Here is a 72,089-nt window from a genome sequence, read left to right on the forward strand (position 1 = left end):
CTAATAGGCATAGTTAGCAAATGAAAGATTTTGATACAGAACAAACAATGTCTTTACCTCAATAGTGTTCAAAAGTCATAATGTATATAGCAGTTCAAGACATCCAGTCTTACAAATTTCAAAACTGCGCCATCTCTCTCCCCACATCCACCACTGCTGGCGGCTCACCTCCAACTGTGCAACGCTATGCGCTGTTCACATCCAGCTGCCCAACACTACAATGGCCAACAACAGTGCAAACCAGCCACAGACTCCACGCAAGCGCTACGTGGCGTTACCATTAAGAAAACCTAAACAGCCTACTTACACATGATATTTCGTGAAAAACCTACAGAGAACAGTGTCAAATCTCACTATAGACCTCTGTCCAAAATCACCTGTACACTTCAGAGAATATAAGGAATTCAATATCACAGTCTACTCAACTGGGAATCTTAGAAACCGCTGACAAGAAGCAAGAGCTACATCCAGAGCAATAATCGTTAAAATGACCAGCACAATAACACATATTTTCGAAAATGGAACGATCAATAAGGAAATAGCAAAAATTAAAACAGTTTGGAGAAGGCATACATATGAAAGTTAGGTTATCATTTACAGACCAAATCTACGTCACCGTAACGTAGTAAGCAGCGTTAACGTACTAGTTACAGGACTCTACCATTGTTGTAGCGGTACAATTTGTAACGGTACAATTTGGAAAAGAGCGTATTACCTCTTTTATGTTCACAAATACTGTTGAGAAATCCGGATAAGGAACTACTGTTCTAGAGTAATCTGTAGAATTAAATCACAGTCGTCCAGAACTATACGCTTTTTTATTTAGAGGCTGGAACAACACATATCTAGGACCCAAATTTTTACTACGATTTATTGTCATAAACATTTCCAATAAATGCAAGCCGAATTTATTCTCAAAGCCATTTCCCCCTACATCAGTTCTAGTGTAAACGAGCTTTAATGTCAAAAAACTGAATGGTGTGGAGGTAGACAAAGGAAACTAGAAAAACTTCACGCAAGCAGACATAAGTACCATAAGTACACCACATTAAAGGGCTCATATGAGACTTCTGATTATTACGGAATACAGAGGGTTTGTGGAAAGAAGTAAAATTTTAAACGCTAGTTACCTTGTGAAATGTTCAAATGTCTCAAATTGCTCTGAGCATTATGGGATTTAACATTTGAGGTCATCAGTCCCCAAGAACTTAGAACTACTTAAACCTAACTAACCTAAGGACATCACACACATTCATGCCCGAGGCAGGACTCGAACCTGCGACTGTAGCAGCCACGTGGTTCCGGACTGAAGTGCCTATAACCTCTCGGCCACACCGGCCGCCTTGTGAAGTGTCTAGATAAAAGTAGTAACATATTCCAAACACGAGAAGAATGTGATGCGATAAAGCTCAGAGAGCACAACTTGGCTGAATAATGACGACGTAACTTGTCTGAAAGACGTGGAGCTGCATTCCTGAGAATCTCGGCGTAATTTTTTATATCCGTACTGTTTTGATTAACTTTGGAGTAGGAATCTGAGGGATGTTCGGTCTGCACCGAAATTAAAACACGGGGAACTCTGAATTTACTTCAGCTTAATATGCTGTTGACATTAATTTAGATAATACCTTCACCTTTGGTACGTCATTTACCACCTTTATGAGATGGGACTTTTAGTTTCTTCAGACCAATGAAGAATATGAAATTGTCTCTCCTATAAACTTATATTTATAATACTATCGTCTTCCATCTTTCACCCTTTGTAAGGTATCTTGATGCTTAAACATGCGTTGTTATACGCCACCGCTGCTCCAAGAGGCCTTCATCAGCTTGGTGCATGGCCACGTATTGCGGAAGTGCGTACCCCAAACTTCGGAACTTGCCCAATTTGTTTGTTACATACTGCCTAAAGAACACCCAGGTTGGCGGAGTTGACAAATCATATTGCTGTTGATTTGGCGCCTAGATTAAATACGGAGCCTACTTCACTCTTAAAAGTTTATTGAAACAATAACAGAATGTCACGTTATATTGCAGCGGCTGTGCTTCACGCCTTTTGGAGCAGCTGTTACCGTCGTTCATTGGAATGATGCATGTCGACAGTTCAAACCCCATCAACAGGAAATGTTTGTTATTTAATATCTATTATGTGTGGGAGATTCTCAAAATTTCGTATATTTATAACTTTTGTACGCGTATAATTTGGAATATTCAAAGTCCGGAAAAATAGCAGCACTCTCCGTCAAGGGTATTAGTTCCACCCCATGTGTATATTGGTCAGTTATAAACGTGTTTACAGTGTCAACTGTTGTACTTCGTAGATTACCCTTATTTCCCATCTTAACTTGATTGTGGTTACGACGTGGAGTATGATTTGAAAGATACATACCCACCAGTGTGCCAGTATTACATTTCCACGGCAGCGCGATGTCCCATGAAACATATTGTTCACAATATGTTGCACTTTATAGAAGCAGGTGAAGAGTTAGATTAGCGAAAGAGGTTAAACAATGCACCACATCTGCCATTGATAACAAAGTTACAGTCAGATATCTTTTCAGACGCAAAAATTGGGGAGCCGGCCGGGGTGTCCAAGCGATTCTAGGCGCTAAAGTCTGGAACCGCGCGACGGCTACGGTCGCAGGTTCGAATCCTGCCTCTGGCATGGATGTGTATGAGGTCCTTAGGTTAGTTAGGTTTAAGTAGTTCTAAGTTCTAGGGGACTGATGACCTCAGAAGTTAAGTCCCATAGTGCTGAGAGCCATTTTAGCCAATAATAGGGAAACGGTACTGCTCCAAAACTTTTAAACATTTTCGAAATTGACGTCGCGTGTGCAATGCAATAGGAAGAATAACTGACTCAGCACATAGAAAAAAGTTTACCAGGTAGGATCACTGATAGATATTTATGTACACAGCATTATCGTCGCTGGATGCTGTGAAGAAATGCTGAAAAACACTACTTAAACGTCAAGTACGGATACACAGCTCACTTAAAAAGCCAGTAAATAAAAAAGTATGGAAGCCAATACTATCAGAAGACGATATTAATAATGTCACACAATTTAATTAACTGATGCCCGTACACCATAGCGATGTGAAATTGGTCTATCCCTCAAAGCAAGTATTAAAGCTACATACAACATGCAAGTGTGACATGCTCTAGGGAACTATTAAAGTGTTTGAGAAATGAAGAAACACTCTGCTAGGCTGTAGATACATCCACGCAGAGTGAACGTAAAAGAACCGAAACGTTTGGAGCTCTTACATGGTAGGCTATGGATGGGTGGTGACGCTGGATGTCCATTTAGAAAACCGTTAATCGGGGAAAATTTTTGGTAAACAGTATCGCTTATTTCGCACAGCTCTCGTGAGACTGAAGTAGGAGAAGAGAGTGCGCATCGACACGTAGAGATAGCGTATCTTCCCGTTCCGTTAGGGGATGGAAATTTAAGGAAGGCGTCAATATTGCCTCCTCAGGAGATATCGCATTAATGTGTCACTGTTTGGGCGAGGTGGCATGAATACTTTGAAGCTGCAGGGCTGAGCTGAGCAGAGGTGTCACCCAGTCTACACTGGACGAAAGGGAGGAGCCAGAAGACGTGTTGATCTCTTTCTCCTGTCTGAAGTTTGATTTTACCTTGTCCTATTTCCTATCATCTCTGGTTAAAAATAAGGGATGTGAGGGACTCTTAGGCATAGGGAAGCCAGTCACCCTAGCGCAGAAAATCGATATAACAAAATCGGGTCGGGTTGGAAGATAATAAAATGGCAGTTCCACTGTCCAACCACACTTTTGCAGCTCTAGGAAAGGTGGCCATGTGAATTTTCTCAATTACTGCTAGTACCCAACACAGCCTCGGATGAAGGAGGTCAGGTGTACCAATGAAATGGTGACGAGAAAGTTGAAGAATAAATGGATTGCTGATGTAATTATAACAGCAAATCAGAAAATTATTAAAGAAAGCAGAATAGTTGGCAGCAACTTTAGAGATCCACAAGGTTGATGTAACTTCCACTACAGAAACAAAGAAAAAGTCACATGGTAGCAAATAAGTAGGAGAATATTTGACGTCACATATCAGAACACGAAAATAGGAGAGAGCAAGCAAAGGGGCTGCTATTTACATTCATAAGAGACGACACATAGAAATACAGTTCACGTAAGTGAAAGTATTTTAGTTTCAACTGTCAAAGAGAGGAGACAAATTTGACTGTCAGTGCGATTTACGTACGTGAGGAGAGAAAAGAGAGGATTCTGTAGAAATCTACGAAAAATTGCAAGCAGTTTTGTAGAAGTACAACAATAAGCATTTGATAATATTGACAATAAGCGTATAATAATATAATTTAAACTGGAGGGTAGGGAAGAATGTTGTCTCAAAGATTGTCAGAACAATGGAAGCAGAGATTAAAAAATAACAATGGAAAATTGATATGCACACCAAATGGATATAGAGAATAAATATGACAGTGGAAAAGATGAAGAAAGATATATAAGACTATATTTACTAAATGAAGGAGAAGAAAGACGCAGTATCTCAGTGAACAAAAAGAGGATAATCATCAAATTTATGAAAAAAGAGAGAAATGCAACTTATCGAGCACTAGAACGAGTTCGTTAAGTATCTTGGGGCAAGTGTGTAAGTGTAACAGAAAAAGATATTCCAGTTTATAAAATTATGAAAATGCTCAATCGAATAGAAGTAAATAACATCTAAAAGCAAAATGGGTAGATAGATGAATTGAGAGATGTTCTTAACAAAAGAATAAAGCTACTGCAATGGATTGTATTAACGCAGAACTGATAAAATATGGAAGCAACCTACTAAAAAAAGGACTAGTATTTTATTCAGTGTGTGCTGCAGAAATGAAGTTATTCTAGAAGCATAGTCACAAGCAAAGATAATATCATCTTAAAAAAGCAGATCGCAATAATTGCAAGAACTATAGAAGAACCATTTCACTAGACATCGCACAGAAAATTTATGCAGTCATAGTAAACAGCAGTTTAAATACTATTTTTGGAATTTATTAGGCGACGAAAAAATGAGATTTCGGAGAGGCAAGTGAGCAACATGCGTTGTGTCTATAATTAAGCGAATACTCGAAAACCTGGGAGTGAAAAATGTGGAAACCCATTTGGCACTCACAGGTTTTATCAAGGCTTTCGATAATAATCACAGAAACACCTCGAGAATTATGAAGAAAAGGAGGACATCCACAACACCTAGTGAACATTTTAAAATATATGTATAAACAAACAACAGTAATTTTGAATTTCAATGGTACTCTTACACTGCCTATGACCACAAACAAATGAGTCATGCAAGGATTTCACCCAGACATTTAAATATTTATTAAATGACGAAATCCATAAATGGAGCATTTTTTTTAATGAGAGAACTAAGATTAATTGAAATTCTCGTCTGAGTTGCCTTTTACATGCAGACGACGCCAAATTGACATGGGACAATGAAGACGAACTAAACAGGCGAATAAGTTTATTTGGTAAGGTTTCTGGAGAATAACATTTGACGATTGCAGAAAATAAGACAAATCCAATGGTGTTGAAAGGAAAACATCATGCATGGATACAAAATTGTGATTAACAGTCGAACAACAGAACATGCTAATATTCCGACTGTTTAGATTGCGACGTGACATACAAGTATGACGTAAACGTAGAGATAAAATTCAGAAAGTTTGAAAATATATGTGGAAGAATAAACAAATGGCTAAACGATTGAAAGGAAGAAAAAGAAAATGTAAGTTTTATATGTCAGTGGCAGTTCACAAGATTGTGGGTTTTATAAGCAAACGTCAAGAAAGCAGCATACAAGGAATAGAGACGGGTATGGAGATACACAAGACCCAACTGCTCTTGAAATTCTGAAACCAGAGAATATCTGAACATATTTCATATTCTCTATAAAATAATAGAAAAACAGGAGAAATTGGAAAGTAAATCTCGAAAAAAGTTTAATGAAGAAAGATAAGATGTAAGCCACTTGAGGGAATAAGTGAGAAGGAATACCGAAGATGCGTCAGGTACCACAACAAAATGACCTAATTCTTGAAGTGAAGATGATGAATTACTGTTACAGTATATTAATAATTTTTACTTATGGACCATCTGACAGCAGCTGAATAAAACACAATTTTAGTGCCATACGCGTTTCGCCTTTATTTTCTGCACGGCATCATCAGTGGCCTGGAATATGTATATATGTTAGCTATTTTATTTACATTTTTGTCATTGTGCCTATAGGTCATAAACAGTTCTGGAGGTTGGTATTTCCTATTAAGTAGTAATGTTTTGAACTGTATTTACAGGTTGCGTGGACAATTTCCTACATATTATGCTCCTGTTGTATTTTTGGTGTTGTTCTTCTTCTTCTTATGAACGCCAATTTGCGGTTTTTTTCCCCATTCCACAACACTATGCACTGAACGCTTGTTTTAAAGCAATGTTTTGGTTTCTGTTGCCGACTGTCAAATGTTTTTGCCAAAGATCGAATGTTATTGCCAAACTTATGAGTGTAGCTATTGAAGTATCTTGGTCTGTTCATGTATGCATTTGTGTGTGTGTGTGTGTGTGTGTGTGTGTGTGTGTGTGTGTGTGTGTGTGTGTATGGTTTTTTTGTGTGATATTGTAACAGTTGTGATACTAAATGTAACTGGGTTTTCTCTTTTGGTGCTGTCAATTGTCAGGATGAGCATTCTAAAACATTCTGTCAGGGTGAAAATATTAAATAAATTAACTTTTCTCTCTTAACAACATGTTGGCTGGGTGGGTTCTTCCTTGGCTCAGGTATGAGGTAGAATTAAACAGCATTTTTTCATAAGATAACTTTTATTGAAAGTTTCGTGCAACTGTATCTTACTGGATGTTCTGGTTCGGAGAACGGCAGCTGTGTCGTCTGCGCAGCCTTCTGCTGCGGCAGCGGAGGCGGCGGCGGCGTCTGATTACGCGTAGTGGTGTGTATCTCGTGTCGCCGTCTCGTCCAGCTGACTGGAGACGCGCAGCGCGAGGTGGCCGGTTTAATTATTGCGAGCGAAGTCGTGCATCGGATGATACCTTGGGTGTGGCGTCCCAGTGTTTCTCTTCTCTAAGCGGCCGCGTGTGTTGTGCGTCGGCCAGCGCAGCGGCGCGGTGGGGGATGGCCAGTGTCGCGGACTCGAACCACGGACTCCCGCTTGCCAGTCTTCGGCTGTCAGGTCTTCATCCCAGCTCACAGGTGACTGCTAATGTGAGGCCGTCTGCTTCCCGTCCTCACGAGTCACCCGGGTATGTCAAAACCAGACTTCAAATACCTTTTAACTTCTGTCTTCCGGCGCTGAGGTTGCTGCTTGCTATTCCATTACAGCGGCGGACTTGGTGTGTCTGTGCATGATGTAGTCTCTTCTTGCATGACGGTCTTCAGCACCGAAACTGACTTAAAACAACTGCTACGCTTCTTCACTTCTTCGTCTTCTTCGTCTCCGTCTTCGTCTCCGTCTTCGTCTCCGTCCTCGTCTCCGTCCTCGTCTTCGTCTCCGTCTCCGTCTGTCGGGCCCACTGCGCCTCGCGTATTTATTCACTTCTGTTTACTGGAGGTGAACGACTTCACGGTCATTGCCTCTTCTGTCACGTTGAGAAGCTTCCCGAAGAATCTTCTTAACGTCGGTCGTTGGCTCTTGGAATGTAGGCGAGGGCCTTTGATCACATGTGATGACTGAGAAACACGTGAGCCGGTCATTGCCTCTTCTGTCACGTTGAAAAGCTTCTCGAAGGATCTTCTTAACGTCGGTCATTGGCTCTTGGGATGTAGCCGAGGGCCTTTGCTCACATGCGACAACTGAGAAACACGTGAGCCGGTCGGGCGATGCCCTGACGGCTGAATCGACAGCGCCCTCTTATGTGGAACTTGCTGACTTCATGGTCATTGTCTCTTCTGTTCTGCTGTTTTGCCCGCTGTTTGCCAGTATGTAACTCTCTAAACTAAACCAAGTTTTTCATTTATATTCTAATTTCTAGTTCACTTTGATTTCACTAATTTATTTACTTAAGTACCACTCAACAACATATATTATTTTGTGTTGTGTGTGTGTGTGTGTGTGTGTGTGTATGTGTGTGTGTGTGTCTCCAGATGATGTGGGGAAGAGTTTTCTTTTTTTTATTATTTTTTTGTTTTATGTTATCATTCCCTTTACTAAGTGTAATAGGTAGCCTGTGCCGATGTGTGTTTGTTCATTTATCACATGTTTGTTTTCTGCTATGGCTTTCTGGATGTACAAGTTTTCTTGCATTTGTATAAGATGTTTGTCATGGTTGCTTATTCTCATTATTTTCATTTCTTGTTCCATGTTTGTAGGATGATGGTTGTAGTGTTTTAAATGCTCTGCAAATGTGGAATGGTTTGTTTCATACTTCCAACATCTGATATGTTCTTTGTATCTTGTTTGAAAATTCCTGCATGTCATGCCTATGTATACTGCATCACAAGTTTGACATTCAAGTTTATATATTCCTGATTGTTGGAATTTGTCTCTCTTGGTAGCTGGCTGGCTTAGGTGTGATTGAAGGGTTTGCCCAGGCTTATATGCTATTTTGAAGCCCTGTCTCTTTAGGATGTTTGCAAATCTGTGTGTTAGTTTATGTGTGTAGGTCATGGTGTACCATCTGCTTCTTTTCTGTGTGGTGTTGTCATTGTGTGTGTTTGTTGAGTGTGTTTGTAAGTTGTCAGCTTGTGAGTTCTTTGTATTGTGGAACTGTTGTGTTTGTTTTTTATTTGTGTTTTTCTTTTTTGATTGAGCTTGTGTACCACATGTGTGTCATACCCGTTGTTCCTAGCTATTTGTATGATTGTAGTCATTTCTTTTTCATAGTTTCTCTTGCTGAGTGGGATTCTGTTTAATCCATACGGTCCATAAGTAAAAATTATTAATATACCGTAATATTACACGCATCTGAAGAAGACAGGAATATAAAAGTTGAAGATGGTGAAGTACGTTTTGGTGTGTAATATGCATGCAGATACGGATGTAATTCGTTGTTAAGCGATATTAAAAGCACGAATAGGACAATTAATGTAGGTCTCCTGATTGTGCGATACGAATGCAGCTGGAGGAACGGCAACAGTTGAGCAACGGAAACCACACGATGAGAGCCGTTCGTTCCAGTGTCTCGCGAATGTCAGTCGGCTGGTGAACACCACGGCAGTGCTGCCTATAAAGGAAAAAACTGGGCGGTTGCTGGTACCCTTTGAAACATGTTGAAGTTGACGTAAACAAAGCGAGCGATGAAATAACAGTGCAGTTCAGTGCTGTGAGAGGGAGAGTTCGTGTCTTCTCGTTGGGACGTTTCGGTACTAGTCGGCCGCAGTCGCAATATTCGGTTTCCTAAAAGAAGTTAGCTATCTGTTCACAGATAACTTGAACGACTATTTTTATCGAAACTATGTGGAACCAGACCATTTCAAGATATAACATTATTGAACACATATATTTGTCACTACTCACGTAACTACACCTGAAACTGGCAATCAGTTTTGTAACTAAAATTCGTTTATACTATAGAAAGAGTTTCACATAAAAATGATTTTAGGTTATATTTACAGCTATCTTCACTACATGTCAGAAAGTTTGTGTCATTCTGCAGATGAAAAAGATATTTTGTTGTTGCGTATCGAACTCTTTCTGAGCCTTGAGAGCTTTAATAATGGTTAAGCGAAGATTTTAGCGAGGACGTCACCATTATTTCCACGTTTTAATTTTTTCCCTTAATTGTCATTGGAGCTCTTACAATTAACCAAAATGCTTAGAAAGCTGTTGAATACCTTATAATATGAAACTGTGCGGAAGCTAATCTAAGCAATATGACTGATGTTTTCGTGTGTACTGTGTTGTTCGTGTCGAACTATTTTGTCATAAATATACAGACAGTTCTCGAAGCCTGTAAAAACTAAATTCTAAGCCAATCGAATCAACTGGCTGTGTTGTTTGACTATTCTTCTTTGTTTCAATTTTAGGTTTATCATCATGCCCGATTTTGTAACAATTGCTTTCTTACTTTCTGAAAATGCTTCCAAATGTTTTCTTCTATAGGCTATTTATTGTGTGGGCCTGCTCTATCAGTATAGTAAGCGAAAAAATACTTACCACGTCTACGATAAGCCGTTTTACCTTGTTTTCCTTTTAACTGACTACATTTTTTGAGATTATCTTCCGTACATATATTTTTTCATTCTATGCATTACTTCATTCAAAAATTTTAATTTCTCTTTTATTGAGTCATCAGTCTTCTGAGTCGTTTTATGCGGCCCTGCGCGATTTCCTACCTTGTGCAGCCTTTTCTTCTCAGACTGGCATTGCAACCTATGTCCTAAATCATTTGCAAAATGTATTCCAATCTCAGTTTTCCTCTACTGTTTTACCCTCTGCAGCTAACACTAGTTCCATGTTTTAACAGATGTCCCTTCAATGCCTTCCTTCTCCGAGTTATTGTTTACCATGTATCATTCGTTTCTTCCTGTGAAGAAACTCCTCATTCCTTACCTAATGAGTTGACCTAATCTTCATCCTTGTTACTTAGAACCACACCTCAAATTCTTCGGTTATCTTTTGTTCTATTTGTCCTGTGATCCATATTTCGCAACCATACAATGCTGAGGTACAAACACACTTTCTCAGAAATTTCTTTTTAAATTAAGGACTGTGTCTAAAACTAGCAGACTTCTCTTGTCTAGGAATGCCCTTTTTGCCAGTGCTAGTCTGCTTATAATCTCTTCCTTGCTCCATCCATTATAGGTTGGTTTGTTTCCTATACAGCACAAGTCCTTAACTTCGTCTCCTTCGTTATTCCCAATTCTGGTGTCAATTCTCTTGCTGTTCTCATCTATGCTACTTCCCATTAGTTTTCTTCTGCGCTTTACTCTCGGTCCATATTCAATACTCATTAGACTGTTCTTTCCATTTAACCTACCCTGCTATTCATCTTCATTTTCACTGAGGATAGCACTTTCATATGCGTGTCATCACCTTGAATTTTAATGACACTATTGAACCTCTCCTTTATCTCTATCATTCCTTCTTCGATGTATAGACTGTACAGCAGGGTGCAAGACTAGACACCCCACACCGTTTTATATTCGAGCACTTCGCTCTTGGTCTTCCAGTCTTGTAGCTCCGTCTTAGTTCTTGTACATTCTGTATATTACGTATCTTTCACTATAGTTTACTTCTATTTTTTCAGAAGTTTAAGCGTCTTGCAGCATTTTACATTGTCCAACGGTTATTCCACGTCGACAAATTCCATGAATGTGTCTTGATATTTATTCAGTCTTGATTCCATTATCAATCGCTACGTCAGAACTGTCCCTGTGGTGCATCATCTAACAAACCCTGAATTCTGTTTTCCATTCTTCTGTACATAATTCGTGTCAGCAACTTGGATGCATGAGCTGTTAATGTGGTGGTGTGATAACTGTCGCATGTGTTGGCTCTTTTTGTATTCGAAATTATGTTGATGATGTTTTTTCGGAAGCCTGAAACATTATACACACCAACGTGGATAATCGTTTTGTTGAAATTTCCACAATCTTTTAAGAAATTTCAATTGAACATTATCTACCCTTCCTGCCTTATTTGAGCTCAAGTCGTCCAAAATTCTCTTAAATTCTGATTATAACACTTGACCCCCTGTCTTTTCCCTACCGATACCTATTTCTTCTTCTGTCACGACATCAGACAAGTCCTCCACCTCATAGAGGCCTTCCCAACTGCCAGCTCTCTCCTCCTCATTTGACAGTGGCATTCCCATTGCACTCATAACGTTACCACCCTTGCTTTTAATTTCACCGAAGGTTATTCTAACTTTCTATATGCTGTGTCAGTCCCTCCAACAACCACCTCTTCTTCGATTTCTTCACATTTTTCATGCAGACGTTTCGCCTTAGCTTCCCTCCACCTACTATTTATTTCATTCATAAATGACATATATTTCTGTATTCCTAAACTTTTCTGAACATTTTTGCACTTCTTTCTTCAGTCGATCACCTGCAATTTCAGCTGTTATCCGTGGTTTCTTAGCAGTTATCTCCCTTGTATTTGTGTTGTTCTTCAAACTTCTGTGATTGCCGTTTTTGCTGTTGTCATTTGCCGGCCACTGTGGCCGTGCGGTTCTAGGCGCTTCAGACTGGAACCGCGTGACCGCTGCGGTCGCAGGTTCGAATCCTGCCTCGGGCATGGATGTGTGTGATGTCCTTAGGTTAGTTAGTTTTAGGTGGTTCTAAGTTCTAGGGGGACTGATGACCATAGATGTTAAGTCCCATAGTGCTCAGAGCCATTTGAACCATTTTTGTTGTCATTCCGCTTCAACTGAATGCCTACTGAGCTATTCATCATCACAGTACCTTCAGCCTAAGAGACCTTCAGGCATATCTCTTTATTCCGGAGTATTTCCGTATGCTATTTCTTCGAACGTTGATTCTGTCTAATTAACCTCTTAAACTTGGGCCTACTCTTCCTCATTGCTACATTGTGATTAAGTAAATGTCTGTCCTTGTTTACACCTTATAACCCAATATCTGATGTAATTTCTGCCTTATCATAACGTAATCTAACTGAAATCTTCCCGGCGTTTTCCAAGTGTAACTGTTCATCTTGTGATTTCCCAACAGCGTATTAGCTATTACCATCTAAACTTTATTTTAGAACTCAATTAGTCTTTCCCCTCCCCAATTCCTACAACCAAGCCCATACCCTCCCGTAACCCTTTCTTGTACTCCTTTCTCTGCAACTGCATTCCAATCCCTCCTGACTATTAGGTAGTCATCTCCTTTCATATACTGAATTACCAATTCAATATCTTTACATTCCTTCTCCATCTCTTCATATTCTGCTTGCGATGTCAGTATATATACCGTCACAATCGCTGTAACTGTTGCGTTGCTGCCGATTCTAATGTGAACAAATGGTTCAAATGGCTCTGAGCACTATGGGACTTAACATCTGAGGTCATCAGTGTACTAGAACTTAGAACTACTTAAACCTAACTAACCCAAGGACATCACACACATCCATGCCCGAGGCAGGATTCGAACCTGTCACCAATTGCAGTCGCTTGGTTTCGGACTCAAGCGCCTAGCACCACTCGGCCACCGCGGCCGGCGTTAATGAGAACAACCATATCACCGAACTGTTTACTGTAAGTCACTTGCCACCCTATCTTCCTATATATAAAGAATTCTACTTCCGCCACACCTCTTTCTGCTGTTGTTGATGTTACCTTGTACTCGACTGCCCCGAAATCCTTGTCTTCTCTCCATTTCATCTGACTGTCTCCTACTATATTCAGACTGAACCTTCGCATTTCCCTTCCCAAATTATCTATCTTCCCTACGAAGTTCAAACGTGTAATCACTACTGCACGTTTGGAATATGAACTGATGAATAGCGGTCAACGGCACCTAGTTATTGTATGGGTGCTATGATACGTTAGTAGGTCACTGGAAGTACTAATTTAGTTTATAGCAGAACTTGAAGTTGACAGAAACGTAGCGATGAAACTTGTCGTGTGATTAAAAAATACTTTTAGTTACGGCTGTGGTGTTTCACTTACATTACCTTTCTAGTTTTGGTCCATACTGCCTCCTCCCCAAAATTTGGTAATCAAGGAGGTTGCAGTGGAAGATATTTGTTGAACAATTTCGAAGATGAAGAAGTGTTCATAGCTCGTAAGATATGCATTTTACAGCCCATATGTTTGACATCTTTCCACGAACAATACGAGACTGGAATAGAAGGGAGAACCGATAGAGGTACTCTGGGTACCCTCCGCCACACACCGTCAGGTGGCTTGCGGAGTATGGATGTAGATGTATGGATGTAAATGTAGATGTAGATGTAGATGCTTCGAATGATCGTTGCTGTAATATCCCTGCTCGGTAAATAGAGATTTGTGGTTAAATAGTTCTGATGGCAGATGTAATTTTTTTACGTTAACCTTATCTAGAGAAAGCTACACATCTTTGTCCAGTGCGTTTGACTTATCACTGAGCCCGATAAACACACTGTGTTGAAATGTGGGTGTGGGATCACTGAAAGAATGGCACGAAATAATTAGATCTTCAGCCGGCCTGTGTGGCCGTGCGGTTAAAGGCGCTTCAGTCTGGAACCGCGTGACCGCTACGGTCGCAGGTTCGAATCCTGCCTCTGGCATGGATGTGTGTGATGTCCTTAGGTTAGTTAGGTTTAATTAGTTCTAAGTTCTAGGTGACTGATGACCTCAGAAGTTAAGTCGCATAGTGCTCAGAGCCAATTAGATCTTCTTCCATATCAGGAAACTTCAAGCTATTTTGTGTACCAAAAGGGGGCTTTACACCATGTCAGGTTTAGGTTCTTATAATTTCTGCCTCACTTTTGTTGTTTTGACGAAGTGAGACAACACACTCCCGTTAAATTTCCCAGGTAGTACGGTACAGCCGACACTTTTATTATACCTTTCAACGTAGAGCAAACTGTAAGAAACAGTGAATAGGGACATTACTGTGCACTACACTGAAAAATTCACAGAATAAATAAAGGAGTTACAGTGGGTTATGGAAATATTAATTGCTCGTTCAGTACCAAGTAAATGTTTGATAACCACTGACAACCTAAGTCATACATTACATAAAGCACTGACTGTAGCTACGGATAGTTCAAACAGATTCAAATTCCAACTGTGCATTATACCGTCCGTTAATAAACGGAGTTCACCGAGGCTTTGATCGGTGGTGAGCAATGGCTTCCCATGACGGTTGCGTGACTGCTCCTTGATGTACTGCCTGTCGATCATCCAGGACTGGAGCTTTAGCTACAACTGCCAGTTTGGTGCCTTCTAGTCGGTTAATTCCTTGGTGTGTGGGTGGATACTTCCTCCCCGCCCTAATGGACATGTGACGAGCATAAGCAAATTAGTTCTACGACTATGGCGCCGCCGCCGTCGATGGGCCAATGGTTCGGGTGCTTCGAGTTTCCATGGAGCTCGCCACCGGCTTGTTTGTATACATGTTATCACGTCGTCAAAATGGCTCTGAGCACTATGGGACTGAACTTCTGAGGTCATCAGTCCCCTAGAACTTAGAACTACTTAAATCTAACCAACGTAAGGACATCACACAAATCCATGCCCGAGGCAGGATTCGAACCTGCGACCGTAGCGGTCGCGCGGTTCCACACTGTAGTGCCCAGAACCGCTCGGCGACCCCGGCAGGCTATCACGTCATCATCTGTGTTAGTCGATCACAATACCCTTACACCCGGGAGTGAGGCTGCTTCGATTGGCTTATCATGATTTTTTGCCGTGATATTTTATGAGGGTTCGCTGAACCACTTGTTAATACAGGCAAAACTGTGTTTTCCTTAGTTGTCAGTGTACTTGTTTAGTGAAATGTATCGCGTGCGGGAGGCCAAGTACAATAGTACTGTGATGGTGTAGTACGCCTACCGATGTATTTATTTACAGGCAGTAATCGACTGTGGTCTGGCAACCTGCGCTGTCGAGTAGTTACATTCTCAGGACACAGCACTTGTAGGTAAGTAATTAGCCATAAAAACATGAGCACGTATTTTCCCTGCAGTGCCGACTTGCCTGCTCTAAAGGAACACCGACGAGATCCGTTAAGTCGGTTTACGTGCGTGTCGTATCCCGCCTCTAATGGATGGTCCGCCGTATCTCGGCGGCACTAAGGATTCTGTCAGGCGCAGGCCGCGGCCGTTTGGCCGGCGGTGCGTCCCTGTCCGCTAATGGGGCACTGCAAGCGGGACAGCCAACGAGGTAAATATTGACGGCGCGCGGACGCAGCGACTTTTATCTGCGGATTAGCCGGCGCGCCCGTTTACCTGCTAGCGCCACTCCGCACCGTAAATCGCGCTATTAAACGCCGCCGCACATTTCACTACAGCCGCCGTAAACGTAATTTGCGTCCGTTTAGGCGTGTCGCTGGGCTGGACCTCGGCATCAATGCAGAAACGTCTGCGCATTCGGCCAACTGGCAGTCCGGTTTGCTGTCGCGTATAAGGCTGTCCGGCTGAATGCATGCACGCGTGCTTGTGTGTGCGAGTGTGTGTGTGTGTGTGTGTGTGTGTGTGTGTGATGCATGCACGCGTGCTTGTGTGTGTGTGTGTGTGTGTGTGTGTGTGTTTGTGTGTGTGTGTGTGTGTTTGTGTGTGTGGTGTAGGGTGCGGTGGCGGGGACGTGTGTCAACCGTAATGCCGGTGTCCTCACACGGATATGAACGCAGATAAACTCGTGCTGGTAGTATAGCTTTACGTCAGTTCGATGACTACCTACACGTTGTTAATGGAGATCGAGTAGTCTCGCACAGTGGCAGTCAGACGTACGAGGTGATGTGCGTGAAAATCGTAGCTAACAGTTTTATCCATGCAGACCGCGCAAGTAAGGCTCTCTGCATTACCCTACGATGTAATTTTCGAATTCTGATCTGTGGTCCGCCAAATCTCTTTCCATATGTCTGCTCTGTGTTGACTCAGATACCGTTTCCTTCTGCTACCTATTTCTTTGATGACCCACTGCGCTATCGTCGATTCTGCATTGTGAGTGTGATGCTAACAATGTTTTCAGTGTCACAGAAGTAAAAATCGGCGATTCCAGATGAAATTGGGTGATTGTATTGATCCAGATTTCTGGGTAATTAAATGCTAAGGTAAGTAAATAATAATGTAGTGAAACGTTTTGAAATGAGCATTGTTAAAACTGGTATTTGACTATGTTGCTTCTGTAGCTCTCTAGTCAAATGAGAAAAGAACTCTTAACAGGGAATGGTATAAAGTGATGCAAAGAAAGAAACAAGAACAAAAATAGATGAGTATAAACTTTAGATTTAAAAACAACGTAGAAGAGTGCCACACACACACACATGCGAAGAATGAACACTGAGAGTCAACACGAAGACAAAGAAACACCAGTGGGAACACAAACGGATAATGCTGGCGACACTGTTGGTGCTGGTGGAACTTAGCACTGCACACAGCGCTGGAGTAACACCGAAACCACAAAGAAAAGAAGAAAAATCACTGCACCAAAGGGGAACTACCACCGTGTGAAGGGAGGAGGGGGAAAAAAGAAGGGGGGGAGACAGTAAGGGGAAACCAGGAGAGAGGTAGAAGGGGGGGGGGCGTGGAGGGGAGAAGGAAAGGAACTGGATACCTGGGGGATGAATAGGAGAAAGAAGGTGTTAAGCAGGGGAAAAGGCGGAAGAAAGGAAGGGGGAGATGGAGGGAGAGAGGGAGCCCTGAGGACGGTGGGGGGGAAGGAGGAGGGATTAGAACTGGTAGGAGGGGTAGTGGAGGGCACGAGGACATCATCTGGGAGGGGGAGTTGGCGGAAGCCACCTTTGGCGAGGGTATGGAGTGTGTGGAGATGGAGACCTGGTGTTACACTGTGGTACAGGCATGGCAGCAGGCTAGGGTGGGAGAGCATTGGGGAAACCAAAGGATGGGGGGATCGAGTTTGTGGGAGATGTATAGGATCTGTATTCGTTCTAGGAACAGGAGGAAATGGGGGAAGGAAATCAGATCATAAAGGATCCACGTGCAGGGTGCAAGATGGATGCAATAAGTGATGCAGAGTGCATGACGCTCAAGGATTTGGCAGGATTTGTAGTAGGTGGGGGGGGGGGGAAGAAGATTTTTCCCAGCAATTATGAAAGAAAATTGAATTAAAACTTACTTAACATAATCTTTCAAGATAAATAATTTTTTACGTATGGAAAAAAGTAAGAACTAATACACCAGTTGGCTATGATTTAACATTTCCTATTTAACACTTTATAACACGGAAACTATGTACTGTACAACAGCCAAACTTGGTAGCATTAGTGTGCGGAGCATGAGTTGCGTGATTTCCATGCGTTACAGGGCCACTGTCCAGTTCCAACTATGGCCACTAGGTGCTGTGATTCACAGTCTCACACACCTGGCCAGTCTCAGTGCACTTCACATGTCAACATGAGCTTGGATACAAGGAGCGGGTCATTATTGGAAAAGCTATATTATCAAAGCAACAGTATTGCAGCAGCTGCACATCGAGAATATCGCCGGCTGAAAGGATTACGGAAGAGTGCTCTTTCTCCACCTGCTGTGTGGAGCGTGATGAAGAAGTTTGAACCAACTGGAGAATGGTGTCTCTCCGGGAAGAGGCTGACGACCGGTTGAACCACAGGTTATTGATGAAATCGCTGTTGCTGTGGCAGACAACGCTGTGCGCAATTCCTGATCATCAGGCAGTGCGCGTGCTGCGTCACGACAGTTGAACATGCCGTGGTCCATTGTACAGAAGGTGCTTCGAACCATTTTCTAATGATATCCGTGCAAGATCCACATCGTACTGCAGCCTGCAACACAGGACTCACAACCACGTGTTGACTTCACTTTGTCGCAGGAATTGAAGTTTACGAGGGCTAGACCTGGACCATCCTATGGACAGACGAGCTCATTTTTCTCTGACGGGCGACGTGATCACACAGAGTTGCTGAGTGTGAGGATCTTCAGCTCCAGTCACTGTTCATGAGGGCCCTCTGCAGGCTGAACAAGTCACCGTACGATGTGGCTTCATCACTACATTCATCATTCGCCCATTTTCTTTGTTTTTTTGAACAGATTGGCGCATTGAACTGAACAGTTCTCGTGCAAGATGGGATCGCTCTTGAAGTTCTCTGCTTCATCGAAACACATGTGGAAACGATCGAATTATCAGCCAATCGGTTCCAAAAGCTTGGCCGGCACGACCACCTGATCTCACGCCCTGTGATTTACGAGCGGGACATTCACAAATGTGCTGATATGAAACATAGCACATCAAGAGAGGTAGACAGCATATCTAAGGAAATGCTTCTTTCTGCTGTGTAGAATGCCATCCTGCGCCCTCACACTCTTCTAGACACTAATCGACGCCATGATGAGCCCCTTTTCTAGCAGTACCTGTATGTAATGCTATGATGTACCGTAGCGTCACATTGAAAGTGTTTCAATGGAATTGATTCGGCATTATTTCTCTTCCCCATGTCCTTCATATTAATGCTGCCAAATTTGTTACTGGTACGGTGATTAGTTTCTGTGTTATAAGGTGTTGAATAGTGAAAGTTCAATTATAACCACACGCAACTTGTATCGTGTCAGTAATGAAAGCGAATTATTAACGAGACTTTCATGACGCCAACAGGAACTTTCTTCCTACAGCTCTCCAAAATAGCATCGACAGTATTCAATACCCCCGCAAAAATTACATTCTCAGCTTTAACAGACTCTTTGTCATTGCGAATACCAGTCAACTAACTGAAACACAGTTCAACAAAGTGTTCAGGGAACTGCATTTCCTACAGATATTTTCAGGTCACGGTTTCCGTTGGGGTCGTGCCAAATAAATATTTATCGTATGGTTGTTCGCAAATCAAGTTTTGTCAGGATGAAACACCGACTCATTGTTCTCCATACGCAGTAAACGCACAAATTTCAAAGATGCAGCTCTCGAGTCGGCAATATCTCTTCTTTCCAAAATAAATTGGTATCCGTCATTACATTTTCTGAACTTGAAATCGATAACTCTTAGAAGGCGAAGAACGGACGATACCAAGACATCTCACACAATTTCGAGTTGCATTATAGCAAGGACTTAACCATCCAAAGAATACTTACCTGTATTATGCTATTCTAGTAGTATCCTGCGGAGTACAACTTTATTACCATTTCAGTCAATCTGTTTTAGTGTTTATTTCCCTTTCTTGGCAAATAGTAGACAGTACTCACCTCTACAGCTTCTGAAGACTTAATGACGCCTCCCACATGTTCCAAACTTCTTTCTGAAATCCCACATCCTTTGCGTCAGTTCTAAAATTAGGACGAAGTGTTCCTTCTAGCATCTTCGTAATAAGCGACTATATTGAAAGCTATTAAGGCATTCGATATTTTCTAATGTTCATTGATATCAGCATACAGTGAGAAGACGCTGGCTAGCAGCTATGCTTCGTACAGAACTTTCTCCTGGGCACCTCTGATAACTACATGTGAAGCAGAACAAGTTTACGGATCAAAGTGCAGCCAACCACGCGGAAGTAGCGACGTGTGACGACAGACCGTTCAGTACCGCAATACCAAGTGAGTTGAGAGAGTTTCAATTTTAAAGAAAAAATTTAAAAAGAAATAGGAAAACAGTAATAAATGAGATTATAGGTCCTGCGTCTAAGTAAAAACATAGGTTGTATTTAGGACCTACCTCGTGTTTCTGTATTACAAAAAAAAAAAAGGAGTCTCTATTTCTGTTGGCGGAGCAGACAGAGAGGGATGAACAGAAACAGCAGTGTTAATCTTATTATTATTATTGGTCTTTGGTATTAACAGGTACGTCCAGGAGAATGTGAAACGAAATTTATTTGCTATAAAAGAGTTTAATTCAGTACAAAAACCCAAAGTATTGCATGAATTGTGGTTTTTTATTCTGTTTCCCAATGGTATATTGTTATATGTATAATTACTTTATTGTAACATTAAATTGATGAACTTGGAATGTTTGTTAATACATTAAATCACTGACACAATGCTTAGAATGACGTCTTTCAATCTACAAGTCGTTATTCCAGAAGTAACGAAAAGCTTTTGAACAACACCTCCTTGAATAAAAAGTTGATTCCTCATCTGATAAAATAAAAGTGGTTAACCTGCTTTTTGTTTGAAAAAACATAAACGTAACCTTTGTCTTCTACATAACCAATTTTACGTGCGTACAAAACTAAATAACTGTTTATCGTTTTCTCATGGTTTAATCATAGCGTGATCTCCTTGATTGGCAACTGTGGTCCTAGGTGTTTCCTTATTCTAGGACTTTCGTGAAGAAGCGCTAACGGTTTCAGTTTCTATTCATTCCACGAATTTCGAAAGCAAAACGGTACAGTTTCAGGGGTAATCAATAAAAAAGCATAGCTGATGAAGCCTTACCCAGGAGTAAAGAAAAAATATTGTGCTGATGATATGAAACAGAGTTCAAAATATGCAATTATTAGCTTCACACAGGAGGTTCTAAGACTACTTATTGTGCAACCCAACGCGCACGTTTCCGCGAACAGAATATCACGAAGTGACCATTACGAGTAACATAAATATAGCATTCATGTAATGTGTACCGTTCATCATGTGAGACTGCAGCGATGACTACGTTAATTCAGGAAACCCTTTATGTGAGACTATAATCATTTACTTACCATCCATATTTTGCATTTATCTTCACTTTTAAATCAAATAATGATGAATTCGCTGGGACATATTGTTTAAGATTGGAAGAATGCTAACGTTAAGAGGGTGTACCGTTTGCCTTAATAGATTAGGGCACTAATCGGCTCTGTGAAAGATGATTTGGGGCTTAGGAAACCTGGCAGGTATAAAATTTTATATTGATGTGGGAAAGCTTATATCTCCCTCTGTGTTTGCACAGTTCTGGACAGGTGCTTGAAGCATGGCCGACATACGAGGCAACAACAAACGGAGAAAATAGGTGGTAGTAAAACATTGCGTAAAAGAGGGACGAGGAATGAAATTTGAGGAGACTGTGATAATTGGCAAAACTTCCGGTTTTTGGTACAATGTTTGTAAAAGCGCAATTGAACTTAATTTGTCTAAGAATTTGATTAATAGATGCCGTGGCTTCCCTATTAGCAGGACGTGGAGCGCTGTACTAACCCGCGTCATAGCAGAATGTTCTTCGGTGCGAGTGTTTGAAAATGGTCTGAGTGCGACACATCGTTGCCGCCTATGTTCTTATAAGACCGGCGCCACCTGCCCAGACATGGAGAGCAGAAAGTATAATGGGCGGTACTTGCGTCATGTACGGTGCAGAGGCTTACATAAAACGGCGATTTGCAGGCTTGCCATCAGTTATTATCGGGAATCAGCAACAGCGTTCCCCTCAAGATGGCGGACATATGCTCGACGAAATATTAGACTTAGTTTAGTTAAGGGTTCGGAAGTATATCCAAGGAAACATTCAAGACTTACTACACCGAGAAAGCCAACGAAGTCACAACGGTGAATACACTCATAAAGCAGTTCTCGTGAATCCTACAGCTCCTCACAACAGATGTTGCGTGAAATAAATTACGCATATTTCACCATGTTTCTTAAACACACTTACTCCATTAATGTATCAGCAAAATATCTCTCTCATGAGAGAGTGAAAGCATTACCACTCTTAGAACGAAGGTTTACTGCGTTCTAATGCTCCAGTGGCCCATTATGTTGTAGTTTCCTATGCGTTCTCAGGCTTGAGTCAAATTTTACTTCAGCTAACAACGAAGCATACTGTCCAAACTCATACTTCCGATTATTAGACTACATCCTCAGCTGAAGTGTTTAACACACCTGAAAATGACTTGTAGATGAGTTAAAACTGTGTAAAACTGGAGCACAATTTTTTTTCCTTCGAGGAAGTAGTAACTGTGACACATCCCCTTAGAAAAATTATACGTGACTGTCCTTAAACTGACACACAATGTTTTTTAGCGCAACGCAATCTGACTTTCAATAATCCCTACAAAAGAATGGCCCTGACTAACATTAACCTATACCTTTCACAAATCACTTACCTCACAAAAATCTTCGTTACTCGAACTACTGCCATACAGCGAGCGCCACTACTGCCAGCTCAATAAAAGATTCAAACTACGGAAGGCACTAACTACTGATAGGCATAGTTTGCAAATGAAAGATTTTAATAGAGAACAAACAATGTATTTACCTTAATAGTGTTGAAAAATCATAATATACATAGCAGTTCATGACATCCAGTCTTACAAATTTCAAAACTCCGCCATCTCTCTCCCCACATCCACCACTGCTGGCGGCTAACCTCCAACTGCGCAACGCTACGCGCTGTTCACATCCAGCTGCCCAACACGACAATGGCCGACAACAATGCAAACTAGCCACAGACTGCACACAGCACAGCCAGTGATTTTCATACAGAGCGCTACGTGGCGTTACCTATAAGAAAACCTAAACAGCCTACTTACATAGTCCCCATGCTCCCCACAAAAAATTTTACAAATTGTTTTGGGCACTGGCCAATACATATTTGTTAAAATTTTTTTCACAATTACAATAACAAAGAAATCATATGCACACACTTATTGATACAATGTTAGTCAAAAGCTAAAATTTTCTCACAGTCCATAAAGACAGTCCTGATCATTCATCACAGTAAAATTGCAGTTTTTTTTTTCTCGAAGTCTGAGCAGTAAAAGAGAATGCACATGGAAGTAGTGGATTTCCATGCAGTCTTGAAGAAGTAGTGTTGTCCTTCCAACAGAAAGACAATGCTGACTCTTGACATGCTGACAGGTAATGGGTCACAACAGAGCAAACCCACAGCAGAGCCAGTCGAAGTTTTGAAGAATATTGGTAGGTGGATCATCACAGAGCAGACCACTGTAGCCCTGTTAGAGATTACTGTATTGGTGGGCCACCAGAGGTGCAGACCCACTGCAGTCCTTGTAGAAATAATGGTACTGGTGAGTCAGCAAAGGTGTAGACCCACTGTAGTCCTTGTAGAGATGGCCAGCAGCCATCTGCTGCGAATGTGCTGGTGCACAATCACCATCAAAGAGTCTTGCGGACAATATAGAAAATCCATAACCATCACTTGTGCACTCACAAAATTTTTTGAACTGTCCTTAGAACCAGCAATGCTGTTATCCAGTCCCTTGCTGAATTATTAACACACGTGCAAACACTAACAGTCCCTACTTCACACATATTGTCCATATACTATGACCAACAGAAATGTGTGCAGTGAAAAGGAACTTACAAGTTAATAATATGATGAACTGGTGTCAATTACAATTTCATAACATAAGAATACAATTACAAAGGTACAAAATACATCATTAAAGAACATAACAATACAGATAACATTTGTAGTACAACAGGCTTTACAAAAGAATAGAAATAAACATGTATATCAGTGTTACAGGAATTATGACATAAGTAAATACATAAAAAATCAGAATAACTTTCGAAACATCAACTTCACACATGAGCATTAAAACAGAACAGAATAAATAATGTCTAAACATCTTTGCAAGGTATATAACATATTATCAGAAAAATTCTACAACATAAATCCTATTAGCTAAACACATACAGACAGGAAAAACACAAATTCTCATAGTGTAATAACACAAAAATACAGGACAGGGTTTGTTTTCAGTGTAACATTTGGTACTGCAGTCCAACGCAAAACTTCATTCCATAGATCTTTTGTCTTATTTCAACATTTGTTTCCACCAAAGAAAATCCTATCCAAGCATGCTTTCTGTATTCTGTTCACATCCTACTTAAAAATTCATTTTTGGTCAAACCATTTTCTTATAGCTTCTCAATGCATTTCTTCCAATTCATCACAACTCGTTTTCACATGTAGCCTACCCCATCTTAAGCTAACTTAAATCTACTGAGCTCAGATGCTAAACTAAGGGACGAGGTAGTGCACCAGCTCTAAACAATTAACACAAACAGTAATGACAAAAAATGGAAATTGGCAAAGCAAGCTACAGTAAATCTAAATTACCAAGCAAATGCAACATTACAACTAATAATAGCCAATGTGCAGCAACAAGAAAAATAAGTCAGTAGTAAAACCAGCTTAACAGAGTAATACAAAGTGAAATTTAGTAGCACTATGCCTGGCAAACAGCAGCAGCAAATGCAATAACTTATATCTAAATATGACAAAGCTCAAGCAGAAAAAATACTACAGTAAAAATGGCCATGTTTAATACGTATGTCACATCTTAACACTAGAGTGATGCATCATGATAACTTACTCTACCAACAAAATTACCAAGTAGTTGAAAAGAAAATTATGTATGCAGTTATTGTTATTAATCCCATCATATTGTTCTTTCCGTTCCAAGTGCTCCTTTTTCGAAGAATATGGATCATAAAATTATTATTTAATAGATCTGTTGGCAGAAAGTGTTCACATTAGCAAATGCACTTAATTTTATTTTATAAAACCAATGCTGCAACACAGTTGGAGACCAGATATTAAATAAAATGAGCAATGACTCAACTAGAAAGACAATAGATGTATAATGTTTCTCATCATTTCATTAGGCATTTTAGTAAATATCATAAATCAAGAGCTCCACAGTGTAATCATATGTTTTCAAGTTTGAGCGTGTCATATTTGCGATGCTTTCGACAAAGAAATGTCAATAGCAAGGATAATGGCCTCTTTTTTTTTTCTCCACCTAATGGCTTTCTTTTGTGAGACGACTATCTCTCAGCTGGGCGCCCAAAACGCATTACGTCAATGTGACCTACCTTCCTTACCGAAATATTTACATCAGTTTCCGCTACAGTGACAGTCTCATATAAAAATTCCACAGGTCGAGAATTTGCTTTACAAATGTGGAGAAACAAAATCCTGTAAATATAACAGTGTCCAAAAATTTTCGTCGGCATTGTGGTACATTCACGCATTTACACACATTTCAAAACTCTTAAAGTCGATTCTTGGTTTCCAACATCCTTTCTCACAAGTCAGAGTCCCTAACCACTACTCATTATTCTTACCTTATTACACACATAAATATTCGACGACATTTCTTCAATATTTCATCATAATAAATACGTAGCATAATCAAATTATATACCATCAGCTTATTGATCATAAACATACCTCAACAGCATAATACACATTGTCATCGTAATAATAACATCATAAAAACTCAGCCAAATCTCAAAAACGTCGTAGCTTTCAGCTATAATGTCAAAACCTAAAAAAATTCTCTGCTCATTGCAATAGTGTCATATACCTCAATCGTGCTTTAAAAATCGTGATCCCATACCAAATACATCATTCAAAGCCCTCATAATATCACAATGGTTCCGAAAAAATATGAACAGTTCACAAAGTACAGAGAAAATACAATTTCGTAAGTGTAAAGTTATCCAACGGTGTAATTCCGTAAACATCTGTCACTGATGTAGTAAAATAAATCTTTGTCTCTCTCAGTTAAATGATCAGATAGCTGTGTAATTTATGTGTTAGAGAAATATGGTACCAATGTGTAAAGTTGTGTAAGCAAATACCATATTAGCTAGGGCTCCTTGTGCTTGCCAAACACATGGTACACAAAGTAAGCGTGTACCCCCTGAGGATAAATAAATAATACCCTCAGGTGTTACAGATTACAACAATGGAATGAAATGTATCATGGAAAACCTTTGTATCACTGTACTTCAAATATCTTTAAAAATAAATGTTTAAGTACAAAATTAATCACTCAAATACATGTACTGTAGTGCTAAACTGTGCGTCTTGTAAGATAATCACTGTGAAAGTGTCGTAGTTATCGTCCTCCGAAAGCTAAGTTCCGCAAAAGTCAATGTACTTACCTCATGATAAACAAAAGTGAAATGTTTGCGTATAGATATCTTAGTTATCACGCTTATTGCCGTGATGAAGAAAGTACTATGCTGTAACGTATTGTTGTGCTACGGAAAAGGCTGCCTCATTGTAGCTATACCACAAAAGTTACTACTAAAACATGTTTTACTTTCCAGAATAATACAGAAAAACTGTGCAGATATAAAACAGAAACACTGCAAAAGCAACATTGTAAATTGTCACTCATTAGTAGCGTCGTGATAAAATCGTGTAGCTGTCACATAGACTAACCACTGTGTCATCTGGTATCTCACTGAAAGTACTTTAAATCCAGAATGTATTTTCAAGTAAACCAAAATGTTGCATTAAAATCTCATTAGCAGTACCAATATATGTTCTAAGTATGCAAGCCTTATAGTCGTTACGTAATCGTGCAACTAACAAAGCAAGAATGTACAAATAACAACACTGTGTCGTCTGTTCACTATAACAATGCATTCGTAATTTCTGTTTAAATAGGTTCTCTTGGTTCTTGATTGGATATTTAACTTCAAACATTGTTGCATGGTAACAGTTTCTAAGTCTGACAATGCATACTAGAAATGTGAAGTGAAAAGTTTTATGGCAAAGACAAAGTTAAAAAGCAGATTATCTTTCAATAAACGGTTTTACATGTGAAATGTGGCGTAAACCTTTACTCTTCCTAGTATGCAGAGTTTCAACTTTAACGCAATTATCATGTGGTGTACGTCGGATTCCGTAAGGTCCATTGTAAACTAGAAAGAATTTGTGACTCAAGTGTTTCTTCTTACGTGACAATGAATGAGCTTTAATGAGAACTTTCTGACCAATATAAATTGTTTTTGCATTTGCTTTACCGTGTAGTTTTCTCCTTTTGTCTGCTGCAGATTTTATATTTTTAAGAGCAAAATCAATTATGTCTTTGTGTCGAAGTTTACGTGTATTCCGGAAAGGTACAAGCTATCTGATTCTGTTCGGTGGTTCTTCATTCTTCACTACAAGAGTAGGTGGTAAAGCAGTGGAATCATGAGGCATTTCATTCAGCACATTTTGAAATAAGTGTAAATATCTGCCCCAATGCTGAAGCTTTCTGTGACAATAAAGTCTGCAAAGCTTATTCATTTCTTTCATAATCCGTTCAGACGGGTTACAATGTGGTGAGTACAATGAAATAAAAACAGGTTTGATTTTATGATTCCGAAGCATGCGTGACCCAACAGCAGATCTGAATTGCGGTCCGTTATCAGAAATGACTTTAGCAACGTGGCCAACTTCACGTAGGAAATTTTTAACAAAGGCGTTGGATACAGACCGTCCAGTGGCTTTACGTAACGGAGTGAAAGAAACACATTGTGAAGTAAGTTCAACAGCGACTAGAACGTCCGAAAATCCATTCGATGTTCTGACAAGGGGTCCCAAGAGATCAACAGCAGCAAATTCTTTTAATTTAGAAGGAATAATAGGAAACAACGGAGCACGATGTGAGATAGTAGATTGTTTGGCCTTTTGACAAAGTTTACAAATAGAAAAGACTCTTCGAATTCTCGTTTCCATATTGTTAAAATAACAAGTCGTTCGAAGAATATGATAAAATTTTGGTGGACCAAAATGTGCGTAGCTGAAATGAATGTACCAAATGAGCTTATTAACAAAATCGTCTGGAATGCAAAGTACCCATAGCTTGTCATCAACAGTGCAGCGTTTGAAGAGTAAGTTGTTTCTGACCAGGTAACAATGCCGAATCTGAGTGTGTGTCTTTTCATGCCATTTACTTTTGATGTCTTTCCAAATCGGATCTTTATCTTGTTCATGAGCAATGTCCCTTAAAGATGTGGTGATGAAGTTTTCAAAGGCGACTTTCTGAATGTAAGGAATACTGAAATTTTTCTCGAGGTTGCGTTCTGTGTTACTTTTCTCAAGCCCAGACGGTGCGCGTGACAGTGCGTCCGCAACAATGTTCTCCTTGCCGGGAATGTAGACTATTGTGAAGTGGAATTCTTGTAGAAACAATGCCCAACGTTTTAACTTGTCATGATTTAATTTTGAAGACATAATAAATTGTGATGCACGATGATCACTGTACACTTTAACGTGCTTACCAGAAAGAAAGAAACGGAATTTGTTAAATGCCCAAACGATAGCTAAAGCTTCTAATTCAGTAACGGTATAATTTTTTTCAGATTTTGTTAGCACTCGGCTAGCAAAAGCAATGGTTTTATGAACAGTAGTGTCATTTTCTGTGGCTTCTTGAAATAAATGGGCACCAAGACCAACATTAGAAGAATCCGTGCTAAGCCAGAAATCTTGTGACAGATCTGGATGTGCTAGTATTGGCGCGTTAAGTAGCGATTCTTTCGAAGAATTGAATTCCAACTGTGCTTCTTCGTCCTTGATCCAAGTAGTATATTTTCCAGTGAGAGAAAAAAGTTTTGGTGTAACTAGAATTTGCATATTCAGAAAACGACGGTAAAAATTTACGAAACCTAGAAAACTGCGCACTTGTTTTTTTGTGGATGGAACTGGAATGGCTCTGATTGCTTCTAACTTTTCCGGATCCGGCTGAATGCCTTCAGAAGAAATAATATGTCCCAAAAACTTCACTTTTGTCCTACCGAATTCAGACTTTTCCAAGTTAACTGTAATTCCAGATTCTGCAAAAATATGTAACACGCTGTTGAGGATGCGATTGTGTTGTTCCCATGACGCTTCTGCTATCAGAATATCGTCCACATATAAGGTGATGTGACGTTTTAAGAACTCAGGTAATGTAGAATTTAGCCCGCGAATGAATGCTTCCGAAGAAATGTTCAAACCAAAAGGAAGTTTCCGAAACTGATAACAAACGCCGAAACAAAGGAAAGCTGTGTGTTTTCTACATTCTGGATGAAGTTCGATCCGATAAAAGCTGGATCTGAGATCAATAGAAGACAACACTTTTACACCATTAAAATTTTGAAGAAGTTCTTCTAACGTTTGCGGCCTGTCTGTTTCAGGAATGATGATAGTATTGATTTTTCTCGAATCTAAGACAAGCCTGATCAATCCATTTTTTTTCTCAACAACATGTAATGGATTGTTGTATGAGCTTACTGCAGGCTCAATAATGCCCTCGTCAAGCATAGATTGTATTTCTGTTCTAACACGGTCCCTATAATGTGCTGGAATTACGTATGGTCTAACACAAAATTTAGTATGCTCACGAACACGAAATTGGTATTTAAATCCCTTGATTGTTCCTGTTTTGTGAGTAAAAACTGTGGAATGTGCTTGTAAAATCTCAAAAAGGTCTTGCCTGCCTATCACTGCCATTACAATTCTCAATTCTTTGAATTTTATTCTGAATTAACTCATTAGTATCAAATGCGCCATCGATATCATCCCTGTCAGTACTTGCAGAGTGATTGTTAGTGTCAAGTTCCGTCGAAAATTCCGAACTGTCGTCTAACAGAAGGTAAAGCCGATTAATTTCCTGGTCATGGCTTGAGAGCCAATCTTCAAATTTCAAAGCTATTGACTTACCTTCTTCCTCTAAACTTATTTCAGCATCGTGAAAGTTTAAGATTGCTTTGTATTCATTCAAAAAGTCTACTCCCAGTATGATTTCTGTCGACAATAATGGAACGATAAGGAAGTTCATAGAGAAACTGTGGCTATGACAACAGAATTCTAAGTTGGTTTGCTGGCGTACATCTACACTTCTTCCAAAGATTTCACCTTGTAATTTAATCTTACGTAACGGAAGTGTGGGACAATCGTTCGATGTGTTGCATTTGCTAAAGGCTGTTTCACTAATTACTGAAATGGGACTGCCAGAGTCAAGTACTGCCGTAAATTTTACGTCATTTACTGTAATTTGAATCACAGGATATGCAATGTTGTTATGTTTTACGTCGCGCTCCTGGGGTAAGATGTCCCTAATGTCGTCCATTTTTAAGTAATTACTAGCTACGGCAGCTGCGTCGTCAGTTTCATATGTACGTTTTGTGGCTGCCAGCGGTATGAGTCATTGCCTATTGTGTCTTTGTTGGCGCGCGTCTTTATTGGAATTTGGAGACCTAACTTCTACAAATTCACCTTGTCGAGAGGGCCCTGCTCTGTTTGAATCCCGCCAGTTCTGACGCAATTCAGTTCTGTCGTTACGATCATATCGTCTGTCCTCGTCATGTCAGTTGATTCCATAGTTTCTTTCTTGTCGGTCACGTGGTGGAGAATTTCTCCCTGAATCGTAACTGCGCGCTGGACCGTTGCGTCTAAAGTTATTCTGTCTCCTTTGATAATAATTATTTTGGTTCCCAAATTGTCTGTTTCTCTGATTGTCTCTGTGATAGTCACTACCGCGGAGAGGTGATCTTTCCCTGTAATTATTACTACTCTGCCAACGGTTGTCATACGGGTCTTGTCTGTTTTGGTCACGATTTGTGTTGTGAGAATAGCCTTGTCGAGTCCAGTTATTATTTCTTTCGTTGCAGAATTGCGACGGATGTGACCTGTAATTGTTGTGTTCCTGTTTTCGCGTTCCGCGATTGTCAGTGTCAATTTCTAATTCTTCTCACAGTCCCTGAAAAGCTTCAACGTCGTCTTTGCAACGTCCTGCCAAAATAATATGTCGTAAATGTTCAGGTAATTTGATTAAGCAAATGCGGATGAGTTCTGAGGGGCTGTATGGGTTTGACAGGTACTGATTCTTGTGCAACATGTCTTCAAAATATTTCACAAGACTGGAAAACTCAGATTGTTCGAAATGTTTCATCATTATGATGCTATGTTTTACACGGTCTTGTGTAGCTTGAGACCAATATGCTGAGACGAAGGCATGGTAAAATTCTCCTTCACTGTGACAATCGTGAATGACCGATCGCATTCTTACAGCTTGTTCATTCTCTAAATAGCCACACATAAATTCTAATCTGTGCTCTAATGACCAGTTGGGAGGAAAACAATGAAAGAATTGATGGAGCCACGCTTGTGGATCAATGTCGTTGCCAGAATTCTTAAATGTTTTAAATTTACGTGTAGTAATGAACAGCTTATAGTCAAAATCATCATGTCGGCGAGTCGCATATCAGTCATTGTTACGTCGTTTCGGCGGTTCCATTTCAAAATTCGGTGCACCTTGCCAATTTCTTTCATAATTTCCGAAATGCGCTGTGTTATTATTTTGTGGCTGTTCCGTATTTCTATGTCCCTCTTCCCGTATTGGGGCGCGAGTGTCCTCTGAAATACGTAATTCTTGTATTACCTGTGTCAGCTGATCTTGTACTTCCCGGATTTCTCTTTGGTGTTGCGTATTAATTTGATTCAGATTTTGTTTGAATTTCCTAATTTGTTCGCACTCTTCTGTGTCATTAAAGACTACCGGTTTTGAATCATTCAGATTATCATCTACCTTCGTAGATAAATTATTTAGCTGATCCGAGAGTTCAACTACTTTCTCTGATAATGAACTAATTTCCTCCATGTGTCTTTCTGAACCAATTTTCAGAGTATCTATTGTGTCCTTTAAGTTTTCCTGAGTTTTTGCAAGTTGCGTAACCGAATCGGTAGATGCAAACTGCGTCAATTTTAGCTTGCAAGGTCTCATGATTTTCATGAAAAATAGTTTGCAGTTCTTTTATGGCTGCTTCGTGATTCTGTAATGCATTTTCATGCCGCGAAAAAATAGGTTGGAAATGCTCACAAATTTGTGTTTTTACGTCATTACAGACTTTTTGACATTTCGCTTCGATTTTATGTAACTCAGTAGTTAAATCTTCACGTGTTTCTTCAAGCGTGGTGTCTAACTTCCGAAGATTTTGTTCCATTGTGTCTAACTTTTGAAGCTTTTGCTGTGTTTGTCTCTGATTTTGTTCCATTGTGTCTAAATTTTGAAGATTTTGTCCCATTTGTTTCTGATTTTGTTCAAGCGTTGTGTCTAACCTTTGTAGCCTTTGTCCCATTTGTTGCATTAACTGTAATAACAGTGCACTGGTGTCTGAAACACGTTCCTCAGTGCTATTCGGCAGTGCATTTGAGCCGGCAATATTCGCATTTTGATAAGCAGAAAATGTGTCTTTATTTATTTGAGAAAACGGTGAGGATGCAAAACCTGAATCTACAGTATTTGCAAGATTGTGTCCTGTCATTTCGGAATCCTGAGGCGAGCTGTTGCCGACCGATCGATCGATACTGCTTCCCTGTTCACTAATTGTTTCACTGCCTACACCATTATTTGCAGGCTGCTCCATTTCCCTATGCACAATTACCAAATTACTACTTTGAACATTGGTTAATTCATTACATGCTGGCCCTAACACACTGCTTTCGTCTTCACTGTCATATCTCAGTTTACTTTGGAGCCTAGTATTACGTTTTTCACACGCCATTATTGTCACAATATTTCACACGACAACACAGAAAAACACAATTTGAAGAGCAAAAATAAGAGAACACATTAACATGGCACTGAAAATAATATCTAGTTAATTGCAAGCGCAGCTGCGAAATACTTGGTGCAAATCCACATGCATGCCACAACTGTTTTACTGTACAACAATGAAAAACTACAACTACAAAGGAAATTCTCTCTATAATTACGCGCTAGCAATAAACAATAGTTACACTAATTACACAAGCTACAAGAAAAAATCAGAAGATTCCAGTGAGTTATCCTCGGCTAAGGGTCGACATATGTAACATCCCCTTAGAACAATTACACAAGACTGTCCCTAAACTGACACACAATATTTTTAGCGCAACGCAATCTGACTTTCAATAATCCCTACAAAAGAATGGCCGTGACTAACATTAACCTATACCCTTCACAAATCACTTACCTCACAAAAATCTTCGTTACTCGAACTACTGCAATACAGCGAGCGCCACTACTGCCAGCTAAATAACAGATTCAAACTACGGAAGGCATTAACTACTGATAGGCATAGTTAGCAAATGAAAGATTTTAATAGAGAACAAACAATGTATTTACCTTAATAGTGTTGAAAAATCATAATATACATAGCAGTTCATGACATCCAGTCTTACAAATTTCAAAACTCCGCCATCTCTCTCCCCACATCCACCACTACTGGCGGCTCACCCCCAACTGCGCAACGCTACGTGCTGTTCACATCCAGCTGCCCAACACTACAATGGCTGACTACAATGGCAGACAACAATGAAAGCTAGCCACAGACTGCACACAGCACAGCCAGTGATTTTCATACAGAACGCTACGTAACGTTGCCAATAAGAAAACATAAACAGCCTGCTTACTACTGGTAAATACAAATGTAATTCTTCTGATCGTCGCTCATGACAAAATATTTCTTTTAACTATGGAGACGACCATGACTACTATATATATATTTTTAATCACTATCAGAACAAAAAAATCTTATTTCTTTTACTGTTTGCAGTTGCTGACTTACTACATATGTATTAGTGCAATGGTCATGTCACATAATACATTTGCCCTTTTGTTTTCCTGCAGAACGTTCGCCAGAGGCGTACTTTTCGATAAACAACAAGTAAAACGATTTGCTGAGAGATGCTGAAAAAGTACGTTACAAATGAGAGAGAATGAAACTTGTAAATTGGAGATCTTTCGAATGAAATGATTCAAAATTGTACGAAATGAGATTTATTGTAGAGTCGTATATCGCGGAAATTAAAACCCATTTCATCGAAGCGCAACCAGAGTGGGGTAATCAGGGCAAGCGATTTCAATAACTGGAAATAATGTCTTATTCATAGAACCATACAACTAACCTTAATTGATAACCAATCATGGCGAACTGCGTTCATTACGACATCCTGTTGAAAATAGAGACTATCAAGTCTTCTCGTGTTTCAGGTGAATGAATTCGGGGAATCCCTTTTAAGCTTCTGCTGCTTGGCCGACGTTGCTAATTTGCGGTATTTCGATGGATCTTTAATGATCTATAATTGTGAGTATTGAATGCTTTTTTCTTATTCTTTTAACCTCAGCAAAGATCTTTCACAATAAGGGTTGTGGTGACGGACAGTCCACTAAGAAGAGGGATTGAATTAGAGTGTTGTATGGAGTGTAGAGTCGCATAACGTGTGCTTTAATGGACCGTCCGGGGACAGATCGTTTTGCATTTCATTCTTCTCTGTACTTAAAAGGGGGCTGACACTGCAGGTAAATAAACTGAATTCTCGTAAGGCTCGATAAAGCGCTTGCCAATGCTGCCTCCAAATCTGTGACGGGGGAACTAAAGAATATTAAATACAACAAAAATTGTAACTGTTTTGGTTTATTATAATTAATGAATATTAACCGTGGCAACCTGTAGCGACACTAACGAGATAAAATCGTAGGTCATTAAACAGTGGTTCAAATGGTTCAAATGGCTCTGAGCACTATGCGATTTAACATCTATGGTCATCAGTCCCCTAGAACTTAGAACTACTTAAACCTAACTAACCTAAGGACATCACACAACACCCAGTCATCACGAGGCAGAGAAAATCCCTGACCCCGCCGGGAATCGAACCCGGGAACCCGGGCGTAGGAAGCGAGAACGCTACCGCACGACCACGAGATGCGGACTAAACAGTGGAATAGCAATCTATGAATAATATCTTTGGCAAACCTGACTTCGTGACAGGGGTGGAAGGCTAATAATCTCTCAAGAAGTTTACTTATAATCACGGAATACCAAGTCATTATCGTAAGGTTAATAGAAGTAACTCATAATACGAAAAGACAGAGTGTCACACACATGGATGAAGCTGAAAGGAAACTTTTCATCAGAGAAAAAATACAAGTCTTTAGTGTGAAGCTTGAAATGATCAGATTATGAAAATTTACTAATTTCCGTACGCATCGTCTTGCAGTTGCGGCACGATCTCAGGTGATGATTCGAGTGGCTGTAGAATTGATCAGTGGTGCAACCAATGATTCTCGCGGCGGCTTAAGTCCAAATTAGCCTGAAATGTTCCTAAGTTCCCAAATAATCAGCTCAAGAGACTGTGCAGCGTCTCTTAAGCGTCGAAATCGGATGGCACAGCCTCCACATGTTGATCCGAGCAGAAGAAGTGTACTTTCAATCAGGTTTACAATCGAATTGAAATAAGAGGAAACCTTGCATTGCCGCATGTTCTGTCTCTCACAGAACTTAATTGTCTCTGGTCTGAATCGCCCGAGCGCTGACCAACCAAATTGCTTGTTACAGAAAGTCGTCTCCTTCCCCTGACTGGTTAACCCGTGGCTTGTGTCCTACTGTACTCCACCGAAAAAAACTCACATCACTCTGTCTCTTTCACCTCCCAATATGATTTTCTGCCTAGTCACCGTGTGGGGTCTTTTTCTGACTTAGAGTATGTCCACATTACCTAATAGTGGCAGGTTTCTCATCAAATGAAATTGTTTTACATTAAAATCTGTGCATTTTGCGGCCTCTCACACTTCCAAAGGCCCAAACCAAACCGTCCCTTATGCATCACCGAGATGTTTATCTTAATTGTTCTGTGCCGTCTGGGGAAACTACCATCCAGCTAAAGAGGTTTAGTGCTCACTCCATTTTCTATCGTAAAACGTTGTCATGTGGCATTTCTACCCGGGAGATGCTGTCTGCGTTTCTTCACAACTTGTTCTGCATGGAAAAAGCCTCTGTTCGGTTTTCAGTGACCTCTCCGACCACCCCCGGTTTCCTTTCCGAGAACTTGTCCCTGGTGGTGCTACTGTCTTACAATGAAGCCGGTGCACTTCCATGCCCACCATTTCATGGAGCTTATAACATTTCCAGGTAGGAGACGAGATACTGGCAGAAGTAAAGCTGTGAGGACGGGGCGTGAGTCGAGCTTGGGTAGCTCAGTTGGTAGAGCACTTGCCCGTGAATGGCAAAGGTCCCGAGTTCGAGTCTCGGTTCGGCACACCGTTTTAATCTGCCAGGAAGTTTCATTTCCGCTGCTACATTGCATGAAACTATGAATTAAATGTACGGGAACAGCAACACTGCACCAGTTATCTATTGACATTGAGTAGTACCGTGGTATATCTGTTTCATCGACGTAAATTAAGTACTTCTATTAAATGGCGATACTGCTTCCGAAAAGCATATCTGGCAGGCAAATTCTTCTTACTACGTATAAATATTTTAGTATTTCAACAAGACAAGGACGATTTGTAGCATATTGTGGATTGGGGACAGGCGTCCACTTCTTTGCCGCTGAGACAACTTATAGTTGTCCTTGTAGGACGGATGTGTTGGTCCTAGGACAGCACACACACAACGAAAATATCACGGAATACTGAGTAGTAAAACATGTTACTCAACCTCGGTAGCGCCGTTCACTGCAGTTGTAGAATGTAGGTTTAACCTATCTTTTCTGCGTTAACTAAGGTTCCATGAACAGAAATTATATAAAGTTTTCTGAGATAATATAGGAACAAAACTAATCTTCTGTCTTTATGTACTATTCGAAGAACAGTTCCAAACTATCAGAACTCACTTAAATCTGTAGGCAAGCTGTCTGACCATACACGTCAATTGTATTCACTGTTTCGTTTCTGCTGAAGACTAGCCACTGTCAATCTATTGGCCACTGTTTTTATCTCACTCGACGACTTGAAGACGTGGCGAACATTCTTCAGGAACTCCCTAGAGCTTGCGGTTGACAACTTTTGCTTGTGCACTATTACTTAATTGCATGTCTCTCTTCCTGATGACGCCGGCCGCTGTGGCCGGGCAATTCTAGGCGCTTCAGTCCGGAACTGCGCTGCTGCGACGGTCGCAGGATTGAATCCTGCCTCGGGGATGGATTTGTGTGATGTCCTTAGGTTAGTTAGGTTTAAGTAGTTCTAAATCTAGGGGACTGATGACCTCAGATGTTAAGTCCCATGGTGTTTAGAGGCGTTAGAGCCATTTTCTTCCTGTTGGCCCTGCCGCTATAGGGGGCGTGATTCTCGCGGGCAGAGTGATTGGTTTGAGCGCAGCGATGTTCCTGCTGCGGAGGGATGACCAGGGTACTTGTAGTGCCAACTGTCGCAAACTCTTCTTGTGTGGTATCTCAGTACAGCATACATTATTGGGAATATGGTTGATGAACTTGGCATGGTAAATAATACTGCATTGTGATTAACTTATCAAAAACCTCAGCTCTTCCTGCCGTGCAGTCAGAAATCCTTCACTGAGTAGACCTGAAGACAGGAATGGTATCATACTTCGCTTAATTCCACTGGGTCCTGCCTTGAGGCATTATCTTTTGAGACATTTTATCCAAGAAGATAAAAAGTATTTATTCTACAAATGCGTAAAAGAACATTCTACAGCTTCATACATTTTCCGAAAGCTACCGTATGGTGCGTGGCGGAGTGTACCTTGTACCTCTACTAGCCATTCTATATCCAGTTCCAGTTCAAAAGGACAGTGGTAGAAATGATTATCTCTACGCGTCCGCACGAGCCCTCATTCCTGTAATCTTCGTGATCCTCGCGCGAAATATCTGTTGGCGGCAGTAGAATCGTACTGCTGTCTGCTGTAAATAACACTCCTCCAAACCTCCTCAGCAGTGTTTCCTGAAATGTACATCGTTATCCACCATGTATTCCCTTTTCAGTTCTCGAAGCATCTCCGTAAAACTCGAGTAATGCTTGAAGCTACTGGTAACAAACGTAGCAGCAAGCCATCGAATTGCATCATAGCCTTCCTTTAATCCAACGCGGCGGAAGTCCCGAACACTAGAGCAGTACGCAGTCGTCGCTCCTTCCAGTGATTTATACTCGGTTTCCTTTACAGTTATGGTACATTTTCCTAGAATTTTCTGAATAAAAAGCCGACAGTTTGCGTTAACTACTGCCAACTTTACGTGCTCGTTCCATTTGAAATAGCTTTTTCGGTGCTACGCCTAGATATTTAATCGACAAGACTCTGTGAAGGTGTACACGACTAATACTGTATTCTAACGTTACAGGATTCGTTTATGCTGCTTTCATTCCCTTACGTTGTTCTACATTTAGAGCAATCTGCCATTCATCACACCAAACAGAAATTCTGTTTGTTGTCCTATATGGTCCTAAACATTAGTTGGGTAAATTTAATAACTGATCAGGAGTACTGCATAGAGCTGGACAGAAAGGAAATCTGTGGCACAGTTTAAGGAAGGGATTGGTTGATAAGACGTATTGTAAGACATCAAGGAATCACCAGTTTAATATTTTAGAGGAATGTGGCACGCTGAAATCGTAGAATGGACGTTCATCATACGTCCTACTTTGATTTCTGCTGATATTTCCGCAGTGTTGCCTGCTTGTTAGCACTGACAACTCCACGCAAACGTCGTTGCTATCGGTTTAAGTGAAGGCTGTAGGACATTGCGTTGTCCGTGATGAAAGTAATGACTGAAATGTGGTATTCTTGGCACGCTCTTGGCACTATCGGTCTTCAAATATTGAATTCCCTAACTATTTCAGAAATGGAATGTACCATTCCGCGTTCAAAGTCTGTTAATTCCTTTCGTGCGACTATAATCATGTCCATCATTTTTTCATTTGATTCACTTGAGTATATATGACAGCTCCACCAATGCACTGTCGTTTCATACCTCGTGTAGGCGATAATACCGCCATCTGTAGATGTGCATATCACTATCCCATGAGTCTTTGTCATCTCATTGTAGTACGACTGCAATGTTTAATATTACATAAGCTACTGTTTTCGAGATTCGTCCTTGACAGCAGCAAGATGTGCGGTACTCAAATTATATGGTTCACATTCGTCATACCCACCGAGAGTGTTATGAAAATTCAGGAATTATTCTTGTAAATAGAAGTGGTATATTTCTTTTTCACACTGATATGCTCTCTAAAGCTGTATTCGTGTTAAGTGAGACTGACATCAACATCGACGTCAACCGAATGCTACGCTCTAGTCTCCCACCTTCCTTACATTGCTATATCACCTAAAAAGTAACTGAGCAGATTTATAACAACGTTTGTGATTACTTCTGAGGAAACTAGCTACTTTGCTGAAACGTGGTAACTTCGATAAATTTCCATCCTTTATACAGCCTGCAGCTTCTCCCGCAGCTAGGTTTATGGTCTCGTTTGTGGATTGTTGAGACATGGTAAATTGTATACTGAAATCCATACAGTTAGTTGTTGTATCACTTTTGTTTATTGCTTAGCAATGGCAATACTTGTGGCTCAGTGTTTCAGTGGATGAGTGACAAGCTACAAATTCAAAGAACCGGAACTGAGTCCAGAGTCGGTCTGACCAGATTTTCTTTCTTTCATTTAGTGTTTCTTTCACGTCTCTCAATGATTTGTTGACGTGAAGAATGTCAGTTTCACCATGGTTCGTAGCCCATGATGCCCTTGTGAATGTTTGGCTAAATAATTCGAAATTTAGTACTAAGGGGTCGACACACCGCTTCCAATAAGGCCATGAAAAGTAAAGCACATTGGTTGCTCAGATCAATATTCTGACTGATGATAGCTTTACCTTACATTCCATACAGGTGACAGGTTACTACATTAATCAGGCAGTATTTATACCACTGAGTACAGGAAACTTATGTCACTAAAATGGTTCAAATGGCTCTGAGCACTATGGGACTCAACTGCCGTGGTCATTAGTACCCTAGAACTTAGAACTAGTTAAACCTAACTAACCTAAGGACATCACAAACATCCATGCCCGAGGCAGGATTCGAACCTGCGACCGTAGCGGTCTTGCGGTTCCAGACTGCAGCGCCTTTAACCGCACGGCCACTTCGACCGGCTATATGTCACTAGTTTCAGTACAGCTAAATAACTGTTTATCCGTATTACCTAATGTGATTGCTAATTCGTAAATGAAAATATGGCACAGATTACATAGAAAGTATATCGTTCAAACGGTGTAAAAGAGTATGTCTCCTACATAAAGTGTTGGTATCCGAACAGTCTCTAATGTTTTAAGTTCCACATATTAAAACAAAACGCGATAGAAACTACTAAGCGGGACTTCGGTGACAACTTCCAGTATCAGAGATTCTTTGGCCGGATGCTTTTCGTCCAGAAGAGATACCCTTCGACTTCCCATCTTGGGAGAAGGCGAAGAAAGGGGATATGGGCAAATAAGAAACGTAACAAGAGTGACGAGAAAAAGCAATAAACAGCCGGTTGCTCGAAAGGAAAGAAGAAAAGGAATGAAAATCTTGCAGAGAGACACTTTGTCCCAAGAAAAGTGTAAGCTTAGGAATTGTATTTTTTCCATGCCGTGGTCTGAAAATTAAGCCCACCTCTGCGAAGGGCGTACTGAAGCACCTGACGATAGTGTCACTCTCTTGCATAATTTTTCGTGCCTCGGTGATATCAAGGCCGAAGAACAAAATTTTTTATTTTATTTTGATTTTCCTCTGCAACTAATTCAGCTGTATTCACAAAAGGTTGTAACCTCCCCCCTCACTTATCGACCTTAAGGACAGTGAGAAATTAAACCGCGTGTACCTAATGGAAATTTGGGAAAAGCAATCGTCACCGAAGTTAATCTATCGGTAAAGAGGGAGGAAAGGGTTACATCTAAATGAAAGGAAAAATGCAAATGAAACTGGTGGAAATTAATTTTGAAAAGGGGTAAAGTTAATAAAGAAAGTAAATGTGCGGCCGTTACGTTAACAATTAACTAGCGGTAATTAGATATTTGAGATTTGGGGGAAATCACGGTCGCCAGTCCTAAGGACAATTACTATAGTAACTGAAAAAGAAAGGTTATTACACATATAATTAGCACTAGAAGCGTGGCAATTGAAGGTTGACACGTGTAGTGTGAAAACTGAAAGTTTGTCAGAAGTAATAAATTTCGCTACACCCTGCCTTAATTTAGCAAAAGAATTAATAAAACCGGAAAATCGAAAGTTAATTTAGTGACTGAAGTTGTGAGCTTTCTTTCTGAAGCACATCGAAATTCAGTAACATACAGTTAGTCTTGGACTACCTCAACAATCATTTCAAAAGCTACTTGAATCTACGCAATTTAGAAATAAGAGATTTAACTTTGATCTTGAATTAAATGATTCTGAACAATTAACAATAGTAAAATGTAGTACGTACCAAGCTGAGCTGCAGTCACCGGTAAGCTAAAATACGGTAACAAAGCTCGCACTCTAAATTTGTGCTCGTGTAACCTAAATATTGTAGCCAGCTACTGAACTTTGAAATTAAAGCAGTGAAATCTAATTATATTATTTTGATGCTGGCGTTTGAATTTCAACGACACTCGGGTTCATTTCGGAAAAGGAAGGGACCCTGCTTGGCAATGCAATTGGGACAATGAGCAACAAAGGTTCATGCTAAGTTGCTGTAATTTTGCGAGGCAAATGGAACAATTTGAAAAGCTGAGGTCTGCCATACAGTTCTGAAACTTTACGTGCTTTTAGTCTTCCTTGTTGGTTGATTGAAGGTTTGAAGCCGTCGATCGAGGAGGTGGCGACAGTCACTCATTGTCGGCCGTCGCTGTTGCAGAAGCTGGATGTTGGCGCGCCTTCTTCTCGACACGGTCACCAGGCGAAACGGGCTCTTGATGTGCGCCAGCTAATGCTTCCCGTCCGCCACACTATGTCAGAAACTATCATCGCGAGTCGAGCGCAATTACATGCTGCCAAACCCCGAAAGCGCGGCAACTCGCGGGAGCTTCACACAACACCTGCTCCACTCGCTACTCCCGCCAGACTCTCACTTCCCGCGCCCCACGCGGCAGAGTTCACACTACCAAAGATCCTACACACTTTGATTCTTCACACAACCTATCGATGTAATCGTTCGATAGCAGTTTTCCCTAGGCAAGACCCAGCGTAAAAATACAAATAATCTTTACACAACAAACCAATTATACATCGACATAAATGCATAAATACATATATATATATACAAATAGTAAAACAATTACAATATGTAAAGACACAGAAATATCATATATTCAGGTAGCAAAAATAAGGAAAACAAATTATAGTACAATAGATGGAAATAGGAGGATATGCATTTCCGGCGTTACACGTGCCCCACATTGTCTGAGGATGTTCGTGTAACGTAAACAGACTCAGAAAATGTCCCAAAAAAGAAACAGCGGAAATGCATATGCTCAAAACATCAACAAAATTTAGCATTCGTCTAATTAATCATAAATCAATTTTTAGACCATAATAATTGAGTGGAGACACTCCTAATCTTATTCCACTCTGTCATCTTGCACAAAATAAAACAGGTTGACAACATATTAAAATACATAGAAGATATAGAAAATGGTTTAGCTATTCCAAAATCGTCAAAATCCGTAACACTATCATGAAATGGAATACTATTTGCAAAATTAATCAGAGTACATGGTCATAAAAACAGGTAGATCAAAATACGCAAATTAATAATTAATTACATAGAATACACATTTTTACATAACCTTTTCATAATTAATATCTCGTCATGAGATTCCACTTAACGCTAAACAAGAAAATAATATTCAGTAGATCGAAAAAAACATAAATATTGACAGCAGAATTCTTTCACATCAGCTGTCCGGGAAGAAAAACTATTCCGCCTTTCGTACTCGCAAGTACAAAGAATGCCGACAGCGGCACATGAGCCAACAGCGGCACAAGAGCCGACAGCGGCTCGCCTCGCCAGTATTGTTGCGCCCGCGTGTGCGGCACGCTTGATCTCACTCGCCCTTGTGACGGCGTTTCCATAACGTCCGTTTCACTGAATTCTTTCGGAAAAACTCACTCCCGAGTAATCTCAAGGAGTCCATTAATTCTATCACAGTGGGTAACTCAACACTGTCCATCATCACACATGTACAAGCCTGAAACTTAAAACAGCGTCTAAGTACATCGGCAATGACTAGTAAAACACATATTCATGGAATCTTACAGCTAGTTACAAAATCATATTTACATTGCTTAATCTACTGTGACTCAGCTGAAAACTTAAACTAGCAGCTTGGATTTTTCAGTTGATTAATATTCAGTAACTCTTAAATCATTTAATCAACATAAATTACTTATTAATTACAACTTCTTTAATGACCTCTAGGTCAGGCAAAAGCATCGCCACATGGCACATCCTTAAATCTTACACTCTATATCTACATACTGTACAAATTACCCTATCTGTGGTACTAATCAATCCTTGGTTGGTACAATTTCAAGTCTACAATATTCCGTAAGCATTTGTGTGAGGTATACCAATGACTTTATATGGTCCATTATAAACAAACTTAAATTTAGAGATTTCATGGTCTATCTCGCTCGATTTCTCATGAGCTTTTACAAGTACTAAGTCTCCGATTGCAAACTTAGCAAAACGCGCTTTAGCGTCATGACGACGTATGCGAGCATCGGCTTTTAGCTTCATTACTTCTCGCAAACGATCCTTTTTCACACCAATACTAATGTTAATCCGTGGAGGGAATTTGATTATCTCTTCCACTAAACTTGTACTTCTGTCACCCAACAGGATTTCCTCTGGAGAAAATCCCGTAGATTCATGTCTCAAGGTGTTCATAATTCTCTCAAATACTGCTACATATTTGCCCCATGCCCTATGGTTGTGATGGCAATAGGTACGGGAAAGTCGGCCTCGTCTTTGTTCGTGTGTTACGTTTGACACACCGTCTACAATACTTTCCAATTCACTTTCTACATTATTGTCAATGCCGAGATTCTTCACATTACAGTAGTTCAGATTCATACCTACGTCAATACCATCCGGCCAGTTAACAATGTGTATAGGCTGGTATTGCCTATGCACACCGTCTCCTGCCTCGTCAAAACTAACTACTATTGTTTTATCTTGGGACGTACATGTCAACGTTTTGCTTTCGCAGTTAATCACTGCACGGTACTTTAATAGCCAATCTAACCCGATAATTACTTCCGTAGTTAAGTCTGGCACGACGACAAACTCTTGTTCAAACCGTGCCCCACATATCTCGAAGTTGACAAAAATCTGTTTTGTGACCGGTTTACTGGCCTTCCCAGTAGCACCGATAATTTTCACTCCTGTTACTGGCATAACTACGATGCCAGGTCTGTCTTTCAGTAACTCAAATATTTTCCCAGATACAGCACGCAATTCTGCACCGGTGTCAATCAACACGTTTAGTTGTAGGTCGTGCATATTAACAGACACTACTATCTGTCTACACTTGTCCTCGACTGTTTCTTTATTTTCCCACAGTAAATCCTCGTCTATATCCAGGTCATTCCAGAAAAAACCATCCGGCTTTGATCCTAAATCCGGTTTATCTGGCGGCTTTTTCAGCCTCTGTTCACATAGAGTTTTAATTTCAACACGTTTGTCCTGAGGCTTAGTCTGTAGCGTCGCCTCCAATACCGAAACCTTTTCCTGTAACTCGTCAACTAGTGAGTGTTGCTTTGCTATCAATTCACTAATTGTCACCTTCGTTGATTCCTCTTTAATCAGATTGATCTCATCTGCCAATCTACCTGGAGACATGTGCCCAGTAGTATCTGCAATTACTTCCTCTGGATCTGCGCAACCCACACTGCTATCGTCTGACCGTATAATGTCAGCTCTAACCTCATACACACTGTAATCTACGTGGTTTTCTACCAATCGTGTCCGGCTATCACTAAAATTTTCGTAATCTTTCTCCTTAATACTCTCGCAACGTTTAAACTGGAGGTTTGCGTCGGATGGGTCGGCTACTTCTATCACTATAACTTTCGGTAAAGTCTGCCGGTTAGGGCCTGAACTTTCCGTTACTACTTCAACATCTAACTCCTGCGGGACGAAACACGACGAATCTTGCTCGTGCTCCCCATTAACATCAACTATTTCTGGTAAAGTCTGCCGGTTAGGGCCAGAACTTTCCATCACTTCACAAATACTATCTTCCTGTGGGACGAGACGCGGCAAATTCTGCCCGCGCTCTCCATAAATGCTTCTCCCGTACAGGCCCCTATAATCTCTTAGTTCGTCGTATAAGCGACCGAACTGCCTTAACCAGACCTCATCCCTCTCTGCATCCTCTCGCTCAACGACGGACGTGTTATCCGACATCTGATCTTCTCTCAACAATTGCGAATCATTCTTAAACTCAATCTCCAGTTCCGCTGTGGGTATTACAGCTGCCCCTTTATAATCGATTTCCGGAACACTACTTAAATTGTTCTCACTGACAGTGAATGTATTTTCTACTGCCGTGTATACAGTTGATCTACTAGTTGTGGGCGCACTCCTTTCTCCTAACACTGGCACACTCTCCCGCCGTTGATTATTCCACACGGAATTTTCATAACGACGACACCTGGGTTTTCTCCTGTTATTGGGCCGCCAAAATTTCTCCACGCCTGGTCGGCCCCTCACCAGCGCGGCTAATGGTTTCCCTGTCTCGTCCCAGCAGATACGCTCCCCGGATGCTGCTGAGGCGGCTGATCACACCCTCTGGCGTTATTACTATCCTGTGAAGCCCGTATCACGTTAGTATGATACTGGTTTCCGTCATTCCTGTTATTATTTGCATTGTACCGATTGTTATTACTGTCCGAACCATTATTGTTATTGCTGCCATGGTTGCGGTATGCATTATTCCCGTGGTTATCGTTGTTGTGGTTGCTGTGGTACCCGTTGTTGTTACCACGGCCTCTGCCACTGTCGCGATTATTGCGCCAATTGTCCTCGTCCTCCACTCTTTCCAGGAAATCATTTATTGTCCTGTAATTGCTTCCTACGTAGCGTTTTGTATCATCTGGAAGCTTTTTGTAGAGTTCCCAGACTATTTCTGATTCCGTGCGGCGATCAAGCAAATATTCCAACTTGCGGATCCAGCCCTCACAAAACTCCTTCATCGAACCGCGCGAATTCGCATCGAAAGGCCTCGATACGACAAATTCGCGCCAGACACTTTGCTGTTTTTGCTCTGACCAGTATTCAGCCAGAAACAAATTTTTAAATTCGTCAAAAGTCAGGTTCGTAATGTTGAGGTTTAAGCCCCAACGCTTGGCATCACCAGCCAACACATCAATAACCGCATTATTTTTCTCTCATTAGTCCATGATCTGGGTAAAACTCTTTCATAATTCTTAATGAAATCCGTCGCGTGTATACCGCCTTTTTTCAAGGGGTCGAACCGCTCCTCTTTCGTCAACAATTCCGAACTATGTGCATAGATTGGCACATAGCTCTGTTTTTCGTCAAGTTTCTTTTCTAATTCCGACACTCTCGTAATTACTTGGCAAGTGGTTGTCGCAAGCGTTTCCACTTCCCTCTTTTTCTCTTCGCAGGTATTAGCCTGCTTCGTCACTTTGGTATCTACTTCGGATACTAAAGTCTTTAAAGTTTCCACCTTCTGTTGATCCTCTTTTTTCACTAATTGAATTTGTTCCGTCACCTTATTCTCGATGATCGGAGCAACTGATTCTCCTACACTTTTCTCGATTCTGCTAATTTCGGAATAAAAACGAGTATTTATGCTCGCAATTTCCGCCTGAACGCCTATCATTTCCTGTTTAAGATTACCGATTTCGCTATTAATCACAACAATATCTTCTTTGATTTTATCAACTTTTGTGTTAACAACTCCAACATTGTTGTTAACAACGTTAATAGCTTTGTTCTGATTGTCTAGCATTCGTTCAAATTTTTCAGACTGAGCTTCTTGCTTGACCGATTGACTCTTGATATCGTTAATCAAAACATTCAATAAATCAGTTAAATTCCCGGAAACTACCGGTTTTACTTCCGTAGTGGCTTCCTCTTTAATTGTCCCCCCGTATTCGTCATCAAGGGATTCAGATTTGATTTTCACTTCTGATTCCGAAACATTTTCTAAAGTTTGGAAATCCATTTCTGCTCTTTGTTGCCTTTCGGCGGTCGCGTCTTTCATGCTAGCCGCCTGCCCCTGAACAATGGGTACCGCGGTGCGCGTTTCCCACTGTTCGACCGATTGTTCCGTATCCAAGTCTACCAAATTTTGGCAATTGTTGCCTTCACTCATTTTAATAATTTTCAATATAACTGGCAAATCTCAAATCTAATTAGGATTCCTCACACGAATATTCTCGCTGACGTATCGACCATTTCGTAACCAGTACTTTGTTACGAGATTTGTACAATGCAAAATTCGTGTCCAGAACAACCTCAAATTTGAAGATTGTCCTGTCACCAGGTCGCCACGTGTAACCTCCCCCCTCACTTATCGACCTTAATGACATTGAAAAATTAAACCGCGTGTACCTAATGGAAATTTGGGAAAAGCAATCGTCACCGAAGTTAATCTATCGGTAAAGAGGGAGGAAAGGATTACATCTAAATGAAAGGAAAAATGCAAATGAAACTGGTGGAAATTAATTTTGAAAAGGGGTAAAGTTAATAAAGAAAGTAAATGTGCGGCCGTTACGTTAACAATTAACTAGCGGTAATTAGATATTTGAGATTTGGGGGAAATCACGGTCGCCAGTCCTAAGGACAATTACTATAGTAACTGAAAAAGAAAGGTTATTACACATATAATTAGCACTAGAAGCGTGGCAATTGAAGGTTGACACGTGTAGTGTGAAAACTGAAAGTTTGTCAGAAGTAATAAATTTCGCTACACCCTGCCTTAATTTAGCAAAAGAATTAATAAAACCGGAAAATCGAAAGTTAATTTAGTGACTGAAGTTAATAGTGAGCTTTCTTTCTGAAGCACATCGAAATTCAGTAACATACAGTTAGTCTTGGACTACCTCAACAATCATTTCAAAAGCTACTTGAATCTACGCAATTTAGAAATAAGAGATTTAACTTTGATCTTGAATTAAATGATTCTGAACAATTAACAATAGTAAAATGTAGTACGTACCAAGCTGAGCTGCAGTCACCGGTAAGCTAAAATACGGTAACAAAGCTCGCACTCTATATTTGTGCTCGTGTAACCTAAATATTGTAGCCAGCTACTGAACTTTGAAATTAAAGCAGTGAAATCTAATTATATTATTTTAATGCTGGCGTTTGAATTTCAACGACACTCGGGTTCATTTCGGAAAAGGAAGGGACCCTGCTTGGCAATGCAATTGGGACAGTGAGCAACAAAGGTTCATGCTAAGTTGCTGTAATTTTGCGAGGCAAATGGAACAATTTGAAAAGCTGAGGTCTGCCGTACAGTTCTGAAACTTTACGTGCTTTTAGTCTTCCTTGTTGGTTGATTGAAGGTTTGAAGCCGTCGATCGAGGAGGTGGCGACAGTCACTCATTGTCGGCCGTCGCTGTTGCAGAAGCTGGATGTTGGCGCGCCTTCTTCTCGACACGGTCACCAGGCGAAACGGGCTCTTGATGTGCGCCAGCTAATGCTTCCCGTCCGCGACACCTTGTCAGAAACTATCATCGCGAGTCGAGCGCAATTACATGCTGCCAAACCCCGAAAGCGCGGCAACTCGCGGGAGCGTCACACAACACCTGCTCCACTCGCTACTCCCGCCAGACTCTCACTGTTCTGCCCGCGCTCCACGCGGCAGAGTTAACACTACCAAAGATCCTACACACTTTGATTCTTCACACGACCTATCGATGTAATCGTTCGATAGCAGTTTTCCCTAGGCAAGACCCAGCGTAAAAATACAAATAATATTTACGAAACAAACCAATTATACATCGACATGAGTGCATAAATATATATATACAAACAGTAAAACAATTACAATATATAAAGAGGCAGAAATGTCATATCTTGAGGTAACAAAACAAGGAAAAAAAATAATAGTACAATAGATGGAAGTAGGAGTATATGCATTTCCGGCGTTACAAGGTGTTTCACACGAAAGTTGAGCCAGAGCCTCCACTACCTTGAACAGCCCCCTGCCGATATGAAAGGTTCATGGATTCATGAAGTTGTCTCCACACCCGTACACGTCGATCCGCTAGATACAATGTGAAATGAGACTCATCCGACCAGTCAACATGTATCCAGTCATCAACAGTCCAATGTCGGTGTTGACGTGCCCAGGTGAGGCGTAAAGTTTTGTATCGTGCTGTCATCAACGGTACACCAGTGGGCCTTCGGCTCCGAAAGCCCATATCGATAATGTTTCGTTGAATGATTTGCTCGCTGATGTTTGTTGATGGTCCAGCAATGAAATCTGTAGCAATTTGCGGAAGAGTTGCACTTCTGTCAAGTTGAACGATTCTCTTCAGTCGTCGTTGGTCCTGGTCTTTTCCGGCTGCGGTGATGGAGATTTTATGTTTTACCGGATTCCCGATATTCACAGTACACTCGTGAAATGGTCGTACGAGAGTATCCCCACTTCATCGCTACCTCGGAGATGCTCCGCCCCATCGCTCGTGTGCCGGCATTAACAACACGTTCAAACTCACTTAAATCTTGATAACCTGCCATTGTAGCAGCAGTAACCGATCTACCAACTGCGTCAGACACTTGTTGTCTTATATAGGCGTTGCCGACCGCAGCAACGTAATCTGCGAGCTGACATACCTCTGTATTTGAATACTCATTCTTATACCCGTTTCTTTGGCGCTTCAGTGTATAACGACACACACTGTTTCGATGAGTACTGGTTACACTGAACAATTCAAGGACTGAGACAATTTTGCCGGACAGCAGATCTTTGCGATACGTATCATTTCCAGGCAGTAGAACGTTCATGAATAACAGAATACTCAGAAGCATTCCTTTACGTTCGATAACATTCGTGAAATATTGTGAATATTACAAGACAGTCTCGAATTTTTACTCTGAAAAATACGTAGATGGGAAACGCGCAGAACATGTTCTTGTTACCACAAGGACGTCATGGTGACCACTTTAAATACTCATATTTCTACAACCACAACAGGTACCATCAAGCAGCTTCCGAAGGCACAACGAGGGAACCGGGGCACAAACACGGTGTCGGTGAGTAATTTTCAATGATTGATGAACTTCACCCACAAACGCTGTTCTACGGCCAAACTTTCAGAAAACGTTCCTCACACACAAAGAAAGAAAATATGTTATGTGGACATGTGTCCGAAACGCTTACTTTCCATGTTAGATCTCATTTTATTACTTCTCTTCAAATCACATTAATCATGAAATGGAAACACACAGCAACAGAACGTACTAGCGTGACTTCAAACACTTTGTTACAGGAAATGTTCAAAATGTCCTCCGTTAGAGAGGGTACATGCATCCACCCTCCGTCGCATGGAATCCCTGATGCGCTGATGCGGCCCTGGAGAATAGCGTATTGTATCACAGCCGTCCACAATACGAGCACGAAGAGTCTCTACATTTTGTACCCGGATTGCGTAGACAAGAGCTTTCAAATGCCCCCATACATGAAAATCAAGAGGGTTGAGGTCAGGAGAGCGTGGAGGCCATGGAATTTGTCCGCCTCTACCAATCCATCGGTCACCGAATCTGTTGTTGAGAAGCGTACGAACACTTCGACTGAAATATGCAGGGGCTCCGTCGTGCATGAACCACATGTTTGTGTCGTACTTGTAAAGGCACATGTTCTAGCAGCACAGGTAGAGTATCCCGTATGAAATCATGATAACGTGCTCCATTGAACGTAGGTGGAAGAACATGGGGCCCAATCAAGACATCACTAACAATGCCTGCCCAAACGTTCACAGAAAATCTGTGTTGATGACGTGATTGCACAATTGCGTGCGGATTCTCGTCACCCCACACATGTAGATTGTGAAAATTTACAATTTGATCACGTTGGAATGAAGCCTCATCCATAAAGAGAACATTTGCACTGAAATGAGGATTGACACATTGTTGGATGAACCATTCGCAGAAGTGTACCCGTGGAGGCCAATCAGCTGCTGATAGTGCCTACACACGCTGTACATGGTACGGAAACAACTAATTCTTCCGTAGCACTCTCCATACAGTGACGTGGCCAACGTTACCTTGTACAGCAGCAACGTCTCTGACGCTGACATTAGGGTTATCGTCAACTGCACGAAGAATTGCCTCGTCCATTGCAGGTGTCCTCGTCGTTCTAGGTCTTCCCCAGTCGCGAATCATAGGCTGGAATGTTCCGTGCTCCCTAAGACGCTGATCAATTGCTTCGAACGTCTTCCTGTCGGGACACCTTCGTTCCTGAAATCTGTCTCGATACAAACGTACCGCGCCACGGCTATTACCCCGTGCTAATCCATACATCAAATGGGCATCTGCCAACTCCGCATTTGTAAACATTGCACTGACTGTAAAACCACGTTCGTGATGAACACTAACCTGTTGAAGCTACGTACTGATGTGCTTGATGCTTGTGCTGTAGAGCGACTCGCATGTCAACACAAGCACCGAAGGCAACATTATCTTCCTTCAATTGGGCCAACTGGCGGTGAATCGAGGAAGTACAGTACGTACTGACGAAACTGAAATGAGCTCTAACATGGAAGTCAAGCGTTTCCGGACACATGTCCACATAACATCTTTTCTTTATTTGTGTGTGAGGAATGTTTCCTGAAAGTTTGGCCGTACCTCTTTGTAACACCATATATATATATATGGACCACCATTTAAGCTGTTGGTGCGTGATCCTTTGGACACAATACAGGGGTTATTTTCAGGGGGGGGGGGGGGGGGGGGAGTTCGGTAAGTCTTTAGTAGGCGTCCAGAGGTAAAGCAAATGTGGTACATTTGGGCCGATGGTTTGTGAGGACGAAGCCGATGGTCGATTGAGTGCAAGAAGTGGCCTACCAGATTCAGATGAGGTGAAACGAAGGAAACACTGTCATGCACTTCAGGCCACAGCTGCATGATCCTGGCCTTGTATCATGAACGGTTATACCGTTGGAAAATGCCTTCGCCATAGGGTAAGGTATCAAGCTTGAAGAGATGCAAGCGATCAGTAACTATGTTCATGTAATCCACAGCTATTATGGCACATTCGATACGAACAGGGGATAAATACACGGTAGAATTACATTAATATGAGCGCCGTCTATGTTTGACGTCTCCGTGCAGTAACTACACACGGTGTGTGGCAGTACTAGCAGTTGGGGTACATAAAGCATCTCTGAGGGGACGCAGTCGTTATCGTTGTCATAATGTGGAAGTGGAGCGATTTAGCTGTCCTCTAAAAGAACACGATAATTGGCTTTTGGACCAAGGGTGGAAGCATTTCGGAAACGGCTACGTTTATAAACTTTTCGCGTGCCGCCATTGTTGCAGTACAGCCGGCATGACAATAAGGCACTATACAAAACTGGCGCCCAGCCAGCTGTGGTGCACCATGGATCATAGATGACAGGGACCGAGGACGGCTGTGGAGGTTTCTACGGGAGAAGAGACGTATACAGCTGATGAGCAACTCACCACCCAGATGATCCAAGGGGTACCAAAAGGGTCTCCTCAATGACCGTTCAGCGAACGTTCCCCCGCAGCAGGCGCCTGGGTCATGATGCCACGCTGACTATTCTTCATCGGCGACGTAGACTGAAGTATGCACGCAACTGGGTGTCCACTGAGTGGTGATAAGTGCCCTTTTAAAGTGAATCGCGTTTAATGCTACATCGGACAGAATGCAATTAGGGTTTACGGTGTGAAACGTCTCGAAGCAAGCAAGCAGTTAGCGTTAAGATCTAGAGAATTCTATCGTGGCTTTTCCTAGATGTTCTCGTCGTTGTGAAAGATACAGCGGATCAACACGACTATGCATTTAACCTTGCGGACTATGACCACCCCTACATCCGGTTTGTTATCCTCGGCACGTTGGTACCTACCAGCTGAACAATGCAGTTTGTCACAGAGCGCGCAGTGTACGTGCGTGGTGCGAGGAACACCAGGATGAGCTTATGGTACTGCTTCGGTCACCAGACTCCCCGGATTTAACCCACTCGAGAAGCTGTGGTACCACCTCACTCGGTCTGTTGGTGTCATGGATCCTCAAACGAGTAACGTCGCGCAGATGGTTATAGCACTGGAATCGGCACGGCTGCGCATCCCTTTCGGTACATTCCAGAACCCAATCGACCCTAATCCAGCACGTCTCATAGCGGTGTGCGCCGCGGAAGTTGGTTACTCAGGAAAATTTGGAAATTTGTGGTAAGGACTATGGGCCCAAACTGCTGAGGACATCGGTCCCTAGGCTTACGCACTACTTAATCTAACTTAAACTAACTTACGCTAAGGACAACACACTCGAACCTCCGACGGGGTGAGCAGCGTGAAACGTGACGCCTCAGCCCGCACGGCTACCCCGTGCGGCGATACTCAGGCTTTTGACAGATGGTCGCTTTAATGTAACTGGTCACTGCAAAAGGCTTGGTGAATACCCATCATACCGTACGGTTCACCCTGCCGGAAGACAGATTTCCATAAATTCACAATCCAATCTCAATGACGCTGTGCCCATTGCAACCGTAATGGACGAAATCGTTGTGTTAACAATTAGGTATTCTCTATTGTGGAGCCCTATGCTCTGGCAAGCCTTCGACCATCTTGTTCTGTGATTAGATATGAGTGTTCCATACCTTGTCGACTACGCTGCGGTTTCATTTTCCTCCAATAATTTTCTGTGGATGCGACGAAGTTACCTGCCGAGCAGGCTAAGAGCTTCACTGTTTCCGAGATGCTCGTTCCCATGCCCCAGGCCATAACAATCTTCCATTTATGGAAATCGCTTATATTGGTAGACTTCCCCATTTGCCGCTCATATTGTCGCTGGAAAGATTCTGGATTCGGCTCTGTTCCCTTAATGTATCTCCCCAGTCACACGATCAGGTGGCTTTCGTTGTAGAATTCTGAAATGTTAATAATATTTTGCCTCATCAGTGTATTGCTTCGCAGTAAATATAAATACATTTATACAAGCTGGGAACAGTGATTTTATGTTTTTTTGTTAATTACTCAAACTCGAATTTGACACGCCTTAGAAACCCATCCGTTTGTAGCCAAAACGTCTTCCGCATAAAGAAAATCTGTGAAGGTACATATTTTCTAATTATGTGTAAAAAAAATTCTCTTATTCGTAAACCGTCTTTAACAACTCATTTTTCATTAATTTACGTGCAACTGGCCATTGAATTTGCTCTCAATTATAGAAAATGTACTACAATGAGCGATGTAAGGTCCCGGCGGAGGTTCGAGTCCTCCTTCGGGCATGGGTGTGTGTGTTTGTCCTTCGGATAATTTAGGTTAAGTAGTGTGTAAGCTTAGGGACTGATAACCTTAGCAGTTAAGTCCCATAAGATTTCACACATATTTGAACTTTTTTTTTGAGCGATGTAACTAGTAAAATTTAGTAATACCATCAGAAATTTAACACTCGAGTCATAAAAAATAAATTTCTGCCAAATCACAGTATCATTATGGTAAGAAATATATATGGCGAGGTTTAAAACTAACTTTTCTCTTTCTTTTCTTTTGTTCTAGGGGTGCCGCCTGTGTAGGGCTGTAGCTGCGTGGTAAGTTACAACAAATGGTTCTTTTATCACAAAACTCACACGATATGTCTGTCTTGATGTCCATATCACTACTATGAACTTGCTAGAGAGATTATCGACAACGGGGAAAGATCAGCGTGAAGTACCTTTCCTCTTTTCCTTTGAACTTTTTCAGCTGGCATCCACTCTTTGTAGGAAGAGAAAACAGTACTTTTTCATATGGTAAACAGTAATTAGAGTGATTACAAGGCATGAACGAATAAATTTACTGACAGGAAATACACTGAAAGAAATCACTATTGTCAAATGTGTCATGTATTCTCGCCAAACGGCAGCTATACAATTAACGTTTAATGCACGATTTCAAAGAATGAAAATGTTCTGCAGTTTCTCTGAGCTCTAATATCTGAAGCTATTTTGTCATTATAGACTAAGATGTATGGAAATGTTCTGCAACACACTGAGAAGTAACAACTGAAGTCATACTGGCGCTGTAAAGTCAAATGTAACGACATAATAATAAGTTAGTGCGGATACAATCTAAGTAAAGCTAACCCATTTAACAATTCAAACAGAAATATTTGCGTATCAGGGTATGTCATAGATAGCCTTTCGGTTTGTTGACGGTGGTAACGACAAAATGGCGAGGAAGGCGGAAGAGCTGTGCCGAACCTATGATCACGACCTTCTATATTTTGCGTCATAGATTTAAAAATTCCTTTGGAGCTAATCTAACATTGCGTAGAACTCAGAAAAAGTAAAACATTGTGAAAGTTGTCGTGGAAGAAAGTTATGAGATAGTTCAAATATTTAGCAGATTGAATTGAGATTAAGTCACACGAGAAATGCTATTTCAGAGAAAAATTTATTGTTGTTGCTTAAATTGGAAGTCAGATTTCATTTCTAATGGTTAACTAGTCTTCTTCAGGTGGCTAAAACATCAGTTGACAGGAATGTTATCTTGAAACTCGTGCACATACCCGTCCTTGTTTTTTTGAATCATCAGTATTCTGATTGGTTTGATGCCACCAGGCAAGAATTCCTCTCCTGTGACATGATTTTCATCTGATAGTAGGACTTCCAACTTGCGTCCTCAGTTATTTGCTTGACGTATCACAGTCTCTTTCATCCTCTTGAGTTTTTAATCTCTACAGTTCTGTCAAGTGTGATGTAATTTATTCTCTGATGTCCTACCATCATTCCAGATACGCTGCCATCCTGTCCTTTCTTCTTGTCATATTTTTCCATACACTCCTTTCCTCGCCGATTCTATAAAGAACCTACTCATTCCTACGTTATTAGTCCACCTAATTTCCACCATTCTGCTGTAGCACCCCATCTCAAACACTTCGATTCCCTTCTTTTCCTATTTTCCCACAGTCCATGTCTCATTACCACATAGCACTATACTCCAAACGTACATTCTCAGAAATTTCTTCCTCAGGTTAAGACCCATGTTTGATAGTAGCAGACGTCTCTTGACCATGGACACCTTTGCTGCCAATGCTGGTCTGAATTTTATGTCGTCCTTGCTATGTCCGTAATGGGTTGTTCTGTTGCCTAGGTAGCAGAATTCCTTAACCTCATCTACTTTGTTATTAACAATTCTGATGTTACGTTACCCGCTGATCTGATTCTGCAATTTCCCATTACTTTTGTCTTTCTTCGATTTGTCCTCAATCCACATTCTGTACTCGTTAGACTGTTCATTTCATCCAACAATGTCCTCCTTCACTTTCACTGAGACACCAATGTCATTAGAGAATCTTACCACTGATAAACTTACACCACTCTTGGACCTTTCATGTATTTCTATCATTCCTTCTTCTAGGTAAAAATCGAACAATAGGGACGCAAGATTACATCCTCTTTTATTCCAAGCACTTCTGTCTTCGCCTTCCACTCTTAGCGTTCACCATAGTATCTTGTATACATTGTGTAGTATCTGTCTTTCCCTACAGCTTATCCATATTCTTCTCAGTATGCCGAACCTCTTACACCATTAAACATTGTCAAACGCTTTTCCTAAGTCGACAAATCCTATAAAGAATTGATTTTGTTCCAGTCATGCTTCCATTATCATCCGTCAATTCAAAACAGCCTCTCTGATGGCTTTACCTTTCCTAAAGACAAAAATACATTCTGATTTATTTTTCATTCTTCGTTATATTATTCTTGTCAGAAACTTGCAGCATGGGCTGCTAAGCTGGTTGCGCAATAATTCTCGCACTTGTTGTCTCTTGCAGTATGCGAAATAGTGTGGACGATGTTTATCCGGAAGTCAGATGATCTCATACATTCTATACACGAAAGTAAATAGTCATTTTGCCATTCTCCAATGATTTTAAACCGTTCGATTGAATTTTGTCTATACCTTTTGCCTCACTTGATCTTAAGTCTTCCATGCTTCGTTTTGTAAATAAAATCCTCCTTTTTGTGCAATGTATTTTACCTTTTCCAGGCTTAAGTGAGGAAGAGCGAAACGTATCTGGAAAAAATTAAAATGCATTAAAGCATCAAAAGGCGGTTTTTATTTACAAAACGAATATTCCTGTCCTTACTGCGGCTGATGGCCACGAAAACAAACTTGTTCCCCATAGCTGTTTTAGATTCAGCTTCTAGTAATGGATCCCCTATCGCTTCCATATCGACTCCATTTTCCTCTTATATACATTATCAGACATTTCTTCCCCCTCTAGACCTTGAGTGTATCCTTCCCAACTGTCCACACTCATCTCTGCGTTTGACATTGGAATTCACATTGCGCTCTTAATGTTATCGCCCTTGCTTTTAATTTCACCTTATGTTGTTTTGATTTTTTTTTTATATTCTGAGTCAGTCTCCCCGAGAATAATTTGTTTTGGATTTCGTAACAGTTTTCATTGCACCATTTGGACTTAGGTTCCCTGCTCTTCCTGTTTATTTCATTCCTAAGTGACTTATATTTCCTTATCCTAAATTTCCCTGGACATCTTTGTACTCCACACTTTCACAGATCAGTTAAAAATGGTTCAGATGGCTCTGAGCACTATGGGACTCAACTGCTGAGGTCATTAGTCCCCTAGAACTTAGAACTAGTTAAACCTAACTAACCTAAGGACATCACAAACATCCATGCCCGAGGCAGGATTCGAACCTGCGTCCGTAGCGGTCTTGCGGTTCCAGATCAGTTACCCATGGTTTCTTCGCAGTTACATTTCTTGTGCCTTCATCCCTTAGTATTTCCGTATCGCATTTATTCTCCCTCACTAGTGTTTTAAACTTCAGTCTACTCTTCATCATTACCAAATTGTCTTCTGAGTCTATATCTGCACTTGGGTACATCTTGCAATCCAATGTCAGATTTCGTAAACTCTGCCTCATCATGATGGAGTCTACTTGGAAGCTTCATATATCTCCAAGCCCTTTGCAAATCAACCTAATGCTCTTGCAATTCTTGAACAGCGCATTCACTACTACTAGCTGAAATTTATTGCGGAACTCAATTAGTCTTCCTCCCGAGCCCTTATTTCCCCGCAAACCTTTCTTCTACTCCTTCCCCTACAACCACATTCTAATCCTCAGTCCGCCATCGTAGTGTTTGGAAATGCGATTTAATTAGTAGGGGAGTCTGTTGTGCCTAGCCGGCCGGAGTGGCCGCTGGTTCTAGGCGCTACAGCCTGGAACCGCGCGACCGCTACGGTCGCAGTTTCGAATCCTGCCTCGGGCATGGATGTGTGTGATGTCCTTAGGTTAGTTAAGTTTAAGTCGTTCTAAGTTCTATGGCACTGATTACCTCAGAAGTTAAGTCCCATAGTGCTCAGAGCCATTTGAACCATTTTGATGTGCCTAAAGGGTAGGTGTAGCTGGGAATGTGTCTTGGTTTTGGTCGATACTTCGGTCTAGTGACTAGACACCACCATAAGTAGTTTCAGGAGTTTCTATAATTACTGTTTTTGTTAGACATGTGGTTGCGTTCTGTGCAGTATTTTGAACTCTACTCGAAATACTATAATACAGTAAAACTCTTTGAAATAAATTTTTTATTCTTCCGTTACAGATTTTTATGGCAAAATTATACAGGGTGTCCCATTCATCTTGACCACCATAAATAACTGTTCGTCCAGATGCAAATTACAAAATATTTCAAGCAAAGTTCTTTAGCTATCAGGGGGACATCAATCAGCATAACTGCCTTCGTAGTAGCTTTGTCTTTTACAAATATATGAACAGCGGTATGGCTTTTTTAAGTGGCACCCTGTATTTTTTATTCGGTAATTTATTTCCCCTAACAAAGACCTATTCAAAAATGTATCCCAGTGTACCATTCACAGAAACACACCGTTATTAATTACATAACACAATAATGACGTTGACGCTCCCGGCACTTAGAGCAGGTACTCGGGGTAGTGAAACACATCCACGTGCTGAAGTTGACAGAGGACAAATCTAAACATAAGTAGATAAGTAGAATGCATACCCGTCAGTCTGTCAACCATCGTCAGTTGAAGAGTTGTGGGACAAGAATGTACACCATCGAAGAGGAGGTAGAAATACTACTCATCTACGGGAAATGTAAGTTAGCAGAACAGAAATTGCAATACTGTTTTCTTATGTACGGGTACATTTAGTACGGTAGTTCAGTCGTTTTAAATACTGTTGTGTAGAGTAAGTATCCAGTAACGGCTGTCCTTCCTACAAACTGCAACCACATAACGTTTCTTTATTGTTGTTGTTGAAGGCGAAATGCTATTTAGGCAGCGGAACTTTACAGAGAGCGATATTCTGACAAGAACCCACCTTCACGACGGATGTTTTCTCGTCTTGTTGCGACGCTTCACGAAACTGGAAGTTTCAACCCAGGACAACGCAATCGTCGTAGCACTCGCAGAGACGAAGCTGCCGAAGTTACTGTTCTCGCTTCCGTTGCTATGAATCCACATGTGAGCACACGACGGCTTGAACACAATATCGGCATTCCTAAAACCAGTGTACATCTTATTCTTATATGTCACCGGTTCCATCCTTGCCATGTACACCTACATCAAGAATTGCACGGGAATGATTTACAGAATCGTGTACAGTTCTGTCAGTGGACGCAGCAGCAAATCCTCGCCATCCCGAACGTCTTCTCCAACGTTCTATTTACAAAGGATAGGTAAATATAAGGAACACGCATTATTGGTCCTGCGACAACCGACAAAGGCTCAGACAGGTGGAACATCAGCGTCAATGGAAAGTTAACGTCTGCTGTGTGACGCGTGGTACCACAATTATTGTTTCAGTGAATGGTACACTGTGATACATTTTTGAATAGGTCTGTAGGAGAGGAAATGAATTACGGAATAAAAAATACGTGGTGCCATTTTAAAAAGTCATACCGCTATTCATATATTTGTAAAAAACAAAGCTACAACGAAGGAAACCATGTTGATTGATGTCCCCCTGACGGATAAAGAACATTTGCTTGAAACATTGGGTAATATGCATCTGGACAAACAGTTATTTAGGATGGTCAAGATAAGTGGGACACACTGTATAGTTGGGTCCCAGAAAGACAGTGAGAAGCGTCGAGGTGTTGTAAAGATGTCTTGAGGAACAAAACGGTTATAGGAGCGCATGGTTGAAAACGTCATACAACGACAGTACAGAACGTCGAAGTTATGGACACCGGTGCCTGCCTTTAGACCACCCGTTCGGTAGTTATCGTGAATTTGTATGCTGACGGACAGTAGGCGGAATACTCCACGCTAACGTTTGTTATTCAGTGATAGTGGCTGCCACAATCGCCAACTGAGAACATGGAGCTACTGCTGCGTGGAAAGGACTTGCCTGTTATAAATGACACGCTCTCTTGCCTCGGTGGATGACGGTTTCAGAAACGCGTTTACATTCTTTGTTTATTTTTTCCTGGAACACTCTAAAATCTCCAATGCTTTTTGGTATAAAGGGAGAAATACACTGCAGATGGAAACTCGTGTCTGAATTAATCATCCAACAAGGCAAGAGAACATCGCATTCATAGCAGATAAGATCTCTCTATGCATCGCTTAGCTCCATCTTCAACATTGGCAATCATTTTAATCAGTCGCCATCACTGATTAACAAACAACATTGCGAGACGTTCCGCCTACGATCCACCAGCGTACAAAGTAACGTTTGATGTCAACGGGCGGTCTATTGGCAGGCGCTGACTCCTGTAACTTTGACTTTCTGTAACATCGTTGGATGACGTAGACGGAAATCGATTCCTATCCTCGACTTGTACCTCAAGGCACCCTGCACATCCCATCGAAATCTGTCGCTACATTTCTCAAATACCCTCCGTATTTCTAAAACTATGTATATAATATGTGCACAAAAAAGCCGTACTTAATTAGCTGAGCTTTCTTAGTGGTTTCACAATTTTACCTGTCTTTAAAATGGAAAATTGTGTTTGTTTCCGTTACATTCATGTCAAAAAAGTGTTTAACTTGTAACTGGTTTCTGATAATTTTTCTGCCTTATTTCATTTCACTTGCTCATTATCGGTGTAGAGTATAATAAGTGTGTAATAGATGACAAAATACAGTATTTATGACATATTCCGTTGGTTCTTGGAGAAACATAGACACATTAATAACTTGCATACAAAGTGTTAATTATCGTGGAACATTAATACTTTGTATTCGAGTTATTAAATACGGTACTGGCAAGATTTTTCTCGATTTCAGCACCTTTAAAATTTAGTAGAATTGCTGTTCCTCTGTACATGAACACGTTGTACCTTCGAACATGTTTTCGTTTATTTCTATAACTTCAGAAGAAAAGCCAGCATATGGAAACAGAGTACCATTTGTTAGAAATGGAGTAAAATGATTTGTTAAACTTGTATTACAGAACTAAATTCAGTGTCGGAAAAGTGTCGCAAGTTGCAACACTCTCCCCTGATCTAAATGGGAATTAAATGGAAAGTAGCTGTAAGAGATATAAACATTGCAGAGCACTTTATCTCACTGCTTAGCGTAAAAGGGCAGAAAGCATTGACAAATTTTCGCCTCTGACCTCCTATTAAGATCCATAGATATTATAAAAACGTGTCTGTGAGTTTGTGTGTGTGTGTGTGTGTGTGTGTGTGTGTGTGTGTGTTTGAGAGAGAGAGAGAGAGAGAGAGAGAGAGAGAGGGAGAGAGAGGGAGAGGGAGAGAGAAGTCTATAACTCCTAAACCACTGGACCTGTTTCATCCAAACTTGGTACACATATCCCATACTGTCAGGCAACAACAAAAACTGAGGGTATAAGAACCACCTACCTTCCATAGTTCAGAACATATGACGTCATGAAGAAAGAGGTGCATGAAAACTGCCGCATCATGCCATTCTAGTAACTCTATTGGCAAGAAATTTTTGAGACAGCATCCACAATACGCGGATAAACGCATCTACGAAACTATATCGTGGAACCACACTTAGTTCATGAGATATGATGTCATAAACGCTGAGATGCGTAAAAAACTGACGAAATTTGCGTGAAGTTTAAATTTATTGCATCCTTGCTACAGGCTCTATTCACATCGTATTTCGCAGGCAATTTTCCCAAACGCCACTGAATGTACCTACACAGCCCGCCCCGGTAGCCGCGCGGTGTAGCGCGCTGCTTCCCGAGCGAAAAGGCGTGCCGGTCCCCGGCGCGAATCCGCCCGGCGGGCTAGCGTCGGTGTCCGGTGTTCCGGCCAGCCTCTTGATGGTTTTTAAGGCGGTTTTCTTTCTACCTCGGCGAATGCGGGCTGGTTCCCCTTATTCCGCCACAGTGGCACTATGTCGGCAATTGCAGCGCAAACACTGTCTCCGCATACGTGTACACCATACTTACTCTACCACGCAAACATTTGGGGTTACGCTCGTCTGGCATGAGACATCCCCGGGGGAAAGGGTCCACTGGGGGCTGAACCGCACAATAACCCTGGGTTTGGTGTGGGGCGGATGCGGGGTGGGTGGACTGCTGTGGCCTGTTGTTGGGTTGTGGACCACTGCGGGCTAAGCGGGTCGAAGCCTCTCCGTCGTTTATAAGTACACACACACACACACACACACACACACACACAAAAGCTGTCTATATAGCTATGAAGAAGCGTTGCCATAGAGACGTATACAAAATCGCGTCGTAGGCACGCGAAGCAGCTGCGGCCAGCATACAGAAACTGTTTCGGATACTGTACGTAAACATACGTACATTATGCAGATTTCATTGTACAGTTGATTCTCAGTTTCAAAAGTATTTTCACGGATATATCGAAATGAAATTTCTTCTATATTTTCCTACGAACACAGTTCACTTATTTTCTAGTGCCACTTCGCCAAAACGAACGCCCCGGCAATTCCACGTTTGTCAGCTGGTTTCACGAATATTGTAACAAAACTTATCATACATAGTGTACTGAGAGAGTTTAGTAACCTTTTAGAGTTTATCACTTTATAATTCTGACGTATAATAGGTTTCTCTCTGTGTCTCTCTTCTCCCTCTGTCTCTCTCTTCTCTCTCTCTCTCTCTCTCTCTCTTTCTCTCTCTCTTTCTCTCTCTTTCTCTCTCTCTCTCTCTCTCTTTCTCTCTCTCTCTCTCTCTCTCTCTCTTTCTCTCTCTCTCTCTCTCTCTCTCTCTCTCTCTCTCTCTCTACACACACACACACACACAGAACACAGAACACATGCTCTCTTCCCCTTAACTGGTTTTGGACGTTCACCGCAAGCAATAAATGCCATGAAACACGTTGCTACCGCCATTCTCATCTCCGCAGACGTGTTTATTTGCGTCGACGTGGCATTAAAAAATATCCGCCACTTTAATCTGTCAGGTATCAGCCCAGGCCGACTGTTGCCAGATTCAGCATTTTCTGCGGGCGCTCCGGCTATCTGAATGCACATTGTGGCCCACCGCAGGACGTTCCGCCACTCATTCAACAGAATAATGGCGGCGTCGACAGCTGAGCCTCTTTTTTTGCCTTCCCTCTTCTCTCCTCGCTGCTGCGTTTTTCGTGGAGGACAGCTCCGATGATACCGTCAGCGAAATAATGCGAAATTCCACGCGCATCTGCCTCGCGCACCCCCACACAGCAGCCACCAGTAGCCGAGCGTGCCACGTGCCCAGAGCCTCGGCGATGGGGAGTGCACTTATCACCACCGCGCAATAAAGCTGCGCAGGGCCCTCCGAACGCTGTCGGCTCCACGTCACGCTTTTACATCTGCTTTCACGAACATAAAAAGTTTGTGTCTAGATCGCTAGGTGATTTTACTAACATACTAACAAAACCGGCAATGCTTCGCAATTGATAAACGTGTATGGGAACTTATCCCTGGGTATTGTGTCCAGACGTAAACATTTCGCCCCCTAGTTGCGACACTGCCCACTTTGAAAGTATGGAACTAAAAGTCACAGTAAAACACATAGAATATGGATGAAAAAGTTTCCTTTCTTATCGCTTTTTGATTCTGTTGTTTTTAACTTTTTAATTTTTTTGTACATAGTACAGTTACAAAACTTCATAAATAATAACATTGTTTTGTGTTTTTGCCTCCTGTGTGGCAAGAGCATGGACTGGCTTTCTGAATAACCACATTATCAAAGGACAACATAGAACAGACCGTACGGAAACTTTGTTTACATGCTTAAAAGCCCTGACATCGCAGTTAAAACCGACCAAGAGGAAATTATGTACTCGGAGAAACAACATACAAGAGGAAAACTAGTTTTCGGATTTAAATGCCCTGATAACGTAGTTAAAACCGATTTCAAGAAAAAAAACGAAACCACACGTATTCGCCGCACAGCACAATATTTTCTTCCTAAGTAATTTTTGAGAACATTTCTCTCGAAGAACAGCTGCATTTTACTACTTAAAAACGAACATGAACCGTCAGAACCGCAAGAAACTTCTTTTTATGAGATTACTTGTTAGACCATCTTCAGACCTCACACTAAAATATGTACATAAAATAGAATTAGAGGGATATATTAAATATAAAACACATCGTACATTACAAATAATAAAAGGAGAAATTATACCCATGATGGTGAGCAGTGGCTGTGAACGGTGAAGACGCTACGACTCTACGAACGCTAACTGCTAAAGAGAGCAATGCCGCTTAAATACGCTTAGCTCCGCCCACTGCATACCGAGTTACATCAACGATACCAAGTCACACATACAGGACGTCAAACGCTTGTGTCAAGAAAGTATATGCAAAGTGGTCACATGAAAGCTAATAACAGATGTAGAAATTGGTGCCTTACATTATATAAAGTAAATTATATAAGCAGCATTACATAAATCCGTGAATATGAGGGATAACCAAACATAATCTGTTGTGAGAACATCGGTAGCTATCTGTGGGGATTCATCGTAAACTGGTAGAGAGTATGGCAGCAGATTTGGTGGTTAGGCGACGCTGTCTCTTATGTTCGCTTTGCCGCCATCTTTGCTCCTACAAACTCAACCAGTTTGCGATAAATCCCAACAGATGGCTGTCGATGTTCTCACATGAGATTATGACCGGTTATGTCTTTTGTACATATTTTTTCACAGACTGACGTAATACGGTATATAGCGCTTACTTTGTACAATGTAAGGCATCTGTTTCTTCATCTGTTATTAGCTTTCGAGTGACCATTTTGTATATATATTTATTGTAACAACCGTTTGACGTTCTGTATGTCTGACTAGCTATTGTTGATGTACTTCGGTGTGCAGTGGGCGAAGCATTGCGTATTTAAGCAGCAGCCGCATTGCTCTACTTAGCAGGTAGAGTTCGTGAGTCTTAGCGCCTTCTCCAATAGCAGCCATTGTCTACCATAGTGGATGGATATAATTTCTTCTTTGATTATTTATTATGCAAGTTGTATTTAATATGTTACTGAACCCCGCTAATTCTATTTTATTTGCTGTCAGAGGTAGTTACCATGTGGCTACAGTTTTGCCATATTGCCACTATTTACCGTCCTTTTTCTGCCGGATGTAATTACCAGAAAAAATTTTATGACAGACGATTTTTTATCATTGGTATGTGAGGAGTCGCGCTGCGAAGCCGGAGTGTGCGAATTTCGCTTCATTTAGTATAACTGAAGATTAGGTTTACTGGTAAGTTAATGTAGGTAATACAAGCGGCAGCGTTAACTGGGCTAAGTGGCGTAGGATTCAATGTAAGTAGGAAGGTTAGACAAAGCGTGAATTACTATGAACCGTTCAGTAACAGGTTAATTCTCATCAGAATCGACCGACCGCAATAATTTAGGATTCATGGCGGCGTCACAAACAGATTATAACAAGATATACAGAGTATGTGAGAGCGTTTAACAGGTAAATCGGCATGTAAAGAGGAAAATGTAATAACCAGAAAGGATTGGAACGCTGGACTAGGGGACGAAATAGAAGGCAACGTTTTGCTAGATTATGGATCTGGCAATTAGAATGACGGAGGAGAAAGATTCCTGCAATAAAATTGTGGAAGTGAAAGAAAATACGCCGCTGAATATTCACAAGAGAGGTAAATACATATGGAAAAGATCAGGACAGACATGAAGGTATCAACTGAATTACATCATAGAGAAATAGAAATTCTGAAATGAGGTATACCGAGCGGAGTGGGGCAGTGGTTCGCACACTGGACTCGCATTCGGGAGGAAGGCGGTTCAAATCCACGTCCGGCATTGCAGTGTTAGGTTTTCCGCCATTTTCCTTAATATCTCCACGCAAATGCCGGGGTAGCTCCTTTGAAATGTTACGGCCGATTTCCTTCCCCATGCTTCCATCCTCCGAGCCTGTGCTCTGTCTCTAATGACCTCGACGACGACTAGATGATAAACCCTAATCTTCCTCCTTCGATAACGGATACATGGGTCTGAAGCGTCCCCAGGAGTGGATATACATTCATCACAATTACTCGCACAAATGCATCAACGAGCCACTATAAAACAGGCTGTCTGCTATATGTCTCCGAGTAATTTAATTCCTAGCCCGGAGCTCAAGCAAGCAAATTAATATCATAGTTTAGTATGATGATGATTAGGCTATAGCTTAATAGAATAAACGGGACAAAGGCAACATACAAAAAACCGAGGTATTGAAACGTGGGAGACTGACGATATGCACTTGAGGTTCTACGTGTCTGTATGTCAGATGCTACTGAACGCAGAAGAAAGTAGTTTAGTTCACGAGTGAAAGACATCTCAAAAATGTGTAACCACGGAAGCTCGGCAGACAGATTTAGGTATGGGAAAAATAGCTCTGGATAAATTAAGAGTAACTTTAGAAATGCTTGAACTGATCGATGAAGAAAACAAACACAAAATGTCAAGAAGACACAGTACTTCAGAACTTTAACTCAAGAACGAAATTAACAGGAAGCGCAGGTAACTTAATAACGAAATTTCGGCAGAAGCAAACGACAAATAATCAAAGCGGAAATAGTCCTTTGTGGGAGTGATTCATGTTTCTTGAATTTAATAGGAAACACGTTATCGCAGAAGGTGATAAAAGAATTTCACAGAGGAAACAGCGGACAAGAGCAGGGAGTATATTAAGGACCTCTACAAGAGAGAACGTATTGTTCGCTAACGTGAAAGAAAAACCACTTGTCTACTGGGAGACAATTGGGGATTAAATATTACAATCAGAATCAGCCGGAGGCTTGAAAAACTTGTTACTGAAGAATTCAGAAGGAACAAACAAAAGACCTTCCGAATTTTTAAAAATCAGTGCCGGAAATGTAATGCAAACACTTGTTCAATATAAAATTCATGACACTGGAGACATAGCTTCAGACTTTCGGACGCCGTGCGGTTCTAGGCGCTTCAGCCTGGGACCGCGTGACCGCTACGGTCGCAGGTTCGAATCCTGCCTCGGGCGTGGATGTGTGTGATGTCCTTACGTTAGTTAGGTTTAAGTAGTTCTAAGTTCTAGGGGACTGATGACCACAGATGTTAAGTCCCATATGGCTCAAAGCCATTTGAACCATTTGAAGACTTTCGGACGAATATCGCAATTTCGAAAACAGCATAGGCTGATAAATGTGAGAATTCATGCATGCAAAACACAGATCAGAACAGTAGGCACCAGAACAAGAGACAAAATTGGGGATAACTTAGGAGATGAATAGTTAACTTTAGCAATAGCAAAGCCATCAGCGGCTGTCTTTTCGTAGCACTTGATAGCGACAGTAAGACCGAACAAAATGAAGCTACATTCAGAAGAGGTGAAAACTTTATTGATATCATATAAAGGGATATTTGCTATAGGGATACGTGCAATATGCATAAGAACCAAGAGGGAACAATACTAACAGAAATCCAGTGCGAAGGTATTGTATTAAAATGGGCGTACGCTAGGAGTACAGACTTTATCTTCTACTTTTCAAGCTGTATATAGAAGAAACATCGAAATAAGTAAAGGACAGACGCCGAAGTGGAGAAAAATTCAGAGTAGTTGGTTATAAAAGATAAGATTCGATGATGACATAGCTATCTTCTGCGATAGTGAGGAAAGATTAGTGGACAGTTTGAATGGAATGGTTTACTAAGCGCAGAATACTGATTCAGAGTAAACTAAAGAAAGATGTAAATATCAAGAACATCAAAATTGGGGAGACGAAGTGGATGTAGTGATGTGTTTCTGTTAACTTGGAAGAAAAAGTAACTCTTGATGAGCGCATTAAGGAGATCTACTAATACTAATATGTGCCTTCATCGAGAATATACTTCTGGAACATTCCAGTGGTGGCAGGCGAATCATGGATTATGGCAGAACAGTAGCTACAAGAAAGAATAAGATGATAGCACAGCTATTCTGACATTACAGATGCAATATTAGGGGGACCTGTACAGCGGAAAACTGTGTAGACGGTGACAAAGATTAAAAATATACCACAAACAATAGTGAATATTGCGCGTAGGAATTAGGCTGAAAAGAAGTAATTGGCACAGGAGAGGTGATCATGACGGGTCCCATCAAAGCAGTCAGAAAACAGATTATCCAAAACATAGCTTTAATTTCAGATCGCTGAGAATATGGTGTATCCTCGTTTAGCATATGACCTGTTGGAATTCCGTGCTTTGCCCTTTCAACAGCCGGCCATTGTGGCCGAGCGGTTCTAGGCGCTTCAGTCTGGAACCTCGCGACCGCTACGGTCGCAGGTTCGAATCCTGCCTCTGGCATGGATGGATGTGATGTGTTTAGGTTGGTTAGGTTTAAGTAGTTTTAAGTTCTAGGGGACTGGTGACCTCAGATGTTAAGTCTCATAGTGCTCAGAGCCATTTGAACCATTTGAACGCTTTCAACACCACAACCACAGAGGTAGCGCCCAGAGTAACACGTACTGTAATGTGTGTTTAACAAGTGATCGTTGAGAAATAGCTGAACAGGAGAGGAAAAACTAACTCCAGCGAAAGTTACAAAACAGGGAAAAGTAGAGGTATAGGGCGATGTGAAACTACCTGGCGCGCGACTGGACCCGACGTGTAATGACCAGAATCTCAAGCATTCACGTCTTCATTCTCTTTTCCCATGTTTATTTTCAGTTCTGCAAAGGGTTTTGTAAAGCGTTTTTTAATTTATTCTGTTTATTTCGCATTTATTTTTCCTCCACACGGAAATTTATTTGTCAATAATTCATAGCTACCGAAGTTGTAGTAGCTCTCTGAGACTCCTATTCCTTGTTCACATATATTTTCATATCACAAAACGATGATCCGGCGTTTTGGATAGTTAAAGTGGGTGCCTTTAATTTTATGTTGGCCGCTTTCAATACTTGCCAAAGTGTTGGTTCATTATATAACAATAATGATGCGGTCTACAAACCAGTAATATTTGGTTGGAACCGACCCCAGCCGCAAAAGCTTGCAATCATACTGCTATCGGTCAACCATTTTATTCCTGTGGATATTTTATCATATACTTAACACAGGAGCGTGTAGTCCTATTTCACTTTAGATATGGTGGTATTTGGAAACATTACTACTGCTCTCAGAGTCCAACAGATTCGTGAATCCAAATTTAATAAGCGAATCCTTTCACGCTGCAGCTATAGTTAATATTCCCAGCTGCATAAACATGCCCTAGTATGGTGTACGGGTGTGCACTACGTTCATAATTCTAAATATGTCTCAAGCGAAATGAAACAAATTAAAGGAAGAGTAACTCATGAATAGTTAATGATACAGCAGTATATATTGTTGTTTAAACCTGTTTGACGGAAAGGTAATTATTGACGCAGGAATTATAGCTTAAAATAATGGAAATATGAATGTATGTATTAAAACTAAACAAATAAACTAGATTAGCTGATTTTTAAATGCAATAAACCACAAAATCTATCAAGAAATATTCGATAAACAGTTAAACAATAAGCTACACTCTTTACAAATTTGATGATATCGTTCTAATTTGCTTGCACTGTTCACATGTTGTTCGAAAATTTGCAAATGTTCAAATGTGTGTAAATTCCTAAGGGGCCAATCTGCTGAGGTCCCTAGACTTACACACAACTTAAACTAACTCAACGCTAAGGACAACACTCACACCCATGGCCGAGGGAGGACTCGAACCTCCTGCAAGAGGCGAAAATTTGCCTCGTAGCTTGTGCAGCATGCGGTTCTCTGCAATTAAGAAGCCTCAATGATTAAAATATGTGGAGCCACTTCACCACTTATCCTTGAAGATACACAACGATGAACTGAAACATGCCCATAACCCACTGCGAGACTGAAGGCCAACTGCTGGCTGAGGGAGGTACAGGATTATTCAGTTGTATGTCTGGGGTCTCGGAAGACAACTAAATGAAAAATGCGAGATAAACGGAAAAAAAGTGGATAGATCACTTCTGAATTATTCGATTCGTGATATGCTAGGTGATGTAGTTGTGGTAGGGGGTTGGGGGCAGGAAATACAATACAGTTACCTTTCTGTAGTGGAGTTTGTCTTCACGTAAATTAATATTTTCTTCCATTAGTTTCCTGTATCAGTTCAAAAATTTGCTAAAAAATTTCGCTATTGAAATTACATTCTTTCCGGGATATCTCAAACGCTTCACAGACTTTTACCCATAAATGTTGCTTTCCCTAGGTGACATACCTTTGTTGTAGAAATCAACGTTTTTCATCATCATTTCTTTCGATTTTCCACTATCGCAGCTTTCACATTTCGATTTAAACAAGTTACGTGTGCTAGTGAAGATAAACCACAGATATAGAAGGGAAGTGCGAGGAGCGGTCGAGATTTTGTAAGAGCGAATGTGATCTTAAACTTTTACATACCGTCGGGCCTCAGAGGCCTATCTGTGTTGTTTAATACCTTTTCGGTTAGTAAGTGCACATTTTATTTTAATGAAATTTTATGACTTTTCGTAATTTGCAGGTTACTCATAATTATGGAAAAAAATATAAAAATATACCTATAGCTTTCTGTTAAAATGTTAGTGCACGTTTCCTGCGAGGCCTGTACGGTTACAAGCAGTTTTCCAAAAACTAGATATCTGTCTGCGCAGCCTCTGTTACGTCATTTTCCATTGTTGACTCGCATTTTCTTTCAGTGTTCAACAGCCGTCGTTGTGATAAGCGTATCTTTATATTCGGGCAGTACTTCATAACAGTTCTAAAAAACTGAAAATGTTGTTGGCCTATGAGGAGATAAGGAAATTGTTGGAGCAGTCTTCTGATTCGAAAGACCAATCTAGATAATGTGAATCTTCCAGCGAACATGATAATGAGACAGATGTCGCTGAAAATTCAGAACTACACGATGATGAGGATCATGAATAATCCGTTAACGAATATGGAGAAGAACAAGTTAGTGCAAATTCTGTTGAGTGTGACTCATTGTTTTCTCATAATGGGAGTGGAATACGGGCTACACCTACTCAAAGCGAAATTTCTGGTAGGCGGAGCAAAGAGGATGTACTGAAAGAAGACCAGAGACCTATAGGTTATTCGATTAGGAGCTGTAATAACGAAGAATCTTGTTTTATGTTGTTCTTTCGTGTACCCCTCATTGACGTAGTGTACATGTGGATCAACGATAAAGTAGAATCGTTTACGGGGACTACGTGGATATAAACGTGTGTGAAATGAAAAAGGTTTCCAGGTGTTCTGATGCTGACTGGAGTTCACAAGTCAAGAAATGAAGGGAGAGGTCAGTTTTGAGAATAACCAACCACTGTTCCATGAAATTATGTTTCGCAACAGCTTCCATGCTATTCTGAGGGTATTGCGCTTTGACAGTGCAGCACCTCAACGTCAACATATGTCACGTCACAATCTGGAACCAATAATATAAGTCTTTGATAAGTTGAAAACTACTTTAGGGGTGCCTACATTC

Source organism: Schistocerca piceifrons, chromosome 4 (assembly GCF_021461385.2).
Source record: "Schistocerca piceifrons isolate TAMUIC-IGC-003096 chromosome 4, iqSchPice1.1, whole genome shotgun sequence".
Taxonomy (NCBI): domain Eukaryota; kingdom Metazoa; phylum Arthropoda; class Insecta; order Orthoptera; family Acrididae; genus Schistocerca; species Schistocerca piceifrons.